The sequence below is a fragment of the Pinus tabuliformis genome, chromosome 5_2 (assembly GCF_031772625.1).
Source record: "Pinus tabuliformis cultivar Carrire ecotype Pingquan chromosome 5_2, CPIR1, whole genome shotgun sequence".
Lineage (NCBI taxonomy): Eukaryota > Viridiplantae > Streptophyta > Pinopsida > Pinales > Pinaceae > Pinus > Pinus tabuliformis.
The window spans coordinates 515,309,401-515,381,489 of NC_142306.1; positions in this window are offsets into that span (position 1 = coordinate 515,309,401).

Sequence of the window (72,089 nt, forward strand, 5' to 3'; positions counted from 1 at the left end):
AGTTCTTCTCTCTCAAAAGACATTTTTTTTGAAGGAAAATCTGATAAACTATATTGTTCGTTCTGTCGAAATAGTTGTAGGCTGCTTCATTTTGGTTTTTAGTAGTTGTTAGGGAATATTGAGAAAATAAACTTTCAGTTATGCAAGTGTTGAATGGCTTTAGATGCACTGACGAATCCATGAATATGTGAAATGATACATGTGTAGAATAAGACTTGATTGCAAAAGAAATTGAATTTTTTTTTCAGAGCATTGTTCTGCATGGTTTATTGAGTCAAGAGTCTCACCATATTCATACAACAACACTCCTACCGAAGACAAATAAGAAATTACACTAAAATTTACATTAAAATCAATCAGTTACTCTTTTTGAGAAAACCAACATTAGCTAGATTAGGACCTGTTGTGGCCACCAACAACCCCCCTCCTTCTTTAGTATTAGCAATAACACTAAACAAGTGGGGACCCTTACTAAAAAATTCAAAAAATTTTATAATTTTTTTTTGTACTATACTCCTTAAAAATACATCGCACGGAGAAGAGTAAAACATTTCCTTATGAGCATAATAAAAAAGTGCGAAGAAGCGACACGAGATTCATCGCATCGCATACATTAAGAAGCACCCATAAATAAAGATCTTAAGAAATCTCTGATGGCCGATATGCGACATCGCATATCGCAACATCGCATAAACAACACACAATAACTTAACAAATTGCAACGATCTGCGATCTGCGATCTTGCGATAAGTGCGATGCTGCGATCTTGCAACAACGCGATAATGCGACCCTGTGATAGACTAATCAGGAAACTCTGCGATGACACATCTTGATAATGCGATCCGTGATGCTGCGATGCGAGTCGCAGAAATCACCCATCACAAATTTTCCTCGGCTCAGCATTCAAGAAAAGCTGTCCCTAAACCAAAATTGGGTGCACGCCTTTAAAGAAATTAATGAATGTACGCCAAAGTATTCATGAAGGAAAGTTTTTGTTTTTCGAAGAGTCAGTTCACTATGGGTGTCATGATTTTATACATTCATAGAGCTTAGAGCTTTCGTGTCAAAATTTATTATCATTACTCTTTTCCTTTGCGTGAACTGTAGAAATGAAAAACATGAAACAACATGAAGCAATGTGCAGGAAACGTCTAAAGAAAAAGTGAAAGCGTCAATGCTTGGAGAACAGAGAAGAGATGTCCTGATAAACGGATACCACATGCAACAGAAACGCAGACTTCAGAGTATTACTTAACAGATGCTGATATCAATAGGCGATTCGACACTCAAGGTCAAAAGCTCACAAAAGCAACATGTTTACAAAATTTTGAAGCTTATGCCCAGTAAAGGAAAAGGCGCTAAAGGCGGAAAACACACTAGAAAGGCCCGGATCAAAGAACGGAGGCAATTTTCAATGCGCGATTAGCGCCTAGTGCTAATCGCGCATCGCTAAGAAAATTTTTCAGAAAGCAAAGTCCCTAACTTGCTTAGTCATCCACGAGTCCGGAAACCGAGATAGAAAAAGCAGAAGCAATTTGAGAGAAATTTGGGTTGTTACCAAGTATATACGCAGTAAATTCACCCAGCCAGAGAATGATTCCCAAAAACATCTTCTAGTTTACTAAAAAATGGTGCCAGTGCTTGACATTTCTATTTGCGTAGCTCAAGCAAAAGCAGAAAATAACCAGCCGACTCTTCCTAGGTGAATGTTTGACGCTCGCAACATTAAGGAGCAAATGCAGAAATAGTTACAAATTGGACTCAATTTTTAGAAATAAGTTTTCTTAGATAAAGGGTGGTCATTTAAACCATATCCTAAATTTATGCAATTAAGTTATTTAGTTAGCAGTATTTAAACCCTTCTCATGCATTCAGAGAAGGGTCCAGAAATTTGTCAAAAGACTTGTCCTCAGAACATGCACTTTTGCACCCTCAGAGGAGGTTTTGATGAATGAATGGATCAAGGTTTATTAATGTTTGCATTTGATATCTGCTACTGATGTTGCACTTCTGTACTCTTGGTAGATATTAGAACAAGGAGAGATAAATCATTGTTGCTTGAAGCTTATGAGTAGGACCAGTCATAAATGGTACTTTTATCTCTTGGCCATTTCTGCTTATATTCTTAAAGTGATATATAGTTTTTAGTTGTTTATATGTTATTGCATGAATGTTTGAGTTACCATTTGGCACTTTTGTACAGTGGAGCCATTTATTTATGTTTGATATATGAATAACTTACTATGCGATATGTTGTTCACAACTGTTTTGCCTAACTTTTTATGCAAAGTGGTTCATCTTAATTGATTTCCATTCTTATGATAGCTGAATGATCTTTATTGCCAGTTATTATTTGAAATCTCTTTAGATCGCATAATAGAAGAAATACATCTCGGGTTAGCATAGATTAGATGTGTTGTTTTCGTTAGATTACAATAGCGTAGAATTAGATTAAAGTAGCTTAGATTAGAACTCTTAGATTAGCATCATCTAACTCTTCACACACACACACCCTTAGATTGGGAAACTGGTCCCATTATCCCAAGTCGGACCCGCTATACCAAACGGATAAGGAGCTTCCAACCAAGGTCCGGACCGGGTGGGTATCCCCCTTGTTGTCGACTCGACTTTTGGGGCTTCAACATATTTGGTGCTAGAAGGAGGGCTGAACTATGAATGGCACCTAAGTCAAAATCTAAATACCATTCTGAGAGTAAATTGCCCTCATCATCTCCCCTGAATTCTCTAGTATATTTAAATCCAGAGTCAAAAGTCGCTCGAGTATCAATCACTGCTACATGCCCTGATATTTCATACCAATCTACCATTAAACATCCTGGAGTTGAATCTTTGATTCATAAACTTCAGGGATTTTCCATTTCTCCTCAGAGGTCTGATAAATCTCAAAGCAGTGTGACTTCGTAGTACAATCCTGCTCATCCCCTAACCAGGTTAAAGAGTGAAAAATTTGGCATCCAGCCAACTGAGTTTCCTCTTCCCACCAGGAAAAGAGGAAGGAAATCACCACAAGAGTCTGACAGTGAGACTCTTTCATCTACATCGCCCATTTCAACTACCTCACCGCGAAGTCAACCACCCACACCTCCATTCCAAACCATCATCCATCCGTCTACCGGAACTCCCACAACCCCTCTTCAATCATCTACGATCATAGTATCCTCATCTTCCCAGCTACAGAGGTCATCTTCTGCACTTTTCTCTAATAGCAGCTCAACAATGGCCCAATCTCCATGGAACAACCCTGGGGCAGTTTTAATGCCCGCGCCCTTGAGTCAAATACTGGCCCATCCTGAGAAATGGCTGCCCAAATTCAATCCAGAAGCAGGCATGCTAGCAGAAGAACACATAAACAATTTCATGCTTTCTATCAATCTCAACGGAGTTACTAACGAAGATGCTGTTGTTCGGCTTTTTCCCTATACACTGCAAGGGACAGCCGGGTCATGGTATTTTTCATTACCCTCCGGGTCTATCACAAGTTGGGATATCTTCCAGAATCAATTCCTTATCAAGTTTGGTGATGACAGATCAACGGCAACATTAATCAATGACCTATCCAATCTTAAGGCCCAAGCTAAAGAACCTATCAAAGATTTCGATTTATGGTTCAATAAAATTCTCAACAAAATTCCCACTGCCTTCCAACCCAGCGAAGAAGTACGATGTGAATGGTATATTACTAGTTTACCATCAAACATAGCAATCTTCGTGGATAGAGCAAATAAAACAACCTTAGTTGAAAACATGACAGAGGCGATAGCAGTAGAGAAACGCGCAATAGCCCTGGAAAAGAGATCCGCGATAGAGGAACGCAAGTCTAAAAAAGTCACCTTCAAGAAAGACTCCAAGAAGAAACAAACAAAAGACCCTTTTGATTTGGAAGGATTTCAGAAAGTATTAAAGACCATGTCTAATGAGATGGTTGACATAAAAAAACTAGCAGAAACTTCTTTAAAAAAGCCCTACAGAGCTTTTAAAAGAGGTCCTTCAACGGATGCAAAACCACCCAATGCCATCTCCAATGCTGAAACTGAGGAAGAGGAAGAAGAAGAAAGTGCCACTGAAGGGCAGACCAATGACGAAGAAGTTGTGGAATTACAAGGAATGTGGGATTTCATCCTCCCACAAGAAGAAGATCAAGAAGTATTCACGGTTAGCACACGAAGCAGAAATCAGCTTGATCCTCCCCAAACTATCCCTAAGCAGAAGAGCGCAATCCCTACAACAAAAGATAAAGTCACAACAAAGAAAACAACCGCTAAAGCGACTCAATCTAGCCCAGTCCAAGCAGATCAAACAACTCCATCAAAAACACTGGTAGTGTCGGATGAAATGGAGTACAATATTATTGATGACATGAAAAAGACTAGGGCTAATATTACCCTTTATGAATTGAGAAAATTGAAGCATCAACAGAAGATAATGATGAAAGAATTACATGTCGTGCCTATTGTACCTTTGCCTACCTCTGTACGCTCTCAAGCTTCCCACAACATGGGAAGACCTCCAACTAACGCGATCAATAAGATTGATCCAAATGATATCACCTTGATTGGTGGAAGATCAAGATCGCACACTCCCCTGTTTCTTCTCACTTATGAAATTTTCAATAAAAATGTGCACAATTGTTTGGTAGATTCCGATGCTTCAACAAATATTTTACCCAGATCAATATGTGGTAAGTTAAATGTTCAACCACAAAAATCCGCAGTGCACATAGTTCAGCTTGATCGATCTCAAGTCGAAGTGATAGGTGAAATTAATCAAGTAACCATAAGATTGTCATCTAACCTGAAGGTATGTCAGGTTATTGACATTCTAGTGGCTGATATCACAGAATTCTATGGCTTAATTCTTAGCAGGGATTGGTCCGAGAAACTTCATGGATACTTTGCAACCGACTGGTCGCACATGTGGTTACCCTACAACGGAAGACTGAATCAAATAAAGGTTGAACGAGAGTTACACCAAAAGTACATAGTAACGGAATTAGAGGGAGAAAATGAAGCAGTATCGTATAACAATAGTATCATAGGCAATTACTCAGTAGATTCTTTTCTCGGTAATTTCAATGCTCACACATCACCTTACTTAGAAAATTCAGTTTTGTCCCAAGTCGAAATTTTTTCCCAAACTGATAGTTCAAAGTGTGTTAATTTTGTAGATGAACCTGTAAATACATCTTTTTTTTGGAAATTATATTTCGATGGCTCTAAATCTAACGAAGGAGCAGGAGCAGGATGCGTTCTGATTAGTCCAAAAGGAAACAAGACCATGCTTACATGCAGACTCGAATTCAATTGCACAAACAATACAACAGAATATGAGGCCTTGGTGCAAGGCCTATACAAAGCAATCAGGTTAAACGTCAAGTATCTTCAAGTCTTCGGAGACTCTGAGATTATCATCAAACAGGTACGTAACACTATACATTGCCTATCAGGTCATTTAAAACACTATCAATATTTAGTACAAGATCTGACTGAGCATTTCATAGCATTTAATATTCCTTCAATCCCGAGACTCTAAAATGCAAGCGCAGACCTTTTGGCTAATGTTGCCTCTAGGCTTATTCCCTCTGAAGATTTTAGTCCAGATAGATTCTCAATAAAATTAATCTTTAGACCGTCCATCCCTGACAACATTACAAATTGGAGAGTATTCAATGACGATCCTGATATTGTAAATTTCCTCACTTCTGAAGGATCCTACTCCAATCAGATAATTGACGAAGACCATCACGATCAACAAATACAACAAAATAGCACTGATAATGCTATACCTAAATCGGTGGTTAAGTTAGAAGACTTATACGATTTGAAAAATCGGTTTAAAAGGTCTACCAATTCAAAGCTCTATAGTCCAACTCTGAATTACGAATTAGTAAACCTAGGAACCGAGGATAAACCACAAAATGTTAATCTAGGCATCAGCCTAGTCCCTGAAGAAAAACTAGCGTATATTCGTCTTTTGAGACAATATAAAAATGTTTTTGCTTGGAATTACGATGAGCTGAAGACGTATGACACTTCTATCATCCATCATACTATTCCTATGATTGACAACGAAAAACCTGTCCAATAGAAACTAAGAAAGATCCACCCCAATTTAGAAAATCAGATAAAAACTAAGCTAAATAAGTTATTAAAATCCAGAATAATTTTCCCCATCAGACATTCCAAATGGGTCTCCAATATGGTACTCGTTAGAAAGAAAAATGGAGATATTAGAATCTGTATCGATTTTCGGAATCTTAACAAAGCCTGTCAAAAAGACAATTTTCCTCTTCCACCTATGGAACAGATATTAGAGGCAGTAGCAGGCTCAGAACTGATGTCTTTCTTGGACAGATTTTCAGGATATAATCAAGTGCTGGTGCATCCCAATGATCAGTTGAAAACCACATTCAGAACTAAATGGGGCACATATGCATATCAGAAGATGCCATTTGGTTTGATTAATGCCGGCGCTACATTTCAAAGAGCCATGGACATCACATTTAAGGGTTTAGTCAATAAATCTGTAGTGATTTATTTGGATGATATAACAGTGTACTCCAAGAAGCGAAGCGACCATCTCAAAGATTTAAAACAAATCTTTCAACGATGTTTAAGGTATGGGATTTCACTTAACCCAAAGAAATCTTTTTTCGCATTAAGTGAAGGAAAACTTCTAGGATTCATAGTGTCAAAATCCGGTATTCACATTGATCCTGACAGAATCAAAGAAATCTCTAAAATATCTCTACCTCATAATAAAAAAACCATGCAATCTTTCCTTGGTCAAATCAATTTTGTAAAGAGATTTGTCCCAGATTTTTCACGAATTGTGTCTCCTTTGCAAACCATGATTAAAAAGAATTCAAATTTCAAATGGGGTCAAGATGAACATGAAGAATTCAACCTGATCAAACAAGCTATTATTAATGCTCCATCTTTAGCAACCCCGAATTTTTCAGAATCTTTTGTTTTATACACGTTTGCCTCAGAGAAATCATACGCTGTGATTCTAACTCAAGCAAATCAAGAAAAAGCGGAAGCCCCAATTGCGTTTTTTAGCTCAAATTTACAAGGTGCTGAACTCAATTATTCAGACGTGGAAAAACAGGTCTATGTTGTTTTCAAAGCGGTCAAATATTTCAGAACTTTCTTACTTAAAACCCATACTAAGATCATAGTACCATTTCCATCGGTAAGAAATCTTCTAGTACAGAAGGATATGGGCGAGAAAAGAGCAAATTGGATCACTTCTTTACAAGAATACGACCTTGAGATCAAACCAGCAAACATTGTAAGAGGTCAAGGCTTCTGCAAAATGTTGGTTGGAGCATCACAAATCTCTGAAATTTCATCCGAAGAGATACAAATGTATGAGGTAAGCCTAAACGATGCATAATCATTGTATGCTGATATCATTTATTATCTTAAGAACGGGTATGCTCCATCACACCTGGATCACACTAAGAAAAGAGCTCTGATATTGAAAGCTAAACAATATAAGCTCATAAATGATATTCTTTTTAGAAAGAATTATGATTCTGTTTTTCTTAGATGTCTTGAAAAAACTGAAGCTGAAAAAGTTTTGTAGGAACTCCACGATGGACCAGCAGGCGGACACTATGCTGGAGATGCTACTGCACATAAAATTTTACGTGCAGGATATTACTGGCCTACGCTGTTCAAAGATTCACACAGTTACGTGAGGAAATGTCAAGTCTACCAAACTACTGCTGGAAGACAAAAGAAGTCATCCCTGCCACTACAACCGGTAAACATTGAGCAACCATTCAGTCAGTGGGGCTTGGACATAATAGGTGAGATAGTTCCTCACTCTTCTAAGCAGCATAGATACATCCTCACGGCAACAGATTATTTTACTAAATGGGTAGAAGCAGTTCCTCTCAAGACGGCTAATTCTGAAAATATTATTGAATTCATAGATCAATTTATAATCACTAGGTTTGGATTGCCAACGGCTTTAATGTTTGATAATGCATCATACCTTTTAGGAAATGCAATGACTGAGTTTGCGCTTAAAAGAGGGCTCAAACTAAAATATTCGTCCAATTACTATCTGCAAGGTAATGGGTTAGCTGAGTCAACAAACAAAAACCTAATCAGGATAATTAAAAACATAGTTGACCAGAACCAAAAGAATTGGCATAAAGCTTTGGTAAATGCTTTATGGGCAGATAGAATAATGAAAAAAGCTTCGATCGGCACTTCCCCTTTTAATTTAGTTTATGGGAAAGAAGTGGTTCTTCCAACTCACTTAGTCATTCCCTCTTTGCCTTTAATACAATACATTGATGAAGTACCTACTTCCTCCATACAACTAAGACAAATGGAAATAATTAAATTAGAAGAGCAACGAGAACAAGCTAAGAAAACCCATGCTCATCATCAAACGCTAATAAAATCCTCTTTTGATTCAAACATAATGATCAGAAAAAATTTTCAGATGGGAGATTTAGTTTTAAAATGGGATAAGGCTCATGAAGAAAAGGGCAAACATACAAAATTTCAAAAGATGTGGCTTGGTCCTTTTCAGATTGTTGAAGTCATAGGTCCATCAACATTCGTCTTACAGGATCTAGTAGGTAGAAGGGATTCTTTGCCTGTTAATGGACAAATCCTTAAAATATATTTTCCATAGAAGATTATTCTTCTATTTTGTATAATAGCTTTATTTTTCTTTTCTTTTTCATAATAAAACCAGTTGTAAATGGTTACTACCGGTATTCACGAAAAGACACCAATTCTCTTTCAGATTTTGAGCTTTTCGCTTGTATGAATAGATTTTTTTTTGAAAATCTAATCTTTATTATTGACATATATAGTTAAAAACTTTAGCCTAGATATGATACTAGTTTCAACTTCAAAAAATTTGATGAAAGCAACCTTTAGCGAAGAAATTGTTTTATATCAGCATAATGAAAGGTATCAATAACAAAATAAAGATTCTCTGTAAAACTGCTGTTTTCAAACTCTATTATTGTCGTCCAGAGCTTTCTTAAGGAAAACAATGATTTCCTCCCTGTTAAAGAAAATCGCAGAATTCGGAGGGACAATCCAAGAAACACTATATCTCAAAGAATAAGAGGTCTCATCACGAATGATCACAGATATTATAACTTTGCTGACTTTGCCAAACACTGTCCATCAAAACAGGGAAATGACTCAAGATTGTTGAAATCAAAAGACAAGGGGTCTCATCACCAGCCAGCTTGTTTAGCAAAAGTGTAAATCAAGTGAATGACTGTGTCATAGTTTGGCCACCAAACCAAGACATTGTTCTTTAAGAATAAAAAAGAAAAAGTGTCAAAGTGGATTTTTCTTTGAAGGTTGTAGATAACCTTAAGCAAGATAAAGGATCATTGCTGGGTAACAGGTAACCCTGTCGAGGCTATGGATGCCTGCTGGCAGCAGAGGCTCTACCTACGACAAACGAGCATATTTTAAAGCTAGCACACAGAGAAGACTTTATTTTATCTTTACAAGACCAAGTAATGGATGATATAAACACAAGGACAAGCCTAAGGAAGCAAACAATTAAAAAAGAAAGAGGTTGAAACAAAATATCATTGATAGAATAAGGCATAATGTACTCTATCTCTCCATAACAAATTTTAGATTTATGAAAATTTTTCCGTTTTGGAAGTTTAAAAAATTCAATAGAAAAGCAGAGATAACTGGTTCTTCCAAGTGAATCGCCATTGTTGTGGCCACCAACAACCCCCCTCCTTCTTTAGTATTAGCAATAACACTAAACAAGTGGGGACCCTTAGTAAAAAATTCAAAAAAAAATTATAATTTTTTTTTGTATTATACTCCTTAAAAATACATTGCACGGAGAAGAGTAAAACATTTCCTTATGAGCACAATAAAAAACTGCGAAGAAGCGACGCGAGATTCATCGCATCGCATACATTAAGAAGCGCCCATAAATGAAGATCTTAAGAAATCTCCGATGGCCGATATGCGACTTCGCATATCACAACATCGCATAAACAACACACAATAACTTAACAAATTGCAACGATCTACGATCTGTGATCTTGCGATAAGCACGATGCTGCAATCTTGCGATAAGCGTGATGCTGCGATCTTGCGACAATGCGATAACGTGACCCTATGATAAACTGATCAGGAAACTCTGCGATGACACATCTTGATAATGCGATCTGTGATGCTGTGATGCGAGTTGTAGAAATCACCCATCACAAATTTTCCTCGGCTCAGCATTCAAGAAAACCTGTCCCTAAACTAAAATTGGGCGTGCGCCTTAAAAGAAATTAATGAATGTACGCCAAAGTATTCATGAAGGATAGTTTTGTGTTTTTCGAAGAGTCAGTTCACTATGGGTGTCATGATTTTATACATTCATAGAGCTTAGAGCTTTTGTGTCAAAATTTATTATCATTACTCTTTTCCTTTGCATGAACTGCAGAAATGAAAAGCAGGAAACAACATGAAGCAATGCGCAGGAAACGTCTAAAGAAAAAGTGAAAGCGTCAATCCTCGGAGAACAAAGAAGAGATGTCCTCATAAACGGATACCGCATGCAACAGAAACGCAGATTTTAGAGTATTACTGAACAGATGCTGATATCAATAGGCGATTTGACACTCAAGGTCAAAAGCTCACAAAAGCAGCATGTTTACAAAATTCTGAAGCTTATGCCCAGTAAAGGAAAAAGCGCTAAAGGCGGAAAACGCACCAGAAAGGCCCGGATCAAAGAACGGAGGCAGTTTTCGATGCGCGATTAGCGCCTAGCGCTAATCACGCATCGCTAAGAAAATTGTTCAGAAAGTAAAGTCCCTAACTTGCTTAGTCATCCACGAGTCTGGAAACCGAGATAGCAAAAGCAGAAGCAATTTGAGAGAAATTTGGATTGTTACGAAGTATATACGTAGTAAATTCACCCAGCCAGAGGATGATTCCCAAAAACATCTTCTAGTTTACTAAAAAGTGGTGCCAGCGCTTGACATTTCTATTTGCGTAGCTCAAGCAAAAGCAGAAAACAACCAGCCGACTCTTCCCAGGCGAATGTTGAATGCTCACAACATTAAGGAGCAAATGCAGAAATAGTTAGGAATTAGATTCAATTTTTAGAAATAAGTTTTTTTAGATAAAGGGCGGTCATTTAAACCATATCCTAAATTTATGTAATTGAGTTATTTAGTTAGCAGTATTTAAACCCTTCTCATGCATTTAGAGAAGGGTCCAGAAATTTGTCAAAAACTTGTCCTCAAAACATGCACTTTTGCACCCTCAGAGGAGGTTTTGATGAATGAATGGATCAAGGTTTATTAATGTTTGCATTTGATATCTGCTACTGATGTTGCACTTCTGTACTCTTGGTAGATATTAGAACAAGGAGAGATAAATCATTGTTGCTTGAAGCTTATGAGTAGGACCAGTCATAAATGGTACTTTTATCTCTTGGCCATTTCTACTTATATTCTTAAAGTGATATATAGTTTTTAGTTGTTTATATGTTATTGCATGAATGTTTTGAGTTACCATTTGGCACTTTCGTACGGTGGAGCCATTTATTTATGTTTGATATATGAATAACTTATTATGCGATATGTTGTTCACAACTGTTTTGCCTAACTTTTTATGCAAAGTGGTTCATCTTAATTGATTTCCATTCTTATGATAGCTGAATGATCTTTATTACCAGTTATTATTTGAAATCTCTTTAGATTGCATAATAGAAGAAATACATCCCGGGTTAGCATAGATTAGATGTGCTGTTTTCATTAGATTACAATAGCGTAGAATTAGATTAAAATAGCTTAGATTAGAACTCTTAGATCAGCATCATCCAACTCTGCACACACACACACCCTTAGATTGGGAAACTGGTCCCATTATCCCCAGTCGGACCCACTATACCAAACGGATAAGGAGCTGCCAACCAAGGTCCGGAACGGGTGGGTATCCCCCTTGTTTTCGACCCGACTTTCGGGGCTTCAACAGGACCTTGGGATAAGCATGTGAGTGAACTTCACAAGGTTGAAAATAAAAACTAGTGTCGTTAATAAGTGAAATATCCTTCTACACTCGTATTACCAGGACCACTCAACTAACAATGGAGCGAAATACAAGACAACATCAGACTATAATTGAAGGTAGCCCATCTTCTCTTACAACTCCTTTGCACATTCTGTGTATTGGGGGTCCCTTCGAGGATTTCAGAACTGAGTCAGGGACTTAGGTATCCTGCCCACACAACGTGTTGTCTACGACTATATCCCCCCTGGTAATGTTTGTGATTTGAGGTATCTCTAGTGGCCAAAACTTCTAGGTAATTACCTAAGGTGACTGGGACGGGCTATCCTGGTACCTCAAACAAACATATCTACTTTGTCTTCAGTTTTTGGCAGGGTGCTCCTCTTCATGAGAGTACTTGGCCCCTCAATCTAAGGTTCGGGCAAAGCTCGAAAGTAACCATAACTGTACATTTGGCCATCCTTCTCTGTTATTCATTGAGAGACTAGGTTTCATCTCTAGTAATCAGTGCTTATCAGACGAGGTAATTTCCCTCTGTTTGCTGATTGACATATTTAGTGTATTTTTTCTTTTTAGGTACCTGAGTGCTCTTATTTTCGAGACTTTAAAGAATATCACATTAAAATCTATTTGATAAAACTTAACAGTTATTGTGGTGACATCCAACCCTCATCATCAATCCAGACGATTGTTAGGACTTCCTCCAATCATTGTGGAGGATCCACCGAGTTCCACTGACTCGGATTCCTCATCTTCAAGGAATCAATCTCCTAAATCGCACACAGGATCTGTGTGGATGATCGACGATTCCAGTTTGCTGGAGGATTTCTTCGTGGAAGGATTTCTTCCTCATTTTACATTCCACTCACAAATCTGTCAGAACCTATCGTTACTCCCGTGGTACCTATACTTCCTTCTTCAATAGGTGGAACTTTCAAATCTATTTAGTCGATGCCTCAATGGTTGTGGAATTATAGAGACATTTTTGGTCTTCCACCACTTCCTCAGTCGATGGTTATCACAACATCGGTAATGTGGAATCCCGCTATCCCATTTGTCCCAGGTACTGCAACTAACATAACACCCTCTATAAGTGGAACCCAGCAGATGCCAGGGTCCACTCCTATGGTGTGACAAAGCATACCTTTGACTAGTGCCACATATAGTGCTCCATATAACACTCAATGTGGCACTACGGGCGCGGTTCCAGTTTACCAACAACAAGGTCGACCACCAATGTATAGTTCCAACCCCCAGATTCAGATATCTGGGGTGGCTCCCAATATGCACATGCCGGTGGGGAATGTCACAGTTCCCTCAGCATTCTCAGGCATGCATGGACAGTCACTGATTGACATGAGTCTTCCCTCTGTCAATCAAAGCCATATGGTTAGTTCTGTGTCGGTTGGAAATCCACAAGGGATTCCCACCCAATCCATGGGGGCACCCTACTCACAAACTCAGATGAGTCAAGGGGGCACCACTTATACTAGGGGCAATTTCATGCCCCAGTATCAAAATCCTCATGGAAATCCACTCTAAAACATCGTACCGCAAAGAAATTGCTACACCACGTAGCCCATGTACACCATGGGGAACCAAACGATGGGAGGAGCGCAAAGCTCCTTAGGTCATTCGTCATCACCAAGGTCCGAGTCGAGGGCACCCAACAATTTTCCTTTTTTGGAAACATTGGATATTCCTGACTTATACAAGTTGACAAACGACCCCATCTACCACAACTTACAATGGTTGCCGATCCCGCATAAAATACTGATGGACATTCCTAAGTTCAACGGAAAACAAGGGGAGGATCCGGGCACTGATGTCACCACCTACCATCTCTGGTGTGTTTCTAACTCCATGGTGGATGATAGTGTCTAGTTACGTCTTTTTCCCTGCAACCTCACTAGCAATGCTGCAAAGTGGTATATTGAGTTCCCACACGTGTCAGTGAATACCTTTGATGCTTTAGCGATGGGGTTCCTAAAGCACTTTCAGTTACCTATCCGCTATGAGATAGGGACAGAGCTCCTTACTTCCTTTCTTCAAGATACTACCACCCACATCTCCTATCATATCCATGAATGGAGACGTAGGCGAAGGTTATTCAAAGTTCCCATCCCTGATTTTCTCTTAACGGACTCGTTCTGTAAGTCGTTACTCCCACAAACTAGAGATGTCGCTCTAGGTGGTGCGGTCACAGAAGACCAATCCATACATCGTGCCCAGCACATAGATCTGATTTATTCACAGTCTAGCACTCTCTATGACATAATCGCCTATGCTCCCGGTAACCCCAATCCTCCCACCACTCAGCACCTTGGACCACATGTCGACGGGATCATTGGCGCAATCTCTGGGGTCACTGTAAAACAACTCAGTAGTTCCATTGCCAAACTGGCAGTGGAACCCTCTACCAAAGCAACTGCTCTTCCTGCCACTACGGTTAACTCTATACAGTCTACACAGAAATCAAGTGGAAAGAATAAGAATAAACATAACAAGACCACTCCTTCTGAGGAGCAATCATCTAAGCAACCCAACCTGAAATAGAAGGCTGTTGCACCTATTGATACGGAAAAGGATAAAGGCACCAACTATTTGTGCAAACTCTGTCTTAAAGATCACGTAACCTATCGTTGTCCATGTCTTCAAGAATGCACGGATTACCTTTCCAAAAGAGATTCTAGTAAGGCACCTGCTATCCTTAGAAATCCTTTTCCTACTCAAGAAAAATCTCATTGACAACCAACTACAACCCACGTCAAGGGGCAGCAATGGCTCGCAACATCCTTTCATTGGTGAAGGAATTTCTACCGTTTACACATGTGAGATGGTAGAACTAGCCAAAAGAGCTAAATCTTATGGAGCTCCTATTGCTCCAGTAGCAGAACCATCCTCAGGTCAAAACCCATCGCTGCCCAACGATCTGCATATCAAAAGACTGGTTGAGGACTTTGTAATTCGACTTGAGGACTTTGTAATTCGATGCACAATGCACAATACATCTGCACGTGCCACCCAACACTACAACATCGTAGAGGATTTGGCGTAAGCGTCGTCGACCATGTCAGTGCTTGAAGTATTACAAACATGCCCCAGCCAAAGAAAAGCTTTGCTTTCGGCTATCGAGGGTATTGACCCTATGGATTCCATGCTTGCTATTTTTGACATGGATAAGTGTAAACCTCCCCTTTCCCACCAGCTTGCATTTCAAATGCATATCACTTCAAAAGGTAAAGGTATACATCGAACTATCATCGACGAAGGTGCTTTAACCTATGTCATGTCAGCTTCATGTTGGCTTGTCCTGGGTTCCCCAACCCTATCCCTGCCGTCAAACTCCCTTAAAGCTTTCGACAGCCATACCTTTGTCCCAAAAGGATACTTAGCCAGTTTTCCCATCACTTTGGCTAGGAAAATAGTAACGGTGGATGTAGAAGTCGTGAACAAGGAACTCAAATATAATCTATTGCTGGGTCGCAATTGGACATATGCTATGATGACCGTCGTATCCACTGTCTTTCATATCATCCTATTTCCATTGGATGGAAAGGTCATTACAGTGGATCAACTATCTTTCTACACCTCTGATTATTCACCATTACCAAGTGCCTCCGTACCCCTAGTAGGAGGTGTAACTGACAGTTTTGTCAGTATAGGTACTAGTCTGTTGAAGGCTTCCTCCCTGATGGGTTGTTTTCCTCTTCAGGAGCCATAGGTTCCACAATCAGTCAACATGCTTTCATCAATTCCTCATGAACTGATTGATTCCTAGATCCCAACATCACCTTCATACCTTGACACATTCAGAGACCAGATGTCACTGCCAGCTGAATCGACCTACCAAGGCATTTAATCTGCATCCACATCTCTGGTCATGTTGGCTATTGCTGATGGTACCAACCCCCTTCCCATAACCACTCCTCCTTTAGATCCATGCAATCAACTCCCCTCAATGGACGAAGCCGTTTGAAAAATCATGAGCTTTGGAGAGCAACATTGGGAGGATTGTCATATTTTGGGTCTGACATCTGATTCAGACATGATGCCTCTTCAAGTCTTGTCCTCTGACATAAACAAAATCATTTCCCCACCCTATACAAGCATCCAAACTTTTGGGTTGGAAGAAAATATGGATGACACTTCTAGGTCAATGCCCATAGATATTTCAGTCACAACAGGCACCATGGAAGACACCCAGATGCGAGCAAATTGTAGACCTAATGAAATTGAAAGCTCCACCTGCCTACATGACGAATTCCATGATGAATTTGTTTGGTCTCACAAGGAAATGCTTGACTTTAACCCGTCGTTTGTCGCACATGAGATCCAACTTTACAACGAGGCAAAATGGAATGGGTGGCCAATTCCTTCCCTCGAAATAGCCATTGAACCCATGCCCAGCCCCACGGCCAAAGAAGAATGCCTAATATGCCTCAAACAACATGATAAAACATCGAGTTACCGATTCGGCACTCGCAGCTCACAAGGAGTGGGTACAAACCCAATTTGCAAAAGAGGTTAGGTTTCATTCTTTCTAAGAGGGTGATTATGTATCGCTCTATCATCCAAAAGATAATCTCTTGGAGGCATGCATGCTTCGACCCATTTGGCTAGGTCCCTATGTCATAACAAAAGTCCTCCCTCGCGGGCATATGAACTGCAAGACTAGGATGGAATCCCACTCAGGGAGCCCACATACGGGCTCTATCTGAAAAGGTATTGTGCCTAGTGTTGTGCTGGGCATGTGCTTTGTAATTTTATGTATTTGTAAGTTTTGCTTACCTTTTTGATGTGATTGGATTGTTTTTTTATTTAGTGGAGTACTTGTCTCATGCATTCTTCTTGCAATTCAGATGTCATCATTGCCCTTAGCATACGTAGGATACGCGGATTTTTCCAGTCATCACACACGGCACACTGCATCAGCTGCTTTGGTCATCTATACACCTGAGTTGGAACTATTTTGCTCTGGGGGGGCTTTCTTGGTACCGCCACCAACAATATTACTGAGTACATGTCCGTCATTTCGCTTCTCACAGAAGCGTCATCAAGGGGCATCTCCAATCTAGTGGTCAGGTTAGACTCCCAACTAGTCGTTATGCAATTGACAAACCATTATCACGTCCGTAATCCAGCCTTGTTACATAACTATCTAAGGGTGCGCCTCTTGGAACGCTGATTTGAAATAATCACATATGAGCACATACCTCAAGAATTAAATACTGTCGTTGATTCATTAGCTAACTATGTATTGGATTGGCATTTGTCTCATTTGTTATAGCAGCATTCATGAGAAGTAAAAACATTTACTAAAGTTAAAAGTTTGTCACAAAAAACATTTTAAAACACATTTACACCACCAAAATACGAAAATATCTGTATATATATATATATATATCGAAATCCAGTTTTTTACATCAAAATACTCCAAAACTTGGATGATTTAAGTACAAAATGGCTCAAAGCCTAGCTACAAACACTCATATGGCTACGCCAGAACACCTGCTAAAATGAGCCTATTGCTCCAAAAGAGCTAAAACAGCTCTAGCTACCCTTCAAAGAGGAACCAAAAACCGCTCTGATACACCAATGGTGTGTCACTGCATATGAGCGGGAATCTCCCTCATAGGAAGGGGCGAACAGCCATAGTCAAACCCCCTAGGTTCCTCAGAACCTCGCGGAGACTTTCGGCATTGCCCCCTCCAGCAAGTAGTTGGCCGCCTCATCGCACATAGCACGGTTCACCTGCAGGTCGTACTGGTGCCACATCTGTGTTAAACATCAAAGTTTCATGTCAGTCCTTATCTCATTGTTAAGAAACATTACATATACATTCAAAAGTACAAAAATAATTAAGTACTATCAAAACTATTCTCACCTTGAGCACCCCAGTTGGTCCCAGGCAATAGCATCAAGTCTGGGTCACCGGTAAAGTCCATGCCTTCATAGGCATAGTCGTCAACAATCATTATCTGGCTACAGAGCCACTGGAAGAAGTCTTCATCAAAAAAATGCCGGAGTGGTCCTCCTCCTGTGCGAGGATCAAGTGATGACCAGCGACCCTGCCTTGGCTCCCTCGGATCAAAGGGACCTAAGCTCACCCGTGGGTGCATGACAGGTACCCTCTCAAGGAAAAATGAGACTATGATAGTACCATACCCAAAACTATGTTGGGTACGGGTCTTGCATGCTGTCAATTCTGCCTTCAACTGGTGAAGCACTGCTTCACACCAGTTGAACATCTGGGGCTGGACACAGTCAATGGAAAGGAGCAGTTGGGCCTTTGTCACTACATGGGGACTTTTTGACCCTGCCAAACACACAATCAACCATAAAACTACCCTCATAGACTGAGATCGAATCCTCTCTATCAGGACTCTATCGCTGACTAGTCCACTCTCAGGGATGCAGTAGATTTGTACCAGCTCTGAAGTAGATCGTGGATCTGACCTGCCACCGATGATGTTCTCTTCTGCCCCACAGCATGACAAACCAGTCACAAAGTAAATATCATCCCGTTCAATCACCAGCTCCTGATCTCCAAACCTGAACACTTGCTCGTGTTCATCCCAATGTTGTATGATCCATCTTAGTAAATCCTCCTATCCTTTCATTAGCTCTAGCCTTGCATACTTCAACAATCCACAGTGGTGCAATGAAAGTATGCAAGCTGGATCATTTCACATCAACAATTCCTCATTATCATGGACCCATTCTCTCCATAGGTGAGTCATTTCAACTTGAAACCTGCATAAAATAACCCTAAAAACAGTGAAAATGGGGCAAAATCACTTAAGGAATCCATGCATGAGGGTTTCAAATGTGCCTTACTGCCCTAACACCCCTCCCAGTGCTACAAAAGGAGGATTAATTCCCTCCAGTGGCTGATAAAGAGTGTTTAACGCTATCTACTACCATATGGAGGGTGTTAGTGCACAAATATGGCCCTAAGGCACCTCAGATCTGCAAATTTCCACCCACAAAACTGATTAAAAAAAGGTTTAATAAAGCATAGAGAAAGGTTTTATCTCTCACCTAGGACTGACGACATGTCGAATGGCTACCTAGATCTCCTACAATGGTCTACGGAAAATCTACCCCTCTTTAGCTCCAACAAGCTCTCACAAACTTCAAAATAGTGAAAATGATACATGTGAAAGCTCAAAGCATCTCCTTATATAGCTTTGAGAGATATGATTTTTTGAAAATCATCAAAGAGGATGTAGTCCATTATACATGATTTTTTATCATGCATGAACCCAGATAATAGGAATTGTTGCCTATTTCATACTTTTGCCACTTTTGATGAAAGAACTTTCAAGAATGAAAAGCAATAAAAGCTGCATGCAATTCCCAAAAGAGAACTTTTGGAGACATTTCATTTCTCTTTAAAAAATATAAACATCTTCGAGTTTTTGTAGTAGGGCTCATTAAACATATATACCGCAATCGATAAAGAACTTTTAGGGATATTTTATCGCTCTTTAAAAAATACAAACATCCCCGAGTTTTCATCATTTGCACTCACTAAATATATGCAACAATTGTCAGAGCACTTTTCATGATATTTTATTTCTCTTTAAAAAATAATAACCATATCCGAGTTTTTCATCATTTGCACTCACTAAATATATGCAAATGCTGCTCTGAGCACCTCTTTTTTTATCTTCTTCCAGCTCATAAACTGAAAAAGACCAATGGAGCATCCTTTTTAGGCACTTTTTTCTTACTCTTTAAACTGAAAAAAATCCCGAGTTGTTTCTTGCTGCTCGTTAAACATGCTAAAGATGACCTGAGCATTCTTTCAGGTACTTTTTCTTGCTCATTAAAAAATGAAAAATCCCGAGTTTTTGTTACTGAGCTCATTAAAGTGTCACGACAAAATGCGAGTTTAGTCAGTCGCCTCGTACTCGTAACAAAATGAGGTTGACATCTATTGGAAAAAGGTTTCTCTTTATCTGGGTTCAATAGATTAAAATAAGGAAAAGTAACCGATCTGGGTATACTATTAACCTTTTTTCACACCTAGTTAACAACTATGACAAAGGGACCACCATGGAGTGTCTCTTTATGATCTTTCCAGACTCTCTAAAGATGAAAAGACCACCGAGTTGTCTAGTCTGGACTCTTTAAATACACAGACAAGATATGGATTTGTTCTTTTTACAATAATTTTCAGGCTCTTAAAAGATGAAAAAGTCGATGAGTTTGCTTGTCTGGACTCATTAAACTAATCAAATAGGGAAAAGAGTCATTCTTTTTGCGATCATTTTCAGACTCTCTAAACATGAAAAGATCGATGAGTTTACCCATCTGGACTCATTACAAAATCAGATGGGGAATGTGGACAATACAATTGTATCATGTATTTGAAAGCGTGTTTTGGCAGCAAACGTTCCCTTGAACATGGCACTCCATTAGATAAACCTTAATTTTGATAGCCTCTCAATATGAACCCTACCAACCTATGAGTTTTTAGCCTATATACCCTGATGTAATTGCATCTTCGTATCTTAAACACTCTGTAGTGTTCATGAGTCTAGTGTTGTCTAGTTAAAACCATTGTTGTGCCTTCTATTGTTCAAGAGTCCCTACTTTTTTCCTCTATCAACTGATCCTACATATCCTTTCATCATGCCCTCCATTGTTTAAACCCAAAATCTCAAAATATTCTTCAAAAAAATAAAATCATCCTTGTCTGGTTTCATGTCGATTGATGTAGGACACGTCAATGCCTACCTTTCGATAGGTTTCTTCCTATCGACTTCAACACTCTATCTAGGAAGATAACCCAGAAACACATTCAGTGCCTTGGTGCTTGCAGACTTTAGTGTCAAGTTACCTTGTGCTTGATCATGAGTTTTCATTATTGGCTCCTGGTTAAGCGATCATACGAGTGTTCGACGACAAAAAATATTTCACACTCACTAGTTTGCACTGTGCATCTTAGAGACCATCACCATTATCGGTGGCCTTCCTAGCATCTATTAACAGTCTCCATTATTGGCTGGTAATTAGATGATTTTGTGCATGTTCGATGTCAACACATATTATCACCTGTACCGATCTATGTTGTTCGGTGAAGCGGGAATCAAGACCTTGGGTAGAGGCTTGCATCATTCAACCTTGTTTCCTCTCCCAAGCTACGATATTGTTCTTTGGAGATAGCTATTTCAGGATGATCTATTATGACACTTGATCTGCCCTGTGCCATATTCGCGGCCAGCATTTTTATATCCCCGAGGAGAAAATTACTCTGACATAGCTACTGAGCATGTGAATTCCCAACTCAGGACATGATTTTAGCAGTTTATATATATGTATTTGTGTTGTATTAGGTTTTTCTTGTTGCTCTAAACTTCTCCCTCTCTCTACAAAGATTTTGACAGCAAATTACAATGGTTTTTTCATAAAGTATTTCAGCCACCATCTCTGCCTCTGATACCATACTTTACAGGGCATCTGTTATAGGACAAATTGACCTCCTCATCAACTCAGAGGTGAAAGACAAGGTGACTGAAACAATGACCACAATTGTAGGCCCAAAATGCACAATAACGCTCTCTATAAAGCTTGTTACCAAGCATAAAGGAGCGCTAGTCAGCCTGCTAACTCATGTTGTTAGATGAGGGGAGCGTTAGTGAACTTAAGTGATGTTCAAGAGGTTATGCCAACGAATCTGCTCATAAAATATCTAGATATTAAATCCCTATATTTATGCAAGAAAAGCAAGGAAACTCCAAAAATCAAGATATTTGGAGAAATTCTATTAGGAGAACGAAGGCAAATGGGAAAAGTCTTGTAAATAGGGCAGGTTCATGGTTTTCACCCTAATGAACTCTAGATGGAGCTTGGTAGCCCTAACTTGATTGCTACATAAGCAACGAGAGGGCCATTGCAAAAGGGTCAGAGCATTTGGAAGGATAGCATATAGAGTTGTTGTGAAACTGTCATATTCTTGAAGGAGCTAGATGAAAGAAGGAGACAGAGAGAGGATGAAGGGGTAAGGAAGGCTAATGCAACAGATTGTTGTAAAAACTCTTCCATTCTGAATATAGGACTGCAGTTTTGTTCCCTACTCCAAAGTTTTGGTGATATTGTCCATTTATTTGTTCATTCTGATGCTTGTCAAGTTTAGTAGTTAAATTATACATTAATACATGTTTGTTACGGATTCTTACATTTGTTTTCAGAAGTGTATGCTGTGATTGGTTCGCTTTTTCCTTTGTGTAGGAATCGACTTGGAGCCGTCTTAGAAGGAGTTATTCTTGCTGCACGGAGATCCCCAAGTGAATCTAGAAGGAACCAAAGATGAACCTCTTTCCATACCCTATCAATTTATGTTTGATAGATAAACATGTGTGTAACAGGTAGCTTGTGCAGATAACCTTATGGTCTATCGAAGGTCCCGAGAAGGCCTTTGAGGGTAGTTTTCATCCTGTACATTTTACCACATAGCAGTAAGCGTAGCATGCAGTGCCTGTTCAAGTGCTCGGAATTGAGGTTCTTCTAGTACTTCCCTTTCAAATTCATCTAGAAATAGTTCCACATTAGTCAAACCATCGTAATGTGGAATATTTCTTACCTCAGCCAAGACACATATCAATGATTTGGTCATCATATTGTAACGTAGTGTAGATAATTCATGCAGTTGATTCTCCCAGTGTTCAATTTATTCATCCCAATCTGACGTGTAGGATCTATCCCCGTCCAACACAATTCGTACATCGACTATAGGATAGACCTGGTCCTCATCTCGCATTGCTATCTAGTATATCCGATCGGGATCATCATCACTTTCTACATAGTCACGCATAGGTTCAGTATAATGTGCACCTCTGCAAGGTCTAATGGAAGGACAACCCTAAGCAACTTCTTCTCGAATGACATGTTTTGCTTCTTCAAGTTTATTATCCCATTCATATCAATAGTCCAGTCAATTCCTAGAAGCATGGGGTATGGGTTACTATAATCCACTATTTCAATAACCTCTAAGTCAGCTAGCACACTCACACCTTTAATGTCCACCGTTGTAGCATATAAGTGCCCCATAGGAATAATCTTCTGTTGATTTTCTATGTGCAACTGAATAGGAGACCACTGCATTGTAGGTCTCCCAATCCTTTCCCATGTCTAATTCGGTAGGGCATTCACATCAGAACCCAGATCCAAGATTACCTGGTCCATTTCATAATCACCTATTTATGTAGTTAGCCTCATCTCATGCCCTATTCGTGTTTTATGCTTACCAATATTTCATATTGTGCATTGTTTAGTAGGATTCTTTTCCTTATTAGCACACTTGTTTATTAAGTATTGCAATTCTTCTACCGCCTTCTAGTCACACAATAAATTCATACAAATCTTCATGAAAGTAGCTAGTATTGAAGGATCTACTTCTTGTGTTGCGTTAGTCTCTGTTGTCTTATCATGGCTTCCTGAGGTAGAGGCATCAGTGAAGTTCTTGTTTTCTTCCATGAAGGTCTCCTTAGCTCAATTGAGATAAAAATATACATCCTTTTCAGTAGCCTTACGCACTCATCCATCCTCCTTAGGCTTCTTACCTTTATCTGCACCAGTTTTCATACCACTTCTTAACACAATATTTATACTCTGATCCTCTTCGCGAGGCTCCGCCCTCATCATCTGAATGTTTTGAGTAAATTGATGGGGTTGCACCTTCTTCTCTTGCATCTTTTCCATAAGGACCAGACATTCCTCAATGACATGGTCAAACTGTCAACAATAGTGACATGAGGGATGCATGGGATTTGTACAATCTTGTGTGAAGTGCCCCACTTCACCACAGTTATATCATATTACCTGCCCACACCCTCAACCCGGTTGAATGCCTCTTCCTTGTCCTCAACCTTGGAATCCTCTGCCCATTGCTCCTATGCCTTGATCCTATGGTGTTTCTCTACTTGCATTCTGTAGGTAGGGGTTCTATACATCATCAACTAATAACTCCTACAATGGCATTCATCAAGTCCTAGAGACTTACAAAATTGCAAAATAACTGCCGAGGGGTCTGTAACTTTTGTAATAGATTGCAGTTATCAGTAGCATGCTATCTTGTAACCTGATAGATAGTGAACCACAGCATAACTCCTGCACTTGTCCCAAAATTATTCTCTGGTTTCAGGGGTACAGGCCCTCCCCCTATAATATAATTCTTAAAGACTAAGAAATTGCCCTTATCATGTCCATGGCTCTTACAATTTAGACACCAAATCTCAGTGCACGCCTCCAGCTGAGCTTATTTTCCTTTCTTCGAGCTCTGCAACTCCAAGTGCAGGCTCTCCAGCTATGAATGAATTTTTTGCACTCCTAAGTTCATATCTTGGATAGGCGAGGCATCCAACCTCATCACGATCTCCAAGGCTTCTGCTTGTGTTGCTATTTTCTGTTGTGACAGAGGTATTCTCAAATGTGGCAAGAGTGATGCTATAGACTAGTTGCAATTATGGGAATTTGAGATTAACATCTTAGCATACCTGATCAGGCACTTCAAACTCTGATTAAAGTCCCAAGGTGTCTGATCCACCTTCTATCAGATTTCCTTAAATTCAATTACAGACTGCGCCTGTAACTTAAGCTTACTGAACTCCTTGTTCAAAGATACCTGTGTATCTGCCAACGTCACATTGGGGTTATCTATGCGATAATTTATATACCATGTTAAGTTCTGGTCCTCCAAGGTTGTAACCAACTGCACTTTCTTAATATTATCATCTGTAACTTGTTGTGTTCTCTAAACAACACCTAGAAGAAACCATAACTATTTTGGATCTTCATTCCCTATTTCTTTAAAGATTGAAATCTTCATCGCATTTTCCATGTTGAATGGTGGAAGTGTAGGTGGAGGGGGTGAAGGCGTAGGTGTATGAGGTGGAGGTGGAGGTGGATATGTCATGGATGGATGAGCTATGCTAGAAATACCTGGTGTAATTAACTAAACTACACTTCGCAGTGTAGTAAACACTGTCCCTTCGTCATCACTTGAAGGGGGTTCAATGAGTGGACTATATCCTCGTCTAGATCCTCTGGTATCTCCCACTTCATGTAGCCCCAAACATCAAGGTAACTACATAACCCTCTTCTCACAAAACAATATTTTAATCTAGGTCTTCAATGATTTCAAATGCTTACCTTGCAGTCCCTTAAAGATCCTTTGTTTCACTTTGCTATAGCTGATATTTCTATTGATCATGAAATAAGTCATAAATCTCCCAAATGTGTGATCGATCTAGTGGTCCATAGCCCATGCAATATTTCTTTCTGATGCTTCTAGACATCATAGCAGTTCAGGAGTCCACACAATAGGGAATTCAAGCCTTCACGTCCCTTGACTATCATCCAATTTAGACAACCACTCATATAGTTCTTTAGGGGAGAAACAAAAGAATACCTCAGTCTCGTCAGTGTACAAAAGTCTCTGCAATCACTGTTGCTTAGATAATTTAGGGCTCCTATTCTCCACATAACAATGTTTTACTACCATCAATTTATGTTGTATGAACAAGGAACTATGCTCAGATTCCTTGTTTACGAACCCTGAGAGGTCATGACTTCCAATAGGTTCTCATCAAATGGGAGAACAATTCTATGGAAGGGATCCGTTGCAAGGAATCCATTACAGAGATCTGGTTCCAATGCCCCTAGTACATAATATACAACATCATAGAATTGATTGTTAGTTGATGTAGGCATGGAACGGGTTGCCACATAATTAACCCATGGCAGGGAGGATATCATTGGGATAAAAGGACTATTTAGGGAATATGGATGACTGGAAGCCATATTTGGACCGGGAAATGAAAGCTGGTCAACGGTGATAATTTTGCCTTCATGCGGAAAATGCATCACTCAAAAGAGTGTTGAAACTATAGCTCCCATATCAAATATAATCACGCCCAAGAAGTAAAATCTAATCTAAAGGGCCTAGGACTACTATCAAATGGATATAAACAATTTTTCCTCCCAAATGAATAGGAAACTAAGGAAGGATCCATAATGGTTGACTTGTTCCTCTGTTAAAAGCCAACAGATTCTGGGTAACAGGCACAAGTGGCGACGAACCGAGCACTTACCAAGCAGTGGAGGAAAGGATACTCACTGATGCACCTTCATCTATAATAGTGCTAGGTACAATTATATTATAAACTTGTACTATGATCTAGAAAGGCACATAAGAAGGAAGATGACATCCTATGAGTCAATTCCAATCAAAGGAAGTGACCAGACTACTTGGAGGGGGTACCGTAGAAATAGGAGAATTAACCCCTTGAGTTATGAGAGCGGGACGATTTTCCTCCTATCTTGATGGAATGAGAGGATTGTCCCCAAGCTCATTGGAATCTGAAGAAACAAAAAGAACCTTAGTGGTATCATATTCACTCTCTTCGGGAAATGTATGATTAACTAAAGGTCAAATCAGGTCAACTATTTCCTCGACTTGTTATCGTTCAAGTATAGACTCATGGGATTCACATTCAGAGAGAGTGGGTTTGACCAACGGTTGATTTGAGTCAGTCACTTTATCAACCAATGAAGGATTAAGGGAGAGTCTCCTGTAATCAGATGGAAGTCGTTGTGGAGAGGAAGGACAGTTATCCAACACTTTTTTGGCTTCATCCAAATAGGGACAAAGGTGAATGGGGTGATTCCCTTCACATAACCCACAGGGAAACTTAACTTTACCCTTCTTTTCATGAACTTTACTACCACTAGTTGATGGTGTGTCACCAGCATGATCTCGAGAAGGTGATGACATCGGACAATGTGAATGAGAAGACCATTCTTCTAAGATCTGAGGACTACCAGAACAATTTCGAATAAGATGGTCTCCCGTACAAATTTTGCATGGATATCAAACTTTGTGAGGCTTATTCGATGGTTTCTCATCAAAAGTGGCATTCGAAGCAATGGTTGCTTGGTTGCCCCTGCTGAATTTGCTTCTTCTTCTTCCTAGCCACCTGGTTACTAGTGCCAATACTTTCATTAGGCAAAGAGGAAGAAGGGTAGGAAGAAATAACCGATAAAGAACGCAAAGGGTCAACTTTATGATCAACTAGAGGTTGATTTTGTCTAGGTGGAGGAGTACTCAATTGTGGAGAAATCACAACATTTTAAACCAAGGAGGTTGAAAACAACCATACTGGCAAGCCAATGGTAAATCCCGGAAGGGAAAATGTAGCCATATAAGGAGCACCAATATTTCCGAAAGGAGGAAAAGGACTAGGATTCCCATCAAAAGGAATTCCTTGATCAGTGGGCTCTGGAGAAAATGTAGCCATATAAGGAGAACCGATATTTCCAAAAGGAGGAAAAGGACTAAGATTCTCATCAAAAGGAATTCCTTGATCGGGAGACTTCGAAGTTGTTACCATACGTCTCAACCTAAGATCATAAGGAGCAAGCATGTAGGATGTTATCCACAGTCAATTAATTTTATTTTAATCAAAATAACATAACAAAACAAAAGAGGGATAATTTAGGAAAAAGGTTTACCAAGCAACTGTGAACTGCTATATACTACCTCAGTAAACCAAGGACTTAACATACATGCAGACAATCTCCATGAATTTTGTGTTCAGTGTATCATAGTGTACAAGGTGGTTGACTCGATTACCTTAGGATGGATACAAACCTAATGTAATCCTCCCATATATACCTGAAAGTATGTGGAGGCCCAATCCATGTTAGCGTTGTCTAATGCGAAACCACACAGTGAGAACATTCCTTTATACTTTACATACTGTAACACTGCCCTACGTACCCAAAGGTACGTTGATGAGCTATGATATACTCACGTACATTGAATGAGGTATCACACTTGGAATGTACTGCAGACAGGTTAGCAACAACAGCTATGTTTTACGACGTCGGAACACATCTCTACCCTAGACCTCTAAATGTTATGCGTTAGGTTACAATGATCTATTAGGTTAAATGAGATAACTTTTAAGTTGATATTATTAAGGATTTTCCTTTCAGGGTTCACCACATGATGTATGTTTGCAATTCCTAGAATGCAACTAACATGAGAAACATTCTTTCATTCAATTAACAATGAAAACCATAACTAGTAATGTTATAGACATTTTTGTGCCCTACAACTCCAATCATGAAATTTCCATAAACCAAGGTCTCCTAAGTCCCTAAAAGTGTTGTTCTAACCCCTAAAGGAACAAGGTCAACAGATTACAGCTTCTCCCAGAATTTCTCCACCAGAAACTGCTAAGAATAAGTCAAAACAGGATCATTTCAGCTGCTCCACTGGCTAGGTGCATTGCATTGCACCTAAATACACTGTGAGGGTGCGTTGCATTTCAAAAGTCCCTTATGTGGGGTGCGATGGGCGAGAAATGACAAATGGCAATGTCATTCCGCGAGGTGGAGAGACAATCGAAGCTTCCAGAATCTTCTCCTGTGACACTTGCCTCACTGAATTCGACCAAGGATGAGTAAGAGGCCTTCAGTCTCCAAGTAGAAGCAAGAACTGACAGAGAGAAGACACTAATCAAATCACAAGCTGACTCATCCTCCTTACAGATATCTATATATGGATCCCTCATCCCAGAGATCCAGAGGCTGGAATTTTGCATATTGTAAGGAATTGTTGTTCGTTTTTGAGACAAAACATCAAAGTATTGGGTGATCTATGCTTTGTTTGAGGTGAAGAGGGGCTTCTTTGCTGGGAGGTTGATGCTGGGTCAGGAACCACCGGTTGTAACTGTTCTTGGATCTTTTCTTGTTTATCAATAAAAACTATTTGAGTTTTTCCTCCATGCTTTTGTATCATTGATGCTTGTTACATCTGTATGGTTAACTTAAATCTGATCCTAAGTTGTTTATGAATATAGATCCACGTCTTTGTATAGTTTTCTTCTTCTGTGATCTTACAGGTACTTTGTGAAGCTGGGCAAGTAAGGGAGCAGGTGGCTGGAGACTGTCAAAGAAGAGAGGGATTGGATCAAAGGATTAGCGCAAGACACAGGTTGGTTCTTTCTATTCCTCTCTATCTATAGTTCATAAAGGAAATACAAAAGTAGTTTTTATCTGTTTTTTTCTAAGGTAGTTGTCACACCTTAGTGGGATAGAGCAGTTCTAAATAGACACTTTTCCCTGTAACAAAATGGCGACTCCACTGGGGAGCTAATTAGTTTGTTTTTGTATCATTCTTTGTTGTTTGTTTCATAAACTTATAAGTAGCATTCGAACTGCATTTGCCATAACAAATGCAAAGTAGACATCTGCTGCTTCAATCCATTCACTGGATATGTTTATGATTTAAATAGCTAATTCACAAACTATCTGATTGCCCTTGTGATAGCTCTTAGACCCTCCTTAGATCTACCCCTGATTGTGCATTACTGATTGCTTTTACTCGGCCAAAAACCAAAGACTGAACTGCAAACTGTGACCCGGAACCCAGACAGATTCTCGTTTCTGGCCCAACGCAGGTACTGTTAAGAGATCCTGAATTTCAGCGCACTTCCCGAAAGGGCAACTTGCACTGCATTTCAGATTCTCTGTGTTACAGGTGCGCTGATCAAACTAGCCCTGTGGAACTGCGGTTCTTGTGCTTCATTCTTTCCAGTTCTATCTCTGAATTTTGCTACCTGTGATCAATATATGTCTGTCTAAAACCTCTTTTCCTTGCTGTTATTCCGCCTCCTTTGTAACAAGTGTTCATTTCAAAATCGCAAGGTGTCGTAATCATCTCTGTTTTTGATTTCGAAAAAGAGCTTGTTTATATTTGTCGCTTGAAAAGAAATTCAGATTTTTACATCAACTTTCTTTTTAGCATCAATACTAAGAAAGTCGAAAACAAATACATGCATGTGCATTTTCATATAGAAAGTCTGTTTGGCTTGATTTAGGAAAGTGCATTTACAGTGTACTCTTTTCTCTTTGTGAAAAGATTGTGTCTTTCTTTTCCTCTAGTAGCTAAGATTTTCATTGCACAAAAGAGATAAAAGTTTGTTTATCATCTTTAGATTGCATTTTAGGAATTACATCTACATCTCGTGGTGAACCCAAAAGGAAAACTTCATAAGCAAGATCAACTTAAAATAAATTCAATGAATCTAACAACGCTTTAGAACTTAACGCACAACATTTAGAGGTCTAGGTTAGAGACGTATTCCGGTGTCGGAAAGCCTGGTAACTGTTGTCCTCACTGATGGTTGGGTGATTCCTCCACTTTGAGACATTAAGTGCCAGTACGGACTTGTGCTCCCACGTACCGTCGAGTATATTTTGGGAGACCCCTATAGGCTTAAATCCTTTATCCTTAGGATGCCGTTCTGCCGCCTTATCGATCGCAATGCACTGAACACAGCATTCGGGAAGATTGACTGTCGTACCGTAAAAAATATTCTGTAGTTTTGCGTTTGGTTTGGTACTCCCTCTACCTAGATCTCTAGAGTAGTCCCTTTCGTTCCTTTTCAGACTCCTTAACGGAAAAGGTCCATCTGAGCACTTGTCACTTCAGGCTCATTAAAAATCGAAGGCGACTAGAGTCATGTTTTGTTTTTTCTCGACTCTTAAAAACTGAAAAAACAATTTGTGTCAAAGCGTATAAGAATTTATTTTAAACGGAATATTCATTACCCTTTCCTATGTTGATCTTGGGTTGAGAAAATGGAGTCTACCAACCAAGGAATTCCCCTTGGAGGAAATCCTAGTCCCTTCTCCTCTCGGGGAGATGTTGGTGCGCCCCATATGGCCACATTGTCGCTTCCAGGACTGACAATTGGTTTGCCTGTATGGCTCTTCTCAACCTCTGTCATTCAGAACACCACTATTCCTGAACAATCGAATAAGCAATTAGACGAATCCAGAGTTACCCACCAACCTTCTACTTCCTCTAATTCTTCCTCTCCTCCTTCCTCTTCGCTTGTCGGGGCTGATAAAGCCAAAAGTCAAGTTCCTAAGGAGAAGAAGGAAAAGAAGAAGAAAGAGAAGAAGAAGAAGGAGCCAAAAGCGAATGGGGGCAAATGATTGTCGTCTAACGAAAATCCACACACTGCACTGACCAGGCCTAAATTTCCATGTGTCATTTGCAAAGGAGACCACTTTCACAGAGATTGTCCTTGCATCCCTCGGATCTTAAGGGATTGGTCTCCTCGTTTGCACAACCCGGTGTCATCAACTGCTGATGATCATGTTGAAAACAAACCATCGACTAGTGAAAGTGAAGCCCCAGGACAAAAAGGAAAATATAGATTTCCTTGTAAACTGTGTGAAGGCGATCATGCCGTTCACCGTTGTCCCTTCTTAGACGAAGCTAAAAGAGTTTTAGATGATCGTTCGGTTTCACCGTTACGACTTCCTCCTGGATATAAAAAACTCTTGCTGAGTCCATCACTAGTCGAAAATCCAGCTGACCCGCTCAGGTGGTCAGCCAAAGCATCTATCATTGAAGATGAACCATCTGAATCCATACTAGACGAAAGTCAAAAGGTCGAGGTGGCAGTTGACCCGGTCTTGCCTTCAGAGGTTCCATCTTCAAATGATACAATCACTGAAGAGAACAAGGATGACACCGTCCAAATTATTTTCATAAGCACAGACTCCAACGAACATGGGGGAAATTTACCCGTTCCTTTACCGCAGGAAGGAAGTTCGATAGAGTCGTACCCGGCCATCTATTCGGTCCCACCTCCAAGCAACCTAGTTGTCTCCTTCGACTTGAATCAACTAGGAAGACCCCATTTACCAGCTAGTGTACCATTCTGAATTATTGTTCAAATATATAGAATGGTTATGGTTGGTACCATCATAGATGAAGGGGCTTCTGTGAGTATCCTTTCCTCAACTGCTTGGAAAGCGCTTGGTTCGCCACCGCTGTTGCCTGAGATGAGAAATCTGACAGGCTTTGATAAAGGAACCAGCCGACCATTACGGATCCTTCCCAATGTGCCCATAACATTGAGAGGGAAAACTGTTCACATGAATGTGATGGTAGTTCAAGGACCCCTGGATTACAATCTACTCCTTGGACGAGACTATATTTATTGCATGGGAGCAATTGTCTCCTCACTCTTTAGAGTAATGTGTTTTCCGCACGAAGGAAGAGTGGTCAAGCTCGTGGACCAGCTTTCATTCCCCGGATCATACAGAGAAAATAGTCATATGCCATCCCTGAATGGTCTTTTCACGCAAGAAATGTCTCAATCTCCAGTCCGTCTTCCCGATGAGTGCAAGTAATTCGGAGGGATATGACTGAAACCCAGGGGCATGCACCCTGGTCTGCTTCGATAGGAAAACTTCAGGTATAGGGTAGGTTTCCGCGAGAGAATATGACTAGTATGTACCCCCGTCCGTGATTGGAAGAGGGGGTTATTCTAGAACAAGATTCTCTTGTCAAAGTTATGTGAGTTGGCGAGCACCGCCACTCACCTTTGTTTATTTCGATAGACATCGCCGAAGAAGTGTTTTGTTTGCGCTGTGAATAGAGCAATCTTTGGGTAGCCTGAAAGAGGTATACCCTTCCTGATAAAACAAATGTTTTGTCAGCTTGAATAGAGGGTGACCTTGAAACTCTGTTTTATACCTGGGGGCATGCAAACCTTTTGGAGTGCAAGCAAAGAGCGATCATTTATCTATTTTTTGGATTGGTCATTTCCTAACTTACATAAAGAAAAAATGTGGGGCAAAACTCTAAAAGTTGTTGTTTTTATATGAGACATTCTTATCATATGACTTGATTAATCGAGCAGTGTTACCGCAAGGTTCAAGCTCGTTAAAAAATAAACCCGCATCGAGTAGTTTTAGCACATAGTTCAAGCTTGTTAAAAAATAAACATAAGACATGAGAAAATGTTTCCACCCGCATTTAAGCTCGTTAAAAAATGAACTATTCTTCGGTAAATAACCACCGTGAATGTAGTACTTCAGCCATTAAGCCTTGGTCGTGTTTGCACCGTCACCTCCACTTTTTCATTGGCCGATCATTCACCTCCATTTGATTGTTTACCCATTTTGAGGAACAGCTACGAAGAGTGATTTCATTAGCCATCCTTGTGACACTGCCGTGATTGGAAAATTCCAAACCTTACCTAGAATTAGCTGCTACCCGTTTTATCACTTGTTCCTCAAAAGACAAGTCTCCTTTAAGCTCTTTTCAACTGACTCGTAAAATATGAAAAGATTGTCGAGTCCTTGGCCTTCCAACTCGTTAAAGGGACAGGAAGTGTTATCCCTCTTCTAGATTTTAATCTTTTTGGACCTGAGGGATTATTGCACAAAACGATCGAGTGCTTGTTTTGTTCGGCTCATTAAAACTATCGAAAATTCATCCCTTCTGTATTGTTTTATACTTTTTCGGACTTAAGGGATTAGATGACGAAAAAGGAATTTTGGAGTTACCTTTACGTTCCTTTTCAGACTCTCTAAAATTGAAAAGGACCGAGTTATCTTTGTCGTTAAACTCGTTAAAAAGATTAATAGCGACAAACTTGTCTTTAGACGAGAACGAGTTTCACTATCGCTAGGCTCGTTAAAACATAGCGATGGGTTTGCCCGAAGGGAAAATTATAGAACAAGCATATGTTATCCTCCTCAAGCTTGACAAAAATAAAGAGGTACTAGTCAGCAATGACTGGGGAAAAATTGGGAAGAAAACTCAAAGAATCTTGATTGGTAGCAAGTCGCTCTTGAACATGACACTTCCACTCCGCGTCCGAGTTGGGTTGGGTTGTTTCATTCACCGGTCACATCGCCATGGTCACGCCATACCATCCACATTTGGGGTTAATGCTACCAATCCATCACATCAGTGTCGCCGACATGTTCAAGAGAAGTCATCCAGAGAAGCCACCTGTGTCTCACCCAGTACCATACATTATACTCCATTCTTTCATGACCGCCACCCTAAACCGTATATCATCAGATCGTTTTCACCTCCATCAAAATCATTTGCTCTGTTCCGTGTCATTGATGTGGGATTCATTAAGGCCCTCCTATGACGGATCACTTCTTGTCGACATCAGCTCATTATCCAAAAAGTTGATCTAGGAACACCCCATTAAGTACTTTGAAGCTTGCATGCCTTAATGGCAAGTTTCTCACTTCCGGCGACAAGTTTACATCAATGACCTTCGATCGAAAGAATTTGTGTGGTGTTCGACGCCAAGTCCTTTATTCACACCACGTGGATTGTACTGCAGTACCTTGAGGATCATTATCATTATCGGTGATTCCTCTCGCGCTTGTTAACAGTTTACATCATTGACTGGTAATCAAGCGATGTCTTTCCATGTTCGACTTCAAAACATTTCTCACATGGATCGACTTGTACTTCGAGTAAAGATCGGATGAGATTGAAGACCCCGGATCTAGTTTCATGCATCCAGGCTGCGATATATATTCATGGAAATAAAGACATAAAATGTACAACATTGCAGCACAGATAATCATCCTACCAAAAGGATGATGGCTCTATCAGAATCATCAGTCTACACTCAGACGATTGTCTGTCCTATGTACATGAAAATGAATTTATAAAGCTGAGCATGGGAATGCCCGCCTCAGCTAGATCATGAAAACAGTATGGAGATAATGTGTTGTATTGTATCTTATTACAGGTCTCCTCCCAGCATTGAAAGAACTTCGGATCCTCATAGTAAAGCATTTCACCCAACACCAAAAGGTTAACGGCCTCATACTTTAGGGGGCAACTGTTATAGAAATTTTTGTGCCCTACAGCTCCAAGCATGAAATGTCCATAAACCAAGGGCTCCTAAGTCCCTAAAAGTGTTGTTCTAACCCCTAAAGCAACAAGGTCAACAGATTACAGCTTCTCCCAGAAGTTCTCCACCAGAAACTGCTCAAAATAAGTCAAAACAGGATCATTTCAGTTGCTCCACTGGCTAGGTGCGTTGCATTGCACCTAAATACACTGTGAGGGTGCGTTGCATTTCAAAAGTCCCTTCTATGGGGTGTGATAGGTGAGAAATGACAAATGGTAGTGTCATTCCGCGAGGTGGAGAGACAATGGAAGCTTCCAGAATCTTCTCCTGTGACACTTGCCTCACTGAATTCGACCAAGGATGAGTAAGAGGCCTTCATTCTCCAAGTGGAAGCAAGAACTGACAGAGAGGAGACACTAATCAAATCACAAGCTGACTCATCCTCCTTACAGATATCTATATATGGATCCCTCATCCCAGAGATCCAGAGGCTGGAATTTTGCATATTGTGAGGAATTGCTGTTGGTTTTTGAGACAAAACATCAGAGTATTGGGTGATCTATGCTTTGTTTGAGGTGAAGAGGGGCTTCCTTGCTGGGAGGTTGATGCTGGGTCAAGAACCACCGGTTGTAACTCTTCCTGGATCTTTTCTTGTTTATCAATAAAAACTATTTGAGTTTTTCCTCCATTCTTTTGTATCATTGATGCTTGTTACATCTGTATGGTTAACTTAAATCTGATCCTAAGTTGTTTATGAATATAGATCCATGTCTTTGTATAGTGTTCTTCTTCTGTGATCTTACAGGTACTTTGTGAAGCTGGGCAAGTAAGGGAGCAGGTAGCTGGAAACTGTCAAAGAAGAGAGGGATCGGATCAAAGGATTAGCGCAAGACACAGGTTGGTTCTTTCTATTCCTCTCTATCTATAGTTCATAAAGGAAATACAAAAGTAGTTTTTCTCTGTTTGTTTCTAAGGTAGCTGTCACACCTTAGTGGGATAGATCAGTTCTAAATAGACACTTTTCCCTGTAACAAGTAAGGGATAGAGCAACTAGATCTTTAACAAAGAGCAAAGAGCGCACCTAATGGAATTTCCCTAGCTATTCCTATCAAGCATTCACAAGCTACAATATGCACAATAAATTTTTTTCTTTTCAATCCTAGTGTTTAGATGAACAAAAAGGAACTAGATGCACAAACAATCAATCAATACTTTTCATAAGAAAATAATACTCTACGACAGTTCCTTTTCAAAAATTACGAATCGATATAAACTACCTTTGACAATGAATTGATAATGATAAAGAAAACTCTTAAGAAACACTAAACAATCAAGGTCAAAATAGGGCTAGGAGAAGAGATACAAGTTGATTTCAGAACCATAGAAACATTGATCTTTAAACAAACAACTTTAGAAAAAATTGGAAAAATCCAAGCCAAAGATGGGTTTTTAAGTTTAAGTAGGATCAACATAGGTTAGATTAGGAGTAACTACGTTGCAGAGCATTCTCTCTAAGCCAAGGGTGATCTGCAAAGCACTTTCACTTGACCAAGCCTACACTGGTGCCAGAGAGGCCAATCAAAATACATCTAACCTCAATTTTTTGACCAAAAACACTTCAAAAAGATTGAAATAAGATCAATGGAGGCAAATAAAGTCTATTAGGGTGTACTAGGATGAATATAAACTACCTAGAATGGTGATTGTTCCCTAGAAAGGTCACCAATTTGTTATTTGGAATTTTGCATCTACGCATAAACACAACTTCCATAAGTGGATAGTTGCGCTTAGAATAACAGATTTAAAGAGTTTAACCTTTTCCTATAGAAGATAAATAAGACAAGAGAACTACTTGTTATTTTTCGCTTCCCTTTATCTCCTTTGAATATCTCCCGTCGCTCCTTCTCGAACTGAATCTGCTCGATAAGTACTTGCAATCATAAACAGAGGATAGAAACCAATCAAAGAAAGAGATATATCTACTATAAGAAAATGGAATCGAAATAGTTTACACATATAATCATCATACATAAAGACAAGAATGTGGGAAAAGGTGTAAACAACTTTATTAAATAGAAGGAAGAGTTAAAACCAAAGAAGTTCGATCTCATTTCACTCATCTAGCTTGAGTTCCATCCTTCATCACACCAAAATCACAACACTTCAACGACATAACAATACTTTCTTATAATATAAAACCTCAAACCAATAGTATCTCCTTACAATTCTTCAAATTTCAACCCTTGATCACTATGATGAGTGCTCAATTTATAGGGAAATGGAGGTGGTTTTGTCATAAATTAGGCATTGAATGGCTTTCCAATTTGGTAGTTAGTTTCCATGGAGGAAGGGATGAGAGAATAGGAGGTTATTTGATTCATTCCCTATCCAATTTTGAGCTCATAGGAAATGATAAGAGGTGGGAATATTCTAGAATGGTCTAGAATGTAGGAATATTCCTAGAACCCTATGAAGATTTCCCTCAATCTCACCTAGTGCAAGTCAAAGTGGGCCTAGGTGCTCTACAGAGAAGGTTTGAGTGGGCCTAAGTACTCTGCAATGCATTTACCTCTAACCAAGGCTGCGCTGGTCCCTCAGCGAGTCATTTCAAGATGTCTTCAGGCCAGAAAACTCTTAGGAACGATGGAATTCAATGTGATGACTTCTCTAGGGCATGTAGCAACTGAATTAGGATTTGATGAGCCCTAAAAGTACTAATATAAATGTTGGGAACGATGTTCCCAAATAGACATAACAAACATACATAAATAAGACCGATTCAATAGTTTTGCGCAACATTGATACATTATTTCATCAAAACATATTATTAAGTGACGAAATATAACATAAGTAGAATTGACAATAATGCATGATAATAATTCAAAATCAGTCTTTATTTAATTCCAGTATTCTAATTATAGAGTTCTTTGCCCTGCACACTCAACTGCAGGGGTCCTCGCACTCACTTGCACACTTACCAAGGCTTCCTGCGTACTCAGTTGCAGGAGCCTTCCCCTTCTTGCCTATGTATAGGAAGAAGAGCCTTCCTGCCTTAGCACTTTCCCAAATCAAAACTCATTCAAAGTTCAAAATTATTCATTCGAAGTTATCTCTAGTACTCTCTATGGCTCAACTATTTATAGCATTCTTCCATACAATACCATGGTCTGTGGACCATGGGAGAATCTTAAAACCGACCCAAAACAAGGGGCTAAAATCCCTTTGACTCCTACATGCTCCACATCCATATTTCGCGGAGACTTTACATTGTTTACAAATTTTTTTACAAAATTGGGTGAACTAACCTCAAAGCTGACCCTAGGGATCATAACCCAACATTTTCATCCCTTGGATGCTTAGTTAAGATTGATCGATATTGGTCCTTACTAACACTATTTTTATTATATAAATTTCACATCTTTAAATATAAAAGTATTCTCATTTTTAATTTTATTAAAACCTTAATTTAATTTGTATGGGAATATTTTTAGTAGTAGTAAGGATAAAGAGTTTATATATATCTCAGGAGTAATTATAATGTTTTTCCTTTTAGCTTCAATTTAACAAATGTTATAAAATAAAATAAAATTAATTATTTTTATTGTGAAATATGTTATGGTTTTTGGGAATGTGGTATTTATAAGCCTTGGTATTAGTCCCATGCTATTATAACAAATCCTATTCACAAGTTCATAATATCCATGGTAAATTGGGGGTGAATATCCATGGTTAAGAATCTTCTCATATTGTTAAAATATATTTTGATTGTGAAATAAGTTACGATTTTTTGCATGTGGTATTGATAAGCCTTGGTATTAACCTTGTGTTATTATAACAAAGCCTATTCAGAAGTTCATATATTGATGGAAAAGTGAGGGTGAATGTCCATGATTAAGAATCTTGTCATATTGTTATAAAATATTTTGATTTTGAAATAAGTTATGTTTTTTGGGCATGTGGTATTGATAAGCGATGGAATTGGCCCATGGTATTGTAACAAAGCCTATTTACAAGTTAATAATATCCATGGTAATGTGGGTGTGAATATCCATGGTTAATAATATTTTCATATTGTTTTAAAATATTCTAATTGTGAAATAATTTATGTTTTCTTTGGTATGTGGTATTGATAAGCCATGGGATTGGCCCATGGTACTGAAAAAAGCCTAGTTTTTACAGGTTAATGATATCCATGGTAATGTGGGGTGAATATTCATGGTTAAGAATATTGTGATATTATTATAAAATATTTTGGTTGTGAAATAATTTATTGTTTTTGGGCATTTTGTATTGATAAGCCATGGTATTGGCCCATGGTATTGTAACAAATCCTATTCACAAGTTAATAACAAAATAAAAATATAACAATTTTTTTTTTTATTATTTTATTATTAATTAACCCAACATTTAATCACTTTTAATTTTCTTCTATTTTTTAATTAAGTTGATATTTAAAATTGTTTACATATTTACATTACACCTACACATGTACTCTATAATGGGCATAATTACCATCAAATTTAATCTCTAACTTCTTTAGTAATTATTCCCAACTTTCTAGTGGGAGACAAGTCCAAATCATGTAATGGAACCTATTTTGAATCATGACTTCAAAGGGAAACCAATGAAAAAATTTAACATGATGAATTGACTATCCAACCATAGCCATCAAATTTGAATACAAAGCAAAAAACAATTTAAATTAATTTGCCAATAAAAAATGGCCTAGATCTTCCAAATTTTTTCCCAATAAAATTCTTTGAATTATATTTTTACTGGGCGAATTCTAAAACCATATGTAACCTAAATTATTGAAAATCCCAAAATTGGTGTGGATATTGCAATTTTTTTTCCTGAGTAAAATTGTTTGAATTATATTTTTACCGGGGAAATTCTAAAACCCTATTTTAGCTAAATTCTTGAAAATCCATAAATATAACCTGGATTTACTTATGCAAGAACCATAGGAAAGGTATATTATTCATAACGTTATATGTACAACTATGAATAATTTGAAAAACCACTTTACATTTTTAGCTACCAAAAATATACAAATTTTTACAAAAGAGTCGCGCGAGCAATACTTGAGGAGCGCTCACATGAAGAAGGCATTTCTCGAAGACATAGTACTCCAATATTTGTGCTTTGATCACTCTGTGAATTTCTTTATCATTACCTTCATCATTCACCAATGGCTACCAAGGGTTTTATGGACAAGAATGTTATGTTCAGAAAGTTTAGAAAGCTCTGGGTCAAACCCAAAAACAAGGTTTTGTTCATGTTTCCTAGTGTTTTTTCTCTTCAAATTTTTTATGGCTAGTTTATTTCTTTAGTGGGAACATAATATTTTGGTCAGATGAAAAAATGTTTCGTTGTGGGTGTAATGTTTTTTTTCATTCACAAAAAAATTTAGTGTGATTTGGGTAATTTGAGACCAGATCTATATAGGTATTTATGGTTTCATGTAAATATCATTTGATTTGATGTGATTTTTGTTCATGGTAGGGGTGCGAAATCCCACATGGGCGTCGATCACTTACGGGATTTTCATTTCCCTTGATTGTTCTGCATCTCATCGTAGTCTTGGTGTTCACATTAGCTTTGTTAGGTATGTATTTTAATATTTACTACTCAAATTGTAATGTGTATTTATTTGTTTAGGCACTAAAATTGCTTACGGGTTCTTGTCCACTTTGTAGTTCCTTCTTGTTGTAAGAAAATTAATTAAAACTAAAGTAGCATATTCCGTTTTGAGGGTTTTGTTAACTTTGTGATGTCTTCTTCACAACAAGTTCTTTAAATTAAAATTAATATGGCATATCCCTTTTTGAGGATTTTGTTTAGCATGAGTGCCAATATCTCCATGTAATGCATATTGGATAATACATTGCAAATTACTTTGTTAAAATTCACATTAGTGATGATGTTGTTCTGATATTTAGCGTACCACAATAGTATTTAGCATAGGAAGATCTTCATGACATATCTTCCCCTACAATCACCTATATGAGAGATATGCCTCGGTCTTCTCATCAGCTTAAGGCATAACTTTTAATTTTTTCTAATTTTGTAACATATTATCCCTCATTTAAGGACTAACATTGTTTAGAGGTACTTGTGTGTTTTGTATTTCCCTATTGTCTTTGTGATATCATTTTAATTGCAAGCTAACTTAAAATAAAAAATTTAGTAGCATATATTTCCAAGAGGATTTTGATATGTATTAATGACATTATATCCTTGTAATGTATATTGGATAATACATTGGAAACTACTCTGTTGAAGTGCATATTAGTGAAGGTTGTATTCTGATATTTAACTCAACATAATAGTGATTAACATTGGACAATCATGATAGATATGTTGATACAATTAATAGAAATTAATAAACACAACATTGCATCATTTAAGAGGGTAAAAATTGGGATCACACAATTGGATGTGGTCGTTATGAACATCTCATGGTGTAGATCCCTACATGTACGCTCATCAAATGTTGCAGTGCTAGGTGCATATTCGTTGTCTACAATCACATAGGGGAGTGCACTATTTCATGTAAAAGTTTTTATATGCTAGGAGATATGTCATGTTTGAATTATGATGTTTATGTGTTGTAATTGGTTATTGCATTTTTTTCTTGGATACAAAACAATATTGTCTACCACTAATCAACATGGAAAAATACCCCCTAAGACTGAATTTTGTTGCCAGTGATGTACTATTTTACAAAAATTCATTGAATTTTATTGGATCAATGGGGGAACCATGAGAAGTTATTTCAGCTGATTCTACCAACAGCTTGCACCTAGGAATTTTACCCAGTGTCATCGGTTTCAAATTTGTGCCATTTAGGTAGGGAAAAAGACATTGAAAATGGAATCCTGGGGACAAATTAATTTCCTGATGACCTGAAAAGTGAACTAATACTTCATTTCCAAGCAGAGAGGGTTTATGAATGACGCTATTAGAGAAATTTGGTGCAATAGTGTTATAGACATATTTGGGCACTACAACCCCAAACTCATATGTCCATAAACTAAGGTATCCTTAAGTACCTAAAAGTGTTGTCTCACACCCTAAAGGATCATGGTCAACTAATTACATCATTTCCCAGAAGTTCCACCTGAAAAAACTACTCAGAACTGGCCGAAACTGGCCAAAACTGGACCATACAGACTGCTCCATGGGCAAGGTGTGATGCATACTGACTACCTAACTAGCCAGGTGCGATGCATACTCAAATGGCCTTCTGTGGGGTGCGATGAGCGAGAATAAACAAATGGTAGAGATAGTTTGCAAGGTGGATGATCATGGAATCTTCTAGGAACTTCTCCTGTGACACTTGCCTCTCTGAATTCGCCCAGGGATGAGTAAGAGATCATGAAATCTCCAAGTGGAACCAAGAACTATCAGTGGAATGACACTAATAAAAAACCCAGAGCTGACTCACACCCTTGCAAGACATCTATAAATGGATCCCTCATCTGAGAGATCTAGAGGCTAGAATTTTGTATTTTGTAAGGAAGTGTTGTTTGTTGGTTGAGAAAGAGATATTGCATTGTTGGGTGATTTTCTTGTTCATGAGGTGAAGAGGGCTTCTACAACTGGGAGGATGATGTTGGATTAGATAGATGGGTTGTAATCCACTCTTACATTACTATTAATAAAGTTATTTGAGTTTTCCTCCATATGATCTTGTATTTGTGAATCTTATTATTTATGAATGTAATTGTATGGTCAATGTGTTTCTGATTCCGCATTGTTTATGATGTTTTAGATAGATATGCTTTGATAGTTTGCTATTACTTTGACTCTACAGGTACTCTTTGAAGTGGGAAAAGTATGAGAGGAGTAGCAAATTCTATCAAGGAAAGGAGAAATCAAGCTAGGATCAAAGCGAAAGATCTAGGTTGGTCTTTTTTTCTTCTCTTCCATCTATCACACTGAAAGGAACTCTTGAAAAGCTTTCATTGTTTGTTTCTAAGATAGCTACCCATCTTAATGGGACTAGCAGTTTGAATCGACACTAGTTTTCCCTGAAACAAAATGGCGACTCCACTGGGGAACAAATAGTTTGTTTTGTTTATTTATTGTTTGCTTTGTAAACTACAGACGAAGCCTGAAGTTAGCCAACTAGCCTTCGAAACACCTTTGCTATGAAATTGCGAAGTAGATAAATGCTACTTCAGTCAATCTCTGGGTTGGTTTATGAACTAAACATCTAACTTACAAAGCATCCTAAGTTCCCTTCTAGTAGCTCAGAACCTCATCAGATCCTATCCTTATGCTTTGTGTTTACTGTCCATCATTACTCAGCCTAAATCATTGAACTTAGTTGCAAGTTTTGAGTAAAAACCAAGCTCAGTTTCACTCCTTCGCCCATCGCACTGTCTGTAACTATGCAACCTGGATGCATTGCACCTCTCATGTGTTACAGGTGAGATGCATCCCTGTTTCCCTGTGTTGCAGGAGTGATGATTGAGTGAACTATTTTTCTTCTCTGAAATTTGGTTTTTCCTCCTTGTTTTCAGCTTTATTAAGTAATTTTGTTGTTCATGATTAGTACCTTCCTACTGAAACCATCTTCCTTCACATTATTTCAGCCTCCATTAGTTAGGAATTGTAAATGTTTTTGTGTATTTGTCAATCTTTTACAGTCTTCCTATGTCGAAAGTAGCCTAATTGAACTGTCATTTTTGATAAAAGCGTCGTAATTGTCATTTTAAATCAAAAGAAGAGTGTCATAAAGTCTTCCTCTTCTAGATAGTTGATTTTACTTTTGTCATTGTACCTGATTTTGAAACTATTAGTCTTTTAAATTCGAAATCGAAAAGTGTCGTCTTAGTCTTCCTTTTGTTTTTGAAAATAAAATTGTTAGTACTGTTGCTTTGAAAGAAAATAGTTCAGATTTGTACTTAGCTTTGTTTTTATCATTCACATATTAAGAAAGTGGAAAACAAATACATGCATGTGCATTTGCATGTTGACTGCTTGCGAAATTTGATTTAGGAAAAGGTCATTTAGTGTGTGCTCTATGCTCTCTTCTGAAAGAAAATCATCTTCTTTCCTTTGTAGCTAGGATTTTCATTGCTAAAAGAACATAAACGACTGTTTATCATTTTAGATTGTATATTTAGGAATTTCACATCTACATCATGCAGTGAACTTTGAAAGAAAAACTTCTAAGCAAGATCAACTCTAAAATAAACCTCAATGAACATAAAAATGGTTTGGAATCTAACACAAAACATCTAGAAGTCTAGGCTAGAGATGTGTTCCGGTGTCGTAAAACCTGGTAACTATCATTTTCATCGAAGGTTAGGTGATTCCTCCTCATTGACATGACAAGTGCCAGTACGGACTTATGCTCCCCGTACCATCGAGTATATATTGGGATACCACAATAGGCTGATATCCTTTATCATTAGGAAGTCGTGTCTACCGCCCTATTGATCGTGATGCACTGAACATAGCATTCGGGAAGATTGACTGCCATACATAAGCCCTTGGGAATTTCTCTATCATTTATCACCAAGGTGTATTTTATAGTTTTACGATCAATTTGGTAAACCCCCTGTCTAGACTTCCAGAGCAGTCACTTTCGTTCCTTTTCGACTCCTTAAAAGAAAAGGTCTATATGAGCACTTGTCACTTTAGGCTCATTAAAAATCGAAGGCGACTAGAGTCACCTTTAGCTTTTTCTTGACTCTTAAAAATTGAAAAAGCAAGTTGCGTCAAAGTGTCTTAAAATTCATTTAAATCGGAATAACATTTTTCCCCTTAATTTTTGAGTTGATCAAGTAATCCGCAATCGCGGAAGAAAGTCAATCAAAATCCCATCGTTTGTGGAGGCTAGTGAGTCAACCGTCTTTGACCCCAGAAACGAAACCATCCTGGGCAAAGCGTTCTCATTTAACTGAGTCGAATTCACCTGATTTATTTGAAACTTGTGTTTCAACATCGTCAGAGACTACAGTTACTCGAATTATTTCTGGTACATCTGCCTTTACAGAAGAAGTTCCGCAGTTACAAGAGGATATTAGAACTGATCCTACTGTAATGGTAGACACCTCTATTCTTGAAGCAGCTCCACCTAGGACTAATCCAGAAACTGAAGTTCACTTACCTGAACATTTGGAAGTTGAATTCCAGAATTTAGAAGGTGTCACCCCTCCAATATCTGTTACTGCAGAAGCTACACTTTCTTCGCCTCCAGAAATATTTTACGGACCTAACGGTCTACCTCTTCCACCTGGATTGGTTACTATAGAAGAGATAGTAGAGGATATTCCACCCAGTATTCCAGTGCATTTTGGAACTGGGATCCACTTATATCCTTCTACTATAGAAGTTAGCTCTTTTTCATCGCAAGTTCCTATCGAATCACTAGGAAATATTTTGGATAGACTAAACATGTATGAACAACCATCAACATGTAGGACTGTGTCAACTAACACAGCTATGACAGAGCTTCCTGTTGCAATTCCTATGATGATTGATGGTATACCATCTGTCCCGACAAGTTATCAACAACAAGCTGGAGTCCAATCAGTGACTATTTCGACGACATGGTCAGTTCCTATTTCTTCATCCGGATTCTCATCTGGTATTTCTTATGTTGAAACTTAACAAGTTGATCCAATGTGTCTTCAAAGGCCAATCTACCCTTTAAGTATTGGATTACCACCATATGGGGGCAATATGCCTTTTCATTATTCCCTCCTGGAGAACAACCATATGAGAGTTTACAACAAAGTTAAGGTCAAACTAGAATTACATCCAGTGGTTGGGCACCAATACTGCCTCAACAACACGGGGTTGTATATTCAATGCAACCAGTCCATCCTGTGTCGAATATTCGCACTACACCTGCTATTGTGACTTGTTGTGGGGAAAAATGCCTATGCAGGACGATCCTATCCACCTAAGGTGTGACAGTGCCTTAGCAACAAACGAGTACAGCTACACTGGTTTCTTCCTTTATGAAATGTGAAAGAAGAGAGATCAATAGACTTACCGATGTCTTCCGTTTGTCCTTCGATCCAATCTCCCTTCTCTTTCGGTGTTCACATCTACTTGCCTTCTTGCTTATCCAGCTACAACTTCCTGCAAGATCACAAGAGAATAGCTACTTGCGACAAGAGAACAACTACTTGAGACAAGAGAAGAGCACTACACAAAGACAGATGTTCACATTCATAACTAGTTTAGGATTAGAAATAAACCAAATACACTAATACATTCATACATCAAAATACATCAGCATATAGGAGAAACCAAGATAGCTTTATTGATAAATAACAAGGTTCAGGAAGAGATAAAACCCAGAGGGCTCCAATCCAGCATCTCCTTCCCAGCAAATGGAATTCCTATCTTCATCCCCTTCAAAGCATTAAGCACCCAATGATTCCAGTCTCAAACCAACAGCAATTCTTTGGAATAATAAAATTCCAGCCTGTAGATCTCATGGAGGAGAGATCCATATATAGATGTTTGGAGAGAGGATGAGTCAGCTTGAGATCTGACTAGTGTCCTCTCCCTCTGTCAGTTCTTGAGTCCACTTGGAGGTTCTTGCTTCCACTTGGAGATTTGGAACCTCTTAGTCATCACCAGTCGAATTCCCTGAGGCAAGTGTCATTTTGGAAGCTTCCTGGGTTCTGACACCTTGAGGAATGAGTCTGCCACTTGTCCAATCTCACTCAGCGTAGGTAGCCAGTGTTGGAGTTGACATTCAGCGCAGGTAGCCAGTGGAGCCATTGACATTCAGCGCAGATGGTCAGTGGAGCAGTTGACATGATCCTGAATTGACTTGTTTTTGAGCAGTTTTTGGTGGAGAACTTTTGTGAATTGTTGTGTTTTGCTAGCCTTGTTCCTCTAGGGGTAGGAACAACATGTTTAGGGACTTTGGATCCCTTAGATTATGGACATTTCATGTTCAATGCTGCAAGGCACAAAAATGTCTATAACAGTTGCCCCCTAAAGTATGAGGCTGTTTATCGGGCGAAATGCTTTATCAGGGGGATCCGAAGTTTATCCAATGCTAAGAGGAGACCTGTAATACAATACAATACAATACATTATTTTCATACTGCTTTCATGATCTAGCTGAGGCGGGCATTCCCATGCTCAGCTTTATAAATTCATTTTTCTGTACATAGAACAGACAATCGTCTGATGATAGACTAATAATTTTGATGAAATTATCATCCTTTGAGTAGGATGATTATCTGTTGTAATGATGTACATGTCAATGTCTTTATCTTTCCTGAATATATATTGCAGCCCGGATGGATGAAACTAGATCCGGGGTCTTCAAACTTGTTCGATCTTCACTCTAAGTACAAGTCGATCCATGTGAGAATTGTTCTGAAGTCGAACATGGAAAGACATCGCTTGATTACCGGTCAATGATGTAAACCGTTAACAAGCGCGAGAGGAATCACCGATAATGATAATGACCCTCAAGGTACTGCAGTACAATTCGCGTGGTGTGAATAAAGGACTTGGTGTCGAACACCACGCAAAATCTTTCGGTCGAAGGTCATTGATGTATACCTGTCGCCGGAAGCAAGAAACTTGCCATTGTGGCATGCAAGTTTCAAAGCACTGAAGGGGTTGTTCCTAGATCAACTTCTTGGATAATGAGCTGATGTCGACAAGAAGCGATCCGTCACAGGAGGGCCTTAATGAATCCCACATCAGTGACACGGAACAGAGCTAATGATTTTAATGGAGGTGAAAACGATCTGTGACATATGATTCAGGGTGGCGGTCATGAATGGATGAAGGATAATGTATGGCAGTGGATGGGACACGGTTGACTCTTTCTGAACGACTTCTCTTGAACATATGGCGACACTGATGTGATGGATCGGTAGCATTACCCCAAATATGGATGGTATGGCGAGACCATGGTGATGTGACCGGTGAATGAAACAACCCAACCCGATTGTGGTACAGAGGAAAAGTGTCATGTTCAAGAGCGACTTGCTACCATCAAAGTTTTCTTTAGTTTCTCCCAATTTTTCCCCAGTCATTGCTGACCAGTACCTCTTTATTTTTGTCAAGCTTGAGGAGGATAACATATGCTTGTTCTATAACCTGCCCTTCGGGTAAGCCCATCGCTATGTTTTAACGAGCCTAGCGATAGTGAAACTCGTTCTCATCTAAAGACAAGTTTGTCGCTATTTAATGATTTTAACGAGTCTAACGACAAGGATAACTCGGTCCTTTTCATTTTTAGAGAGTCTGAAAAGGTACATAAAGCCAACTCCAAAATTCCTTTTTCGTCATCTAATCCCTTAAGTCCAAAAAAGTATAAAACAATACAGAAGGGATGAGTTTTCGATAGTTTTAACGAGCCAAACAAAACAAGCGCTCGATCTTTTTGTGCAATAATCCCTCAGGTCCAAAAAGATTAAAATCTAGAGGAGGGATAGCTCTTCCTGTCCTTTAACGAGCTGGAAGGCCAAGGACTCGACAATCTTTTCATATTTTAGGAGTCAATTGAAAAGAGCTGAAAGAAGACTCGTCTTTTGAGGAACGAGTGATAAACAGGGTTAGCAGCAGATTCCAGGTACAGGTTGGAATTTTCCAATCACGGCAGTGTCACAAGGATGGCTAGGTGAAATCACTCTTCGCAACTGTTCCTCAAAATGGGTAAACAATCATATGGAGGTGAACGATCGACCAAATGAAAAGTGGAGGTGACGGTGCAAACACGACCAAGGCTTTAATGGCTGATGATATTACATTCACAATGGTTATTTACCGAGATAGGTTCATTTTTTATTTTAAAATGAGCTTAAACACTGGAGGAAACACTTGCTCATTGCTTATGTTTATTTTTTAACGAGCATGAAGTCCGCGTTAAAACTGCTCGAATCTTGTGTTTATTTTTTAACGAGCATGAACTTTGTGCTAAAACTGCTCGATTACCCAGTCATATGATCAGAGTGTCTCATCAAGATTCTATTTTTTATGGAGCTTCATCTCACTAAGCTTTTCTCCTTATCCTTTCTTTACGCAAGTTTGGAAACGACTAATCCTATGAGTTTAAAGGGTTAGAGGTCCTAAAAATTTAAAAAAATAAATAGCCGCCCCTCACTTGCACTCCAAAAGGTTTGCATGCCCTCAGTTATAAAGTACGATTTCAAAGTTACCTCTACTTCATTTCCGTCAAAACTTTCGTTTCACTAGGAGAGGCCTACCTCTTTCAGGTTACCCAAAGATTGTCTCGTTAATCTTTCAAACAAAACACTTCCTCGGCAGTGTCTACCGAAATAGACAAAGGTGAGTGACGACTCTTGTCAACTTACATAACTTTGACAAAAGAATCTTATTCTAGAATAACCCCTCTTCCTCTATGGACGGGGTACAGACTAGTCATATTCTCCTGCGGAAACCTACTCTATACCCAAAGTTTCCCTGCCGAAGCAGGCCAGGACGCATGCCCCCTGGGTTCCAGTCATATCCTCCCGGATTACTCGCGCTCATCAGGAGGACGGACCGTGGGTTGAGACACTTCTTGCATGAATAGACCATTTAGGGATGGTATGTGACTATTTGCGATGCGTGATCCAGGAAATGAAAGTTGGTCCACGAGCTTGACCATTCTTCCTTCATGCGGAAAACACATTACTCTAAAGAGTGAGGAGACTATAGCTCTCATGCAATATATATAGTCTCGTCCAAGGAGTAGGTTATAATCCAAGGGTCCTTGAACGACCATCACGTTCATTTGAACGATCTTCCCTTTCAATGTTATGGGCACATTGGGGATGATCCCTAAAGGTCGACTGGTTCCTTTATCAAAGCCTGATAGATTTCTCATTTCAGGCAAAAGCGCTGGTGAACCAAGCTCTTTCCAAGCAATAGAGGAAAGGATACTCACAGATGCCCCCTCATCAATGATAGTGCCAGCCATCACCATTCTGTATATTTGAACGATAATTTTGAATGGTATGCTTGCTGGCAACCGGGGTCTGCCTAGTTGGTTCCAGTCAAAGGACACAACCAGGTTGCTTGGTGGTGGGACCGAATACACGGCCAGGTATCGCTTTGACGAACTTCCTTCCTGCGATAAAGGAATGGGGGCATTGCCCCCTTGTTCATCAGAGTCAGTGTTGATGAAGAGAATTTGGACGGTGTCGTCTTTATTCTCCTCTGTGATGGTATCATTCGAAGATAGAGCCTCTGAAGGCAAAACTGGGTCAACTGCCTTATCAACCTTTTGACTTTCGTCAGGCATGGATCGAGACTGTTCATCTTCAATGATAGGTGCTTCGGCTGACCACCTGGGCGGGCCAGCCGAGTTCTCAACTAGTGAAGGACTTGGCAGGAGTTTTTGATATCCAGGAGGAAGTTTTGCTCGTAAAATCGGGCGATCTTCCAGAACTCTTTTAGCCTCGTCTAAGGAGGGACAACGGTGGATGGCGTGATCGCCTTCATACAGTTTGCAGGGAAATCTAGATTTCCCTCTCTGCCCTGTGACTTCACTTTCACTAGTTGACGGTGAGAAGTCAACATGGTTATCAGAGGTTGATGCTACCGAATTGTGCAAACGGGGAGACCAGTCCCTTAGTATTCGAGGGATACAGGGACAATCTCTGTGGAAATGGTCTCCCTTGCATATGACACATGGCGATTTAGGCCTTGTCAGTGCTGTGTGTGGATTTTTGTCAGATGACTCTCGTTTGCCCCCAGTCGCTTTTGTCTCCTTCTTCTTCTTCTCTTTCTTCTTCTTTTCCTTCTTCTCCTTAGGAACTTGGTTTTTTGTTTTACCAGTTCCGTCAAGCGAAGAGGAAGGAGGAGAGGAAGAGTTAGATGAGGTAGAAGGCTGGTTGGAAACTCTGGTCTGGTCTAACTGTTGACTCGACTATTCAGGAATGGTGGTGTTCTGAACGACATTGGTTGAAAAGAGCCAAACTGGCAGGCCAATTGTCAGTCTTGGAAGCGACAATGTGGCCATGTGGGGTGCACCAACATCTCCCCAAGAGGAGAAGGGACTAGGATTTCCACTAAGGGGAATTCCTTGGTTGGTGTGTTCCATTTTTTCAACCTAAAGATCAACGCAGGAATTAAAGGGTGATTGTTCCGTTTAAAATAAATTTTAACGACGCTTTAGACACAACTTGCTTTTTCAGTTTTAAAGAGTCGAGAAAAAGCTAAAGATGACTCTAGTCTCCTTCGATGTTTTAACGAGCCCGAAGTGACAAATGCTCGGATGGACTTTTTCTGTTATAGAGTCTAAAAAAGGCCAAAAGGAACTGCTCTGGAGTTCTAGGCAGAGGGTGTGCCAAACTTTTCGCAAAACTGCAGAATACTTTATAGGGTACGGGCGGTCAATCTTTGTGAATGCTGTGTTCACTGCATTGCGATCAGTAGGGCAGCCGACACGGCTTCCTAAGGATAAAGGATATATGCCTATAGGGGTCTCCCAATATATACGCGACGGTACGTGGGAGCACAATTCGTACTAGCACTATCGTCCCTCAGGAGGAATCACCCACCTTCCACGAGATCGACAGTCACTAGGCTTAACGACGCCGGAACACGTCTCTAGCCTACACCTCTATGTTGTGCGTTATGTTACAAAGCGTTGTTAAGTTCATTCAATTTATTTTAGGTTGATCTTTTTAAAGTTTGCCTTTCAAGGTTCACCACGAGATGTATGATACAAATTCCTAAATGCAGTCTAAAGATGATAAGCAAGCTTTATATCTTTTCAACTTTGAAAATCCTAGCTACTAAGGGAAAAGAAAGACACCATCTTTTCTCAAAGAGCAATCAGCACACTCTAATGCACTTTTCCTAAATCCAACATGCAAACTATCAAATGCAAAATGCACAATGCAGGTGCTTGTTTTCCGCTTTCTTAGTATTGATGCCTACAAAGAAAGCTTTTTGTACAACTTTGAATTTGCTTTTAAAAGATCAATACAAACAAGTTCACTTTTTCGAAATCAGAGAGGGTAGAAGAGATTACACTACTTAACGATTTTCGAAATAAAGACTTGTTTTGACACTTAAAAGAGACAAATTCAAACCAATAAGCAAAAGTAAATCTATAATCAATCTGCAAACAGCCAATGAACTCTCTTCTAAGATCACAATCAATCAGATCTGAATCAAAGGCTACAGGATGACTATTTTACTCATGCAAAGGAAAACTGTAAATGACGCCACAAACACATAAAAACACTCACAGTCTTTTTGTACAAAAGGAGGTGGAATTCAAGCAAAGAAAAGGAGTTATCAGACTGGTACCTATGCTGGTTAAAGGCTGCAAAAAATAGAGATCAAAACAGGGCAACAGAGAGCAGAGAACCCCAGCTGCACAAGGCCAAACTGGTTCAGCGCAACCTCAACACTGAGGATTTGACATTCAGTGCAGGTAACCTTCACGGGACCTGCGTTGAAATGCAGACTGCCTTCATAGCAGTCGCGCTGAAGGAGAAACTCTCGTTTCTCCTGGGTTCTGGGTCACAAATTGCTCAAAAATCAACAGTTTCAAGCCAAATCAGAAACACAAGCAAGGTATAATCAAAGGGATGCTTTGAAAGCTACTAAGATCTATCACAAGGATCATCAAATCATTCGTGAATCCATTGTTCAGATCATAGACAAGTCCAGCAACTGGATCAAAGCAGTAACTTTCTACTTTGCATCCGGGAAAAATGCAGTTCGATTGTTGTTGTCAAGTCTATGATGCAAAAAATGATAGAAACACAAATAAAAATGACTAAACAAATGTCCCCAGTGGAGTCGCCAATTTGTTGTGGGGAAAAATGCCTATGCAGGACGATCCTATCCACGTAAGGTGTGACAGTGCCTTAGCAACAAACGAGTATAGCTACACTGGTTTCTTCCTTTATGAAATGTGAAAGAAGAGAGATCAATAGACTTACTGGTGTCTTCCGTTTGTGCTTCGATCCAATCTCCCTTCTCTTTGGGTGTTCACAGCTACTTGCCTTCTTGCTTATCCAGCTACAACTTCCTACAAGATCACAAGAGAATAGCTACTTGCGACAAGAGAATAGCTACTTGAGACAAGAGAAGAACACTACACAAAGATAGATGTTCACATTCATAACTATTTTAAGATTAGAAATAAACCAAATACACTAATACATTCATACATCAAAATACATCAGCATATAGGAGAAACCAAGATAGCTTTATTGATGAATAACAAGGTTCAGGAAGAGATACAACCCAGAGGGCTCCAATCCAGCATCTCCTTCCCAGCAAATCGAATTCCTATCTTGAGCCCCTTCAAAGCATTAAGCACCCAATGATTCCAGTGTCAAACCAACAACAATTCTTTGCAATAATAAAATTCTAGCCTGTAGATCTCATGGAGGAGAGATCCATATATAGATGCTTGGAGAGAGGATGAGTCAGCTTGAGATCTAACTAGTGTCCTCTCCCTCTGTCAGTTCTTGAGTCCACTTGGAGGTTCTTGCTTCCACTTGGAGATTTGGAACCTCTTACTCATCACCAGTCGAATTCCCTGAGGCAAGTGTCATTTTGGAAGCTTCTTGGGTTCTGACACCTTGATGAATGAGTCTGCCACTTGTCCAATCTCGCTCAGCGCAGGTAGCCAATGTTGGAGTTGACATTCAGCGCAGGTAGCCAGTGGAGCCATTGACATTCAGCGCAGATGGTCAGTGGAGCAGTTGACATGATCCTGAATTGACTTGTTTTTGAGCAGTTTTTGGTGGAGAACTTTTGTGAATTGCTGTGGTTTGCTAGCCTTGTTCCTCTAGGGGTAGGAACAACATGTTTAGGGACTTTGGATCCCTTAGATTATGGACATTTCATGCTCAATGCTGCAAGGCACAAAAATGTCTATAACATGACTGTATCACAAGTACAAGCGCCACCTGTTGTATGTCAACCTCAATTTTCTCAGGTTGCAATACAACAACCTCTCATCTTAGTGATTCAATCACAACCTCAGGTTAGTACCTCCTTATCTAGAGTGACTCAGGCTCAAATAGGTACTATGACTCCTCATCTTGGTCAATGATCCAGTATTGGACAACAGCGAATGGTCCAACAACCATGGCTGGTTCAATACCAACAACCGCAATTCCAGCAATCATACCAAGGACCTGAGCAACAAGTCTTTGTAAGTAATGGGCAACCGCATTTCCAAAGCAGTTATCAACAACCATACTATAATGGTTATGCCCATCAACCTTATCAAAGTTACTAGCATCAAATACATTATGTTGGTATGCAAAGACCTACTGCTCAGGTGATTCCATCTTATCCTGGGTATGCTTCGCCTAACCTGAATCAACAGTTGCCCTTTGTAGCAACAGTAGAATTACTAGATCTAAACCATTTGATGAATGATCCAGTTGCTTACACCCCTTGGTGGCCTGCGATTCCTCATAAACTTCCCTTTGATATTCCTAAATTCAATGGAAATCCAGGTGAAGTTCCATCAAATCATGTAATGACATTCCATTTGTGGTGCTCATCCAACACCCTGAATGATGATTTGATTAGGCTTCACCTTTTTTAGCAAACGTTAACTGGTCCAGCAGCTAAATGGTATATAGAATTACCTAGAGCTTCGTTTGATAACTTCAGCACCCTTTCCACTACCTTTTTAACCCATTTTTAGTTACCCATAAGGTAGGAAGCAGGGACAAACTCTTTACCAACTTTAAATAGATGATAGCCACTAACATATCTAATCATATTCATGAGTGGTGACATCGTTGAAGAATGGTAAAGACGTATGTTCCTGAACAACTTTTAGCTGAATGGTTTATAAAGTCATTATTACCCTCTATTACAAAGGATGTGGCTAAGGGAGGAGTTGTTACAAAAGAGCAAGTCATTACTCATGCGCAATATTTAGACTTGATCTATACTCAGTCTGGCATGCTTTATATCAAAATTCTTGATGCTCCTAGAACGGAATTTTCCATTCCTCCCCCTCCTAAATCAAACAAAAACTCTCATGTCGGCGATGGCGTGATAGGTACGACAAGCACAAAAACCACAAAGGCTACATCTAAGAAAGCCCACATGGTTTCTAGTCAAAAAGTGGATGAAGAACCTCTCACTTTGGAGGTCAATGCCATGTCAACCAACAAAGGCAAAAATACTAAGCAACCAGGGGGCAAGAAGAAAGGGACAAACAAAAAGAGGAAACAGGAGGATTTGACTCCTGAGAAACCTTCTGGAAACCCTACTGGAAAGAAGAAACCTATTCAGCCATGTTTCATATGTGATGAAAACCATTACACAAAAGATTGTCAACATCAAGCTGAAGTCAAGAAGTTTTTCAAAAAGACTTCAAATACCTTAGTGGCATTGACTGATCTGTTTCCAAATCCAGAAACTAACCTGGCTGCTAGTGATCGTGCTTCCCTATCCCAAGTGCTTATGCTATCCATCTCAAAACAACAAAATGACGCTTTGATATCTACAAGGAATGAGGATTATGGAAATCCACAATCGTCGCACAACAAGGCTAGAGATCAACCCAGCAGTTCGATAACAACTTCATCAGAAGTTGTTTCACCAATCATTCTTGAATTAACAATAAAATTTCCTAAGGTAGTAGTACATAAATTGACATTTAATCCTTGTGAGTGAGTAGCACAGAATTATAATATAGTGGAGGATCTGGCCCAATTGCCATCCGCTATGTTGACATTTGAAGTACTGCAAAATTTCCCCTCCAAAAAGGAGGCTTTGTTATTAGCGATAGGTGGGATTGATCCAGCATATTCCAATATAGTGGCCTTTAATCATAAAGGATACGAACCTCAGTTACCGGCCCAACTCGCTTTCCTCATACAGGTAAAAGCTCTCAACAAAACTGTTCATCGAATAATCATTGATGAGGGGGCATCTACCTGTATTATGTCAATGAGTTGCTGGAAAACTTTAGGCTCTCGACCCTTGTCATGATCATCAACGACATTAAAAACATTCGATGGAAGAACATAGATGCCATATGGGATATTAAGTAACTTGCAAATCGAACTGGGGGGCAAGACAGTAGAAATTGAAGTAGAGGTCATTGATGGAAACCTTGACTACAACATCCTACTAGGCAGGCCCTGGATTTATGCTATGGCTGCTATTGTGTCAACATATTTTAGAAAGATTGCATTCCCCTCTCAAGGTGGAATTACAATCATTGACCAACTGACCTTCCCCCCCAACAGTTCGCAAGTCACTAGAAGCATTCCATTGATCCATGGAAACTCTCAATCACTTCAAAATATCAGAGTAGGTCTCCTAAAAGACCCTTCCTTAATGGGTACTTTTTCCCTTCCACCTCCGAGTAATCTAGCGAAAGTAGCCACAGTGGAAACTTGTCACATTATATCTTCTACATCGACAAAGATGAAGAAAAACTCTGAACATTTTGATAGTGTGGATCATCACGAGGTATTGCCTCCAAGCCCTACCATACCTACATCATCTGACGATCAATTCAGTGATGTTGTACATTATGTACTGGGGGCATTGGAACCAGATCTTTCCTTCATGACCCCTTATGAGTTGTGATCAAAGGTCACCAAAGGATAGTTCGTTGACTGGTTTTAGCCTCGTTAAAAAATGAAACCAAAGATCTGAGAAGAATTCCTTGTCTTGTGTCAAGCTCGTTAAAAAATGAAACAAGGCTAAGCAAAGTTCCAACTCGAGTCTTTCACTTGATCTCGTAAAGGAACCTTCATTCCATCCACCTAATTACCACAAGTAGTTTGGTGAATGTAACGAAGCTTAGGGGGCATGCACCCTTGTCTATTTTGCAGACAAACCCAACTGTAGAGATAAGTTTCCCTATAAGTTATGTGATCGGTCTGAGTGACCTTTCACCTTTGTCTATTTGGTGAACAATGTGCAGGAAGTATTTTGTCTAAGTATTGATAGAAAATCATCTTCCTTAACCATAGTAAGTTTCCATATGGTTACTGAAGTATTTTTTATGTTGGGGGCATGTAAACTTTTTTATACAAGCAAAAATGACCAGTTTTATTTTTTAGCTTTTTAGCGTTTTTAGTTTTTTAGCTTTATAGTTTGGTCGTTCCTAGCTTACATAAAAAGGAACAAGAGCAATGTTCCCGCAAGGTTCAAGCTCATTAAAAAATCAACCTGCACTGAGCACATGTTGGCACAAGGTTTAAGCTCATTAAAAAATAAACCCACCTTTGGTAAATAACCTTTGGTGATCGCTTTGCTATCTGCCCTTTCGAACTTTGGTTGTGTTCCTTCTGTCACCTCCATTTCATTTAGCCAACCATATGCTTCCACTTGATTGTTTACCCTTTTGAGGAACACCTGTGACGAGTGATTTTGATTTCCACCCTCTTCACACTGCCATGTTTTGAGAAGTTCCAAACTTACCTGGAACCAGCTGCTACCCAGAAATACCACTCGTTCCTAAGAAACGGGCCTCTTTTAAACTCTTTTTAGACTCGTTAAATATAAAAAGATTTTCAATCTATTGGCTTTCCCAGCTCATTAACGGAAGGGGAACACCATCCCTCTCATATATTTTAATCTTTTTGGACTTGAGGGATCATTAATAAAAAAGATCGAGCATTTGTCTTTGTCGGCTCATTAAAACTATCGAAAAGCCATCCCTTCCATATTATTTTACACTTTTTGGACTTAAGTTATTATGCCCTAAAAAAGGTCTATTGGAGTCTCCTTTTCATCCATTTGTAGACTCTCTAAACAAGAAAAAGACCGAGTGATCTTTGTTGTTAAACTCATTAAAAAAATAGCGACAAACTTGTCCATCCAGACAAGAACGAGTCTCACTGACGCTAGGCTCGCTAAACACAAAGTGATGGGTTTGGTTGAAGGTAAAACTATAGACCAAGCATATGTTATCCTCCTCAAGCTTGCCAAAAATAAATAGGTACTAGTCAGCAATGACTGGGGAAAAATGGGAAGAAAACTTGAAGAAATCTATTGGTAGCAAGTCGCTCTTGAACATGACACTTTCACTCCATCACCGTGATTAAGTTGGGTTGGGTTTTCCATTCACCGTCACCATTGGTCCACCATGCCATCCATGGGGTTAATGCTACCAGTCCATATCAATGTCCCCAATATGTTCAAGAGAAGTCATTCAGAGAATTCACCATCCAGCAAACACCTCATCCACTTCATTACATCCACGCTTCATTTTTCATGACTGCCATTCCTGAACCTCATATCATCAGATCAGTTTTACCTCCACAAAAATAATTTGCTCCATTTTGCATTTTAGATGTGGGATACATCAAGGTCCTCCTACAACAAGTCACTTCTTGTCGACATCAACTCATTATCCAAGAAGTTGACTTAGAAACAACCCTTTCAGTACTTTGAAGCCTGCATGACTCAATGGCAATTTCCTCACTTCTGATGATATGTTTACATCAATGGCCTTTGACCGAAAGACTTTGCGTGGTGTTTGACAACGACTCATATATTCACACCACGTGAATTGTACTGTAATACCTTGAGGGTCATCATCATTATCGGTGACTCCTCTTGCATCTGTTAATAGCTTACATCATTGGCTGGTAATCAAGCAATGTCTTTCCATGTTCGACTTCAGAACATCTTTTCACATGGATTGAATTGTACATCGGGCAAAGATTGGACGAGTTTTGAAGACCCTCGATCTAGTTCCATCCATCCGGGCTGCGATATTTTCAGGAAAATAAAGACATCAATTGTACATAGAAGCTGAACAAATAGTCATCTAAGCCAGGGAAGATAACTCTTCATCCAAAGAATCACCAGTCTACAACAGAAGACGATTGTCTGTCCTATGTACATGAAAATGAATTTATAAAGCTGAGCATGGGAATGCCCACCTCAGCTAGATCATGAAAATAATATGATGATGATGTATTGTATTGTATCTTATACATGTCACCTTCCAATTCAAATACCTCGGATCCTCATGAATAAAGCATTTCACTTGACATTAGAAGATTTATGACCTCATGCTTTAGGGGGCAACTGTTATATACATATTTGGGCACTGCAACCCCAAACTCATATGTCCATAAAATAAGGTCTCCTTAAGTCCCTAAAAGTGTTCTTTCACACCCTAAACGATCATGGTCAACTGATTACATCATTTCCCAGAAGTTCCACCTAAAAACTACTTAGAACTGGTCGAAACTGGACCATACATACTACTCCATGGGCAAGGTGTGATGCATACTAACTGCCTAACTGGCCAAGTGCAATGCATACTCAAATGGCCTTCTGTGGGGTGCGATGAGCGAGAATAGACAAATGGCAGAGACAGTTTACAAGGTGGATGATCATGGAATCTTCCAGAAACTTCTCCTATGACACTTGCCTCTCTGAATTCACCTAGGGATGAGTAAGAGATCATGAAATCTCCAAGTGGAACCAAGAAATATCAGTGGAATGACACTAATAAAAAACCTAGAGTTGACTCACACCCTTGCAAGACATCTATAAATGAATCCCTCATCTGAGAGATCTAGAGGCTAGAATTTTGTATTTTGTAAGGAAGTGCTGTTGGTTTGTTGAGAAAGAGACATTACATTATTCTGTGATTTGCTTGTTCATGAGGTGAAGAGGGATTCTACAATTGAGAGGATGATTTTTGATCAGATAGCTGGGTTCTAATCATCTCGTACATTACTATTAATAAAGTTCTTTGAGTTTTCCTCCATATGATCTTCTATTTGTGAATCTTATTGTTTATGAATGCAATTGTATGGTCAGTGTTTTTTTATTCCACATTGTTTGTGATGTTTTAGATAGAGATGCTTTGATAATTTTCTGTTACTTTGAATCTACAGGTACTCTTTGAAGCGGGACAAGTAGGAGAGGAGTAGCAAATTCTATCAAGGGAAGGAGAAATCAAGCTAGGATCAAAGCGGAAGATCCAGGTTGGTCTTCTTTTCTTCTCTTCCATCTATCACACTTAATGGAACTCTTGAAAAGCTTTCATTATTTGATTCTAAGATAGCTACCCATCTTAGTGGGACTAGCAGTTCGAATCGACACTGGTTTTCCCTGAAACAAATAGTGGTAGGAAAGACATTGTATACCAAAGGTGTGAAGGTGCCTACTCAAATGCATGACTTTTTTGGTAATGTGAATTCATGGATGGGATATTACATTGGTTATAGTCTATGAAGACTGGGGGATGCACATGTGATTGGATGATTAAGGCCACTTTATATTCTTTTTGTTGTGTTTTGGCATGAATTTAACTATTTTGCTTGCTCACCTTTAGTTTTATTGAATGTTTCCTAAATTATTTTAGGACTATTGTTTCTAAAATACCTTTGGGTCACTTATTTGTCTTATGGTTGGGCTAGAGTGAACATGGACTAAGATATCAACAACTTTTCCTACTAAAAACTTTCTTAATTGATTTGTTTGTCTCTAGTTTCCTTTCTACTCTTTATTTCTCCAGTTTCTATGACATTAGCCTTATAATGAAACCATTAGAGAATATCCTATCTTTGTAGTTTTTCAACTAAATATATTGACATTTGGCATTGCATCGAGAGATGAATTCCATAATCTACATCTCTAGTATGCCAAAAATGATAAATGTATAAATTTGATGTATTATCAATAAAATATAAATGATTGTAGATTCATATTAACCGTGTATCTATCATGTGTTCAGATTCAAGGTGAAAACATTTTTTAGAGTGCGAAAACTTAAGGAAAGGTTCACACTTCAAAGTATTTTGTTTGTCTTGGTGTTTGATAGATCTAGGGTTAAGATATCTCTATGCAGGGTTATTTGAATTATGATACAAATAAATATCACTTTTTGATATATTCATCTCCTTCTCCCTCAACCATGTTTGACATTTTTCTTATTTCTTGTTTTCGTTGGCTTGCTAGATTATGACTACATTTGTGCTTGTTTATTGCATTATAATGTTCATATTTCTTGTAAAGAATATCATATTAATCACCTTGGGACTAGAGAATACGAATTTATAGGAGAATGAATTCATGAAAATCTTTTAGTTATGTATTATAGTTGTGCATGGGAGAATACACAATGGAATAAAAGAAGAAAAATGGAAATATAATGAATAGAGGGAATGTGTTGAATGTTGAAAAATATCACCAATAAGTATTTCCACTAAGGAGCATTACTAATCGAAATTCACACCTTGTTACATAATGAAAATAAGAGTTAAGAAAATTCATCATGGCTACTTGTAAAGATAAATAAATAAAGTAGTGGGTCCAATTTTGGACCATTGACCAGTCATAGCTTCGTTCTCTTAGGGCCTTCCCAAAGATCTCTAGGCAACAACCAACTGCTCCTAAAAGCTATAGCATTGATCCATAGACATCTATAATCATTAATTCCCTTCATATTGTTGGGTATGTGTTATATTCTTTGTACCAGTAGCCTCTTGCGTAGGTCATATATGTTAGGGGCAGTGAGATCATACACAATTGAGATGCAAAAAAAAATATTATATATCAAAATGCTCAAAAATAAGTTGGAAATAGTAAAATCTGATGGTAAGTATAAGTGATCACTCTCAGAAAATTTAATATCCCTTGTCAGACACAAAGAGAAATTTATCAACACAAAAGAACAGGTTCATGTAGCAGAACCTCAAATTCCACCAAGTTGGTTTTGGATAACTTTAATGATGTCATTTGAGCGTAGTTGACTAGTTTTATTCCAAAAATAAATAAATATGGGTTTGCATCATATAATTGGGCATGATGAATGTTTTATTTTTAGAGCTATTGTTTTCTTATCTAAAAATCCACTAAGGAAAACTCAAATAATGCACATGTAGGAAAACAGAAATCGAGAAAATGGAAGTTGACAACTCAACTAATGTAGCAACTAATTCCTCCAATACCTACTATGACTGTTCATGGGAAATAAATTGTCGAATATGAGAATGCAACATATACTCCTGCTAAAATAGTCTTGCAAGATGCATGCAAGTTAGCTTCCATGTCCAATAAAGATATGGGCAAGAAAGATGAAAATGAAAACTTGTATGTATCTAGTTGGCTTCACTTAGAATAATCAACCAATTGTATTACAATTAGGATTTTTTTAGTTCTACCTACAGTTTTATATCCACTCTATTGTTTTGTAATATTGACCATCTCTATTAAGATTATTTTTTTATCCGAAATATTCAATTTTTCCTTTTAACATGAAGTCTTCTGAGAAATATTGTACACATTGTTTTACTTGCTTTAATTATCTATCACATGGTCAAACTATATTTTTTCAGTACAAGAAGCATTTTATGAAAATCAATGAAATTCACAACTTCATTTGGCAAGGCCTTTGTGAAGCTTTAGAAACCTCAAAGATTGAATGTGAATTTTGTTTTGAGGATATCTGGAAGCTTCATGGATAGAGAAAGGAATTTGGAAGATGAGTTCTCCAGGTAGTATTTCTCTTTGAATAATACCACTAATTGAGGTGGATTGTCAATATAATTTATAGTTGTTTATGAAGCTTCAACAAAAATCTTATCCTTTTTTGATTGATTATTAATTGATGTATTTTTTATTTCTACTTGTTGCTCTTTCTTAAAGTTTGTGTGCTAACTAGTTTGAACTAATTATGGATCAAACATTGGTCATATTGTTATAATATGTTAAATTATTATTTGCACTGAATCAAGTATTTTTTGTAAAAGATCAATCGATGTGTTATATCTTGGAAATTACAAGTATGGTAAATATGGGAAAACTATTGGTGCTTTGCATGTAAATCTACAAAATAGATAAAAAATACTCTTATTTTACCTTTTCATTATAATGATTGTTGATGTTAGGAGTTTGAGTGAACGAGGATGGCCAAATTGGAACTTTGGTGTTGGAATTCAGTGTGGATTTTCCAATCAAGAATCATATAGCATCTAGAATCTGAAAGTTACATTCCAAAATTATCCTATTTGGGGGATTACTAGTGGTGATTGCTACATATTTTTGATGTTGGAAATTTGCTCCAAATCACAGCTAATATATTATACCACAAGTCAGGAACACAATGGGAAGGGAATTTTCTTTGCAATTTATCCACTTATATTGTAGTGATACATAAATATAAGAAAAACATTAATAATTTGATATAGAATAGTTGGCTTATTCATATGTGGTAATGGACCCAAACTAGTAGTTCTTATCTGAAGAAATTCTCATCGAACTTTGGCATTCTTGACATCATCGACCTCTAGCCTTGGAATTATTCACTTATCCTTCTACATTATTGAGTTATATACATGTATACAAGACTATAATATTATTGTATCCTTTTTACTTCATTTTATTTTATTTTAGACTTAGATTTGGCTTTTTATAGGAGTTTTGTTTACACTCCCAGACTGTATAAGTAATCTACAACTTGAGATTTTTATCATGTAACTTAGTTGGCATGATTGTGCCTATCATTCCTTGAAAGTTGAATACTAAGTTTTCTAAGGTGTTACTTTATATGGTGATTTTTTATTTTCTTTTTTTATATAGGTTATCTCGCCACAAAATGGCCACTATTGCCCAACTAAAGAAATCTTGTTCGAGTTTCTTGTTTTTATGGAGAAAAATGGAATTGAAAATATTGTTGATGTTAAGGTATACATCATATAAATCCTTTATAGTCTGCCTTATTTTATATTCCAGCGTTCATTGTCTTTCATGTCTTCTACTTTGCATTATATCTTCTTTATTTTTTTAGAAAAATAAACTCAGTATTGACGGTAAGAAGAAGGAATTGAAGAAAGAGGAGAACAATAACACTTGAGTGACGAGAAATTTAAAGAAAGAGAGAAGAGAATTGGTCTAGTGGTACTTCTAGAGCTAATATCCCACATAAGAAACACATAGATATTGATGGTCAAGTCTTCATAGTTGATGAATTCACCTGCAATGCCTTGACAACACAATGATAATGTTTTGAAGTGATGAAACAATATTTCATGTGTAAATTTTACTCCAACCAATATTAATTTGGAAACTCATATTGTAATACTTGACATTTTATATAATATAATTTTGGTGGTTGAAATTATTTATAGTTGCACTTGATATTATTTAGTATTACACTAGTACAAAATGACTAATTAGTTACTAAAAAAAATAGCTAAAAGTTGCATATAAATGACCATTTTTCAGTCGGTGACCAATAGTAGATAATTTACAGTATCTTATAATGTGATCAACTTTTAGTCATTAATTGGTTTCCTCAATTTTACCATATAGTAGTATATTTAATCATAAGTTTCATCATTAAATTTTGTCATTGGTTTATTCATTAATTGTCGCAATTAATGACCAAATATATAACAAAATATATTACTATATGAATCCTCAGGAAAACCAATTAATGACAAGAGAAACATGACCAAAATGTTGGTCATGTTATAAGACACTATAAATTAGCTACTAATAATCATCCATATGAAAATCTTAGTCATCATTTGAAACCAATTAATGACCAAAGAAATATGAGTAATTTTAGTCATGTTATAAGATCCTGTAAATTAGCTACTAATAGTCATATATATGCAACATTTAGTCATCATTTTAATAAAAAAATTATTATTTGCAGTAGTCATTTATCTTCTTTTGGTATTTTCATATTCATTATGTAAACGACTGATTTAGTAGTTTCTATTCATTTCATTTAATTTCATTCATAATCATTATAAACGACAACTAATTTAGTCATATATTCATTTTATTCATGTTCATCATTAATTAATATAAATTGCTAATTTATTAGCTTTAGATTGATTTTATGTGTTTATTATTAATCAACATAAATTAATTAGTATGATTTTGTGACTAAATTTTAAAAAAATATCATACAATGTGCATGTTTATATAATATGATAATGCAAACTTATATATGTTAATTACAATACTAAATAATATAAAGTGAAAATAAAAGTAATTCCAACCATATATATTTTATTATATAAAATATCAAGTATTACAATATGAGTTTCCAACTTAATATCGGTTGGACTACAATTTACACATGAAATATTGTTTCATCATTTCAAAGCATTATCACTGTGTTTCCAAAGCATTGCAAGTGAATCCATCAACTATGAAGGCCTGACTATCAGTCTCTATGAGTGTGCCTTATGCAAGATATTGGCTCTAAGGGTATCACTAGACACATTCTCTTCTCTCTCATTTTGCATTTGTCGCTCCAGTATTACTGTTCTCCTCTTTCTTCAATTGTTGCTTATTACCATCAATATTGAGTTCCTCTCCTGAAAATGAAATAAGATATAATGAAGAGTATAAAACATCAAAGATGATGAATACTTGAATAAAAAATAAAGTAGACTATAAAATATTTATACGATATATACCTCAGCATTCGATAGTGGCCACTATGCGGCTAGATGATCTCTATAAACAAAGAAAATAAAACATCACCATAGGAAATAACACGTTATGAAATTAGTATTCAAACTTCAACAAAACCTTAGACACAATCATACCTACTAATTACATGTTAAAAATATCAAGCAATAGATAACTTATGAAAACAAATGGAAAAAAAGACAGATCATTGTAAAAAATATCTTTATTGCTTGTTCTAAAAGAGTCATGTTCCTTAAATTTGGATATTCTTTTGCCCATAGTAAAAGTTCCTTGCTACTATGACCTATGTTGTTAGGATCATTAGATTGATCCAACATCATATTGGATTGTGGAGAAAAAATGACTCAACCTTCCAAGATGACTACCTCACTTGGTTGAATGAAGGTGCTAGTTGTGAGTAGTGTCAAAACCTTAGGGAAGAAAAACAATAAGGCCTAAGAAAATATATCACCATTTGTCCACTGAAAGAAAAAATTTCAGTCACACAATGGCCTCTAGGAGTATATTTCGTTGAATGGATATCACACTCTAAGAGATGATTTTCTAATACAATGAGAAGTGTACATATATTGTCATAATGCCCCTCATAGTCAAACCCTATAATAGTGTCCTATAATATTAATCATATTATACTATTTAATTATAAATTATGACTATCAGATAGTTATTAGTTTGAAGAATTAGTCTAAAATTGTGTTTTTAGTATTAATGTATACATGAAAATATTCAGAAAAAGAGGTAGTTTTTGTGACTAGTTAATTTCGAGTGAATCTAAATACAGAAGAAATTATGGTGCCTTTGTGTTTCTCTAGAGGTTATCTGCTCATTGTACCAATTGCTCGCATGTCCTCTACTGCTTTTGGTGAATTCCTCTTTGATGATGTCCAATGCCAATGCAGTGGACATTTATCCTCGAAGTTTTTCTAAGCCAAAGGGAAGATCCACAAGTAACAACCAAAAATTAGCCTCAAATATATTATTGGGGCCCAAAATACAGTAATTATATGACAAGCCAAGAAACACTACATGTTAATCATCTTGCCTTTAATATTGATTAATAATTTTTTTGCATGATCATGTAACACTAAAGTGTCAACTAGGGACATTTAAATTCAAACATCCATCAATATCACCTTTGAGAGTGCTTAGTAGTTAATACTTCCTATTACACACACGGTAGATCACCAACTTCGAGGATAGCAATATAAATACAACAAAAATGAAATTAAAAGAAATTATAGGAAGTCAAATGAGACTAAACTTGAGTCAAGAAAATACCAAGCACTTCACATTAGGAAGGAATTCTTAGTAACTAAAACAGAAAATCCTTCCATTGCATCATTTTCACCTTTTCTTTAATTTCTTTAATTGAGAACATAACTTTCAGAAGAAAAAAATTCATTGGAAAATGTCTCAAAATCCTAACAAATGCTTGAATTATTGTCATATGAATTAAACAGAAAGGAAATCATTCGATATGCTTTCTCATCCCTTTCTCCTAATCAAATTGTAATTTGTGGGTTCCAATCAAGTAATCAATTTCCCTCCAAGATAGTTAAGATATCACTTTGGATAAGGACTTCTAGAATTATTGGGATAGTAGAAATGGAATTAAATATGAGGAAAATGAAGCACATTAGTGTTTGCTCCAAAATATTTGAACACAACTGAAAATGATTTTATACTCCCTCCACACATTTTAAAACAGAAACCATTCAGCTACATCTCATTTATTTTCCACCTTTATGTCATATGTAATTCTTTGAGCAAGAATAGAGAATTCATACATACTGTCATGAAAGAGGACTCTTCATTATCCTAATAAGTTGGGCTCTAACAAATAAACAATTTCATGTAGTCAATAAATCCTACATGGTAGATTTGAGTGATTAAAATGACAACTTTATTCTTAATCCCATTAAAATAAAAATAAATTCAACCCTAACTAGTTGGGATCTAACAAATCAAGAATTCCATGTAGTAAAGTAAACTTACATGGTAGATCCTAATTTTATACAATGCCAACTTTATTCTTGATCTTATTAGAACATAGATAAATTCAAGAGTACATACATATTTCCTTATCTGAGACCAACTTTGAACACATTCCAAGATTTCATGAAATATAATGATATGATTTACTTGTAGGGCATGAGAAAGCTATCTACATATAGCACCCATCACTGGACAATAGTGTTATTGAGACACCATCTCATGGAACTAGAATCATGTAGATGGAAAGTGTTATAGATATACCTTACAACACCTATCCAACACTACCATCAAGCTTCAAAATCATCAATCGATTTACTTTAGTAGCAAATTCTAGTGGGATTTCATTAAATACAACCTGACAAAAGCCATTTATGATAGTTGTAATTTCCTTCTCTGGATCTATCCCCCTCTAGAAATATAATAATTAATATTCCCCAATTTTTGAGGTACTTGCTTCATGTTCAACATGGGCTATTGGGTTCTTCACATGGAAAAGGTTGCAAATATTAGATGTATAATGGAAACAAGCATGCAATTCAAGGTTTCTCCTAAAGTCTCTTGGGTGAATTATAAAACAACATCTACTTAAAACATGATATATGGTAGTAACAAAAACCTACCCAAGATCCAACTTAAGAATTCAAAATGTCGGAAATAGGAGATGTCTTAAACAATATCAACTATTTAATTGCATAATCACACTAAAATAGGCAAATCTTTAAAATGTTGAAAAGTGTGAAAAAAATGGAGTTAGAATATTATAGTTATGTCCTGGTAGATATAGCTATGTAAATGTAACTTCTATCTAAAACACGTAAATTTAACTTCTATGGCTACATGACATGTAACTTTTATATAAAAAAATGGAGTTGGAATATTATAGTTACGTCAGGGTAGATATAGCTACGTGAAATGTAACTTCCATATAACATTCTAAATATCCTTTTTCAGTCATTTAAGAGACTAAGATTTGTTTATATTTGGTTAATAACTTAATACTCCACCAAAATAGCATTGAATTGGTTATTCACCAACCAAGGAGAAATTTTAAAATAGTGTGAAAATGCTTACTCATTCCCCTATCATATTTCTGATATTTTATTTGTGTGCATATTTAAGCTAGTGTAATGTAACTTCTACATATTTGACAATTTAATTGTTAAAAATTACCTAGATTGAAGTTATAGAATTAACATATGCACAATAAGATACAATATGCATGATTTATAATAAATATGATGTTTACATGTTATATCAATACAAACTTTTTCTCATCTCATTAACTCTTATCTTATAGGTTGTGATGGATATAGCCCTTAAAATTATGAGCCATCCTTGTCATATCTTATATTTAATGATGGATATAGCTTTTAAAAGCATCAACCTTGTTTGTTATTTTATGTACGGTAAATTTAAATGGAAGTGCTCATAATTTTATTCAATATTATCTTGTACAATTGGAAATAAAATGATGTGGGGTTGGTGTTTATAGAGATTTTCAAAATTGTTTTAATTACCTAAATATAGCCTATTTAAAGTAAACAAGGGTGGTGTTTCTAGTGATTTTGAAAATTGTTTTAATTACCAAATTTAGCCTATTTAAAGTAAATAGTTTCACTGACCATATTATCTTCAAGTCAGTAACTTTGATTGAGGACATCTTCATGACATCCACCATCTCTGAAAATTATGAAATAGTATCTTGCACTAAATAGACAACATTGGCATGGAATATTTTATTGTGTTTTTTACTCCGTGTCACAGATTTATTGATATTTTATTATTCTTGGTTTCAATTTACATGCTAAGAGTGGATTCATCATGCCTTCTAGAATTTTTAGTTGTGCACACATCATATTTCTCACTTCTAATTGTATCAAAAACAGAGAGCATGCACAATGACATGTAGTGACATGTTGGTGTCTATATTACTCAATGATATGCTTGATTTTTTAACCCATTCCAATCCTACCAAAATGAAATTAAGAGAGACAAGGACACAAGAAGTACTATCAATAAATCAAATTAGAGACTTTAGAATGCAACTCAATTGTACCTGAATGTAACGATAAGTATTTGCAGCTGCCTGGTCACCGATGAGCATCGAATCACACTATGAAAAATTTCTTGCATTATGAGAATTTGGTTTCACCTGCACTAATCCTCTATAGTAGTTCCTTGACTTACATATAGACATAATTTTAGAAACAATCCTACTCCTACAATTCTTCCCTATATGGGTCAACTTTGTCCCTCGCTATTGATAATTATTTTTCATGGAAACATAATAGAACTCTCCAATTGCATCATCATCTTTCAAAATAATTATTGAGTATTTCCAGGTGATTTCTGAAGCAGTATCTACTCAGGTCCACAAAATCCTTGATTTGTCTCCATTGCACAAACCTCTTTTCGTATTAAAATTATAAATACCACATTTGCATTCCTCATCCCCAACATACCAATTCTTTATAGTGGAATACTTTTTCATTGCTCCCTCGGTGCAATAGAGATCCACTATTGTTGCATGGAGATGATTGGTGTCATAAAATGGTGTAGTGCACCCTTTAATATATGTCATAGAACTCCTCTCACCTCATAGAACACCTCTCATCTACAACAATAAGAGTCCTCTGAAACTGCTTGGTCTCCATCTCATTCATCGTGAAATAAGTGGATATTTCCATGTGTGACAAAGTGTGCTTGGGATTTAATAAAAGGAGCTATCACTAACAACAAAATAGCATAATAGTTATCAGCAAGAGGAACAACCCTACCAATCTACATACTAACTAGATAAAGATATGCCCGAATTACCTCTTATAATGAAAAATCGATAACCTTAACTGCCTATAGAGTCTACCTATGCATTGTAGCAATGAAAACATTGTCAAAAATAACATCTACAAAAATGTTGATCAATCTCTTCTTCTAGTCAAGGGCATGCCCATCTTTTGAAAAGTATCAAGCAGGTCAGGGTCCACCTCTTCTAGGTTCCTCTTCTTCTTCTACTCTCTCTGTTTCGGTTCAAAATAATAGAAAACGTCTTGGAAATTGATGGGCAGGTAAAAGATATCAGATCATTTGGTTTCTTCCATAAGCTTTGGATATTTGTAAGGTTTAATGGATCTATGTATATTCTACATAAAATATAGTAACATGGTTTAAAACTGTAGGCATTGAGATCACAATCTAAGGATGAAACATAAAATATTTTATCTTTATGATTACAAGAAATTTTATTTTCATATAAAAAAGTTTGAGGAAGGTCTATCATTTTCATCCTATCGGAAAATCTGCTTGCATCACTCGAGCCCTTTGCATTTGGGCATTGTAGAGTCCATTACACAAACAATCAACCACTAAAAAAAAGGTGAAAAAATAAAAATTCATGCATTCTGACCCTGGAAAAGTGAGGGAGGAGCAAACTGATGTGTACAATAAGGACATGCAAAATGCTTACTTGTCCATTGTCTTTTGATGAATTTTTTGTTGTAATCAAGATATGTATTATCATAATAATTAAACCCTTTGTATAATAAGTGTATTATCATAATCATTAAACCCTTTGTACAATAAGGACATGAAAAATTCTTATTTGTGCATTTTATTTTGATGAATTGTTGGCCACAATCAAGATCTGCATTATCATAATCATTAAAACCTCAACTCTAGATAAAATTTATGCTTTGATCATATAAACCCTCGAAATTTTTTACCCATGAGAACAAAAATCATCTTTAGTAAAAAGGAAGAACTCTCCAGATTCCAAATTCATAACCATGTACAAATTACCAAAATCTCCACGCCCAATGACCTTGCCCTTCCTCCATCTAGTCGTTGATGTTATCCTAAGGTGTTTCCCATGGAAAATCGATCTCAGATTCATACGCATGTACAAATTACCAAAATATACACACCCAATGACCTTGCCCTTCCTCCATCTAATCATTGATGCTCTCCTAAGGTGTTTCCCATGCAAACTCCATCTGGGGTTCGAATCCCATGAAATCCATAGATCATGTTGATGGTCTTCCTTCTTCTGGAATTTCCATGCAGATATAGACAAGGTAGAGAAAGATGCAGTGCTACAATGTGATGTTGTAATCTGTGAATATTTTATAAATTGCAATTGGGTTAAATGATTTATTTTTAATAAGAATTTGTCATTTTTGTGTAACAGACTAAATTAAAAAGAAGAAGAATAAGTTAAAAACATTATTGGGATGAGTGTAAACATTTAAATATTACCTCAATTAATAATAAAAGTGACCCCCACATTACGGTAGATATTATTAACTCATAAAAAATATCATTTGTTACAATATCATGGGTCAATACCACACGCACAAAAACATAAATTATTTCACAATCAAAATATTTTATAGCAATATGAGAAGATTGTTAACCATGGATATTCACCCTCATTTTGCTATGGATATTAACTTGTAAATAGGCTTTGTTACAATACCATGGGCCAATACCATGGCTTACCAATACCACATGGCATAAAGCCATAACTTATTTCATAGTAAAAATATTTTATTTTAATTTAATTTTACAACATTTTCTTTATTGAATCTAAAAGCGAAAATGTTACAGTTTGAGATATATCTAAACCCTATATCCTCACGACTACTAAAAATATTCCGGTAGAGATTAAATTAAGTTTTAATAAAATTAAGCTAACATGGATCTATGTCGGTTCTTTATATATATATATATATATATATATATATATATATATATATATATATATATATATATATATATATATAAGAACTAGGATAGATCCATCTTATCTAAGGATCCAAGGGATGACAGCAAGAAAATTGACGAATTATAATAGATTAAACATAGTGCATGGCTTTTTAAAGTTTTTCATTATTTTATTTTCTTTGGCATGATTGATCCAAAATATAGGTTTAATATTTTACAACAAATTAAGTTTTTTTAA